Here is a 72089-nt window from a genome sequence, read left to right on the forward strand (position 1 = left end):
GGTAAGTAGGCTCTAAGGCTGTTAAGAAATAGAAACAATATATTCTTGTTTGTTTTCCATCCTGAAGTTTTTATTGGAAGACAGCAAGTGGTGAGATTTTAATATTGCCTCCTCTTGTGTAACAGTGAGAATAACTTACACTGCATATCCTTTTTGCATATATTGTTTCATTTGAAACTTACAAAAACCTAACCAGATAAGGAGAGTGGGTATATTTTCTCCCATTTAGACAAGAAAAATACTTGAGGGTCAGAGAGGTTATGTAACTTACACACGCAAGTCTGTATAACAGAAAGAAGACTTCTGACTCCTAAATCCAGCTCCCTTCCCTTTCCACCCTGCTGGCTCTCTAATAACAATAATTGTAGGACAGTCATCACTCAGTTTTATGGGAGGAGGCAAAGATTTTGTAGTCCTTTTCTCTCTCATGCTTTCCTCTTGTCTCTACCTGCCTGCCTTCTGCTATTCTGAAGCCTGTTGTTTTCTCTGTATACCAAAGGGGCGAAGAGCAATGTTCCAATGAAACCTTTGTTATTTTTTTTTAGCTGATTTTGGAGCATGCGGCTTAATAGTCTGAGAGGCTCTTGGCTTATTTCACCATTTTGCCATTATAGTGAGTGTTTTTTGGGGGAAAAAAAATAGCTCTTGGTGATAAAGATAGAAATCACTCACCAGTATTTGTGAGATCAAAATGACCCTCATTAAGACTATTGAAAATGAAGTGTAAATGGCATTCTATCATGCTGCTTGGCATGGCAAGGAGGAATTTTAGAGAAATTCCTAAAAGCAACAGGGAAACTGCAGTGAATAACACAGTCTTGAGCAGCAGGGCAACAGAAATGGTGAAGGAGGAGTCGTGCAGATGAAGCACGGGAGGTTGGCTCTGCCAGTAGTTCCTTGAGTCTTGCACTGTCCATACAGTAGCTGGTAACTATGTGGACTATTTAAATTTAAAATAAAATCATATTAAAAACTCTTTAATTATACTAGGCACATTTCAAATGCCCCATGTGGCTAGTGACTACCGTGTTAGATAGTGCAAATACAGAACATTTCTCTTGCAGAAATTTAATTGTATCATGCTGCTCTAGGCAGGAGAGCAAAGGCCCTCATTCCATATCAGAGTCATTTAAATGAGGAAAGAACAATGAACTATCCCTAAGGATTCCTTCCTCTTTTCCTCCTTTCTCTCTTCTCTTCCTTCTTCTTTTTCCCTCCTTCTCCCCCTCCCTCCCTCCTTCTCTCCTTCCCTCCTTTCCTTTCATCTTCTCTTAATTGCTTTGTCCCTTCTTTTTGTTTTTTCTTCCAGTAAATATTTAGTAAGCAAATACAATGAGCCTAGCCCTGTTTAAGCATTTGAGCTACCATGGTAAACAAGAATTAATGTGACTCCCGCCCTCAGACGAGTCACAATGGATTCAGACAAGTGAAAACTGGTGTTGGGGAGAAAAAAAACTTTCCTCTACTTTGTAGGTTCTTTGGCTGGTCTAGTAATTAAATTGACACAAGTCCGATTGACAGGAGAAAAGCAAATTTAATCACATATGTACGGGATCCTCATAAGAATGTGAGACCCAAAGGAATTCAGGCAGTTGAGGCTTATATGCCATCGTGAGCTAAGGAATCCTCAAAGTGGAGGAAGACAATTTACACGAAGATAGGAAGAGCAACTGTTTGGTAAATGTCTACCAGGCTCTGCAGAGACAACAGGACACAGAGAGGAATCTGCTCTGCAGGCCCAGCTGAGCTCTTCCCAGCTCTCCACGCCTAGCCCGTGTTCTTTGTAGTTATCTCTGGTGATAGTTCTCTTCTTGGACCAGACTATCTAAATTCTTTCAGGCAATTAAGGGAGAGGTAAATGTTTTTCTTAAATCTTCTGGGTTTTGATTGCTTTCAGGTCAAAGTAGTCCAGATTCCAAAGTGACCCATTTTGGGGAAGCTCATTCTGAACCCTTTAACTGGCAATTATGATCCAGTGTGATAGGTTCTATGACTCCTAACCTAGTTTTTGGGCCTCAGGTTTACACAGAGAAAGAGATGTCAGAACATCAAGAGCTAGAAGATGAGTATAAGATGTCTAGGTATAAAAGGTGCAAGGAGAAGGAAGGAAGAAGAGTGTTCCCGATAGATGAATAGGAATGAAAAAAGAAAGAACAGGACGTATTCCAGGAGAGAGAAATTGAGGATGAACAGAGGATACAGCACAAGCAGAAAGAGAAGAGGCTACAGAAATGAGCAAAAAGCAGATCCTAAAGGGTCTTATAAGCCATGTTAAGATGTTTGTATTTCATCCTAATGGCAATGGGGAGTTCCCAGGAGATTTAACATAAGAGGGTGACTCAATTATATTTGTGTTTCTGATACATCACTTTTTCTGCATTGTAGAAAATAAACTGTGATTGGCAGAGCCAAGAGGAGGATGAGAACTGAGGCAGAAAAACTAATTAGGAGTCTGTTAAGTTGGTCCAGATAAAGATGTTGGTTCCTGGCATGGACAAGGGTTGTGCAGGTGGCAAAGAGAAAATTTATTTTGAATAAAGAGATGTTACCCCCAAAACTGGGTTTACCTTTTCATGGGTATCGAGCCAAAAGACAAAATGAAGTCAAAGATCAGAAGAAAGAATTATTACTTGCAGCATGTAAGGAGAACACTGAGAATCCTTCCCAAAATAGTGTCTCTCTGAAGAGCAAAATCGGGGAATTTTTAAGCTAAGGGAACATGCCTATTAATGGAGGGACTTGAGCAGAGAAGAATTCAGCATAGAATTGGGGCAAAGGTTGAGAGGGTCCAAGTTTTAGTTGATTAAAATCACAAGAGTCAATGTCATTATTCCATCCTCCACCAGGGTAGGGGCCTTTGAGTTCCTGCAGAACTCAAAGACATGTATCAGATAGTTATGTATATCCCTTGAGGAGGAGCTAGGACTGTTTTATCACTAAACTATTGTTTCTTGATTGCTTTTCCATCGTTCCTGCATTTCCTTACTTCCCTTAAGATCATTAATTACTGATACCTGTTCAAGGGCAAGCATTATGACCAGGCTTAGATTGCAGAATGGCTTAGGCCAAAAATGGCTTCTTTTATGTCAAGAAAGCCATGCCTGGTTCTCTTTCTCTAGGGACCCCCTACCCTATTTGCTTACAGAGAGACAGAATCTCATGATTGAGTGAGAGATGAGGAAGAAAGAGAAATCAAAGATGAGTTCTGTATTTCTTTTTTTAGCAAACAGATAGATAGTGGAGCCATTCATAGAGATGGAGAATGCATACAAAGAAGCTAGATTGAGGAGAAGGTGATAGAGGTAGATCTCAGCTCAGATCCTACTTTAGAGGGCAATCTTCCTTAATTCTCCCAGACCATGACAGGCCCAGGAAGTGTTATTCCTTCTCACAGCACAATGAGCTTTCTTCCACAGTCATTACAACAGTTGAAATTTTATATTAATTTGTGGGATCACCTTATTATTTGATTGTCAGGCTCTATCCCTGGATTGCCAGATCCATGATGGTAGAGGCTTTTGATTTCGCTCACCGTGGAGTCCCCATACCTAGCACATTGTCTAATTTTGCCTGACATGGTGAGTTCGAGAGCAGTGTGATAGCAGTGCCTTCCTTCCTTTCTCTGAGCACCATTTCAGGACATGCAGATACAAAATGATTTTCAGCCTTTCATTCTAAGTTCCCAATCTAACCTTTTAAAGGGAAGGAAAAATAATTTTCTCCCTATCTTTCTAGGTTCTTGGCTGAGACACCCCCTGTAATAGAGGACAGATTAACAGGAGAAAAACTCCTGTATACATGGGTGATATCCAAGAGAACTAAGTAACTCTCTGAAATGGCCCAAGTCACCACGTTAAATACCATCTCCAGTTAAAGACAAAAGAAAACATTGGGTGGGAGGGGAGTCAATTATGGGAGGTGACCAAGAAATCACAGTAAACACGGGTAAGGTTGTTATGCAGATTTAGGTCATTTTCTTCTCCACTGATCTAGAGTCATCCCTATCCTCCTGGTACAGAGAGGGAAACACCCTTACAGATGGAGATTTCCCTTAGAAATGTGAATGTCTCTCACTAAAGGGTAAATTCTACTCAGTTTTCAAAGCTTCTCCTTTGGCTGTTTCTTAAAATTAATCAGTCTAAAATAATCCTTATGCCAAAGAGCCATATTTGGGGGTGGCAAACCCTGTTCCCCCTCACTTTAGTCCCAGTGCCCTCACTGCCCTATGAGCATAAATCTCAAGAAAGGAAAGAATCTTTATGAGTCATTTATACATGTGAAATTAACTCCTTGGGTTGCATTTTTGTTTGCAGTTTAACACTTTATTCTCATTACATTTATGAAGACTTTACCCCTCTTGAAAGGTAAGGAGAGAATTAGTCTTTTGGAAAAGAGACTTTCCCATATTAGACCTTATATTCTGCTTCCTTGTAGTGTAAGTTCTACACCGCTTTTTTGACTGTGAATGTAGAGAGATCTGTCCCCAAACCATTTCTCTCTCTCTCACTCATACACACACACACACACACACACACACACACACACACACACACACACACACACACACACACACACACACACACACACTCACTCTCATATAACTTACCCTGCTATTGTCAACCAAGACCTGAGTGGGGACAACACATTGCAACTCAATGTTGCCTGGAGAAAAAAATCATATAATATAAAAGTGTGGGTTCTAAAGTCAGTTGAACTTTGTTTTAAATGTCAGCTTCACTAATTCTATTTGTAAGGTTTGGTCCATATCGCTGAAGGAACAGTTGATAACTATTTATTAGATGAATGATGGAATGAACTCATTTTTCTGAGCCTTGGGTTTCTTATTTGTCAAAAGGAAAAACAATAGTACTTACCCCATAGAACTGTTGGGAAGATTAAATTAGGTCATTGAGAGAAAGCACCTACCACATAGTAGGCACTTGATAAATGACTTTATTTTTCTGCCCTCCAATTGTGCTCTCCCCTAGGAAAGTGTTACCAACCTAATCTCGGGTCTGCTTGCCCACCGTGCAGCAAAGCCAGTTTACTGACACTGGGTTGTGGTGAAGGAAAGTACAGTGTTTATTGCAGGTCATCAAGTAAGGAGAATGGAAAGCTCACGCTCAAAAGACTGGAACTCCCTGACAGCTTTCAGGGAAGGGTTTTTAAAGGCAGTTTGTGGTCTTTCTTCTAATTGGTTGGTGGTGAGGTGATGGAGGGATGTTTCAGGAATCTTAATATTCAACCTTCTGGTTCTAACCAGTCTCGAGTCTATGTGGTTGTGGTCGGCATATAGTCACCATCCTCCACCTGGGTTGAGCATCTTTAATGTCTGCAGAACAACTCAAAGATATGTATCAGATTGTTAGGTATATCTGTTGAGGAGGAACTAGGATTCTGTTTTATCCTGAACTATTTGCTTTTCCTTCGTTTCTTCATTCCCTCACTTCCCTAATTAGTTAGTTCTTCAGTTAGCTCTTTGGAACTCAGCAGAGGGCCTAGGAGACTAGATCCTTTTTCTACAAACAAGAAAGTGGTGACACAGAGGGGCTTTTGTACCCTGGAGGGCCCCACAGGGTCCTGCTTTGTTTCAATCCCCCCTTTTCTTTCATACTCCTCAATCCTGAGGGGGGCAGGGTGTGGGACAAGAAAGAGAATGAAGATTTAGATAGAGAGGTTAATCTTAACTGGGCAGGGGAACTCAATTTTAGGGGAACTCATTTTCAGTGTTCTTCCAACATCAATATAAAGTCTCCAAGTACAAAACTTCTGATGATGTTTAGTTCCTGTGGATGCTGTAAACATTCTCTGCTAAGTTCAGCACAGAAACTGTGGCCAGAATCTCTTGTTCAGTGAAGTGATTAATATAGCCGTCCCTTCAAATGTTGCCATAGTAGTTAACGTGATGATGAAACAAAAATGCAATGTGAGTAATTCATAATACATAACGCTTCCCAGAAAAACAAAAGGAGTACTTTTAGGATAACTGAATCATTTTGGTGATGTCTCAGTGCAACCTGTTACTCACTTGAATGATTCAGACAAAAGACTGTAATGAATAGAAGATTAGACTGTTTGCATTTGCAACCAAATGTACCAAATACATGCCTAATGTGTTAATTAACATATTCTCCAAATGCAAAAGAAAAACATTCCATTTGAGAAGATAGGTAAGAATCTGAATGTAATGCAGACTCATCCTGGCATTCAAAACAAAAAAAAACCTTTGGAAAGATGAGTTAAGTAACCACAACATTCAAAAAAGAAAATTCTTAATTGCTAAATCATAAACAAGATCATTTCTGGTTAATAATGAAATGGATAAAGAAACAACGGTCATTTTATAGGTATTCTGGTATATTATATGCTTATCTTCAAGATTTGAAGAGCTAAGTAGAAAACATCCCTTGGAAATTCTTTTTTAAAAAACTGGAAGACAGTTTAAAATGTTAATACCAGAACATTTGTATAACAATATACAAAATATTATCTAGATAAATATAAAAATATAACCCTAAAGTCTCACATCGCTCCTTCAGCCCCTATGTCTCCCAAGGTACGAAAACTGGTCCATCTATGCCTCCCTGCTCCCCAAGGTCTTTCCTCAATATCATCTTTACTTTCAAAGATCTCCGGGTCTATGAACTGACTCAAGTCAGAGAAATGAAAAAGGGACTTGTGACTCTCATGGAGCCTCCAGTCAGATCTCTGTGCACTAGCTTTGAAGTTTGTTGCATTTCTGCTCTTGTCAATACAAACCAAGTAACACCTTAGTGGACTCCACATCTATTTTAGACCTAGCTAGTCACTGACCAACTGAATATTATTTAAGAGCCCTGTATGTCAGACCATCCTGATATATGCCATGTGGCATGTCCATGGCCACGCCCCTTGCTATTTCCTGATATTACTTGGTTTCTTCGCCACCTCAGAATTCTCCCATCCACGTTGAAATCAAAGGCTCATCTCATCTCTAGTGCCTCTGACCAAACATTCCTTTCATCTTCAAACACACTGACAGTCCCTTTGCCATTTCATTGGCGAAATGACTAGTTTCTGGGCCTATTGGTAACTTAATTGGGGAATGTATATGCTTGGTCAGATTACACAAGACAAGGCTATTCCAGACCATCTATTTCAATCATTGGATTCCTTTCTCTACTTCAGTCCATTTCACATTAATATTATGTGAACACCATATTTAGTTCAGGATTTCATTAACTGAGTAAATAATTAGGACTATTCTCAACTGCTTGACTAATATACTTAATGCAGAAACTCTGGAACTCATCAATAAATTCACATTGATCCATCCTTGGCCAATCCCTCTTCGAATCCATTTCCACAGGTATTCTCAAGGTTCTAACAGCTATAAATTAATGGAGTACGAGGATGTTTGTAATGCTTCTCTTCTTTTTCTTCCCTGATTTGTCCTTGGAGACAAAGAGGGGGAAAGAGTGAAATATGAGAAGAGTTGGCTCCCTTGGGAAGGTAATTCCCTTAGGTGAAGGAAGACAGTGTCTTCAAGCCAGGGAGGATGGCCTCATTGACAGGGAAGAGGCTGGCAGAGGATGTACGTGAGGATTCGGGGTACTTCAAGTTTTTACAAACCTCCTGTATATTCTCAGGAGTACCACCAGCCCCAGAACAATGGGAGTGAATTCAACAGACGTAATTTTCTGAGCCACTTTGCATCAATAGATACAACATTCTTTTAGCTTGGTCATAAACCGTCTCTGTTTCATTTAGTGTCTTTATATGGGAATTTTGGAGACTGTTACTCTCTTTCAGTGAACTTTCCAGGAAAGTGACAGACCAACATCTCACTCTGTAGTCCTTGACTTCTATCTACGTTCCTTTCAGTTTTCTGTGGACCTGGCAACTTGACCCCAGAAAGACTTATCTTCATTGGGCATTTCATTCCTGGTAAACAGCAATGAGAATTTAACTGGCTGATGGCATTACATTCTGGGGTCTTTCAGATTCCCATGCTCATGGGATTCTCCCTGACATCAGGACCACATAGTCCATACATCCAATTTCAGGATTTTCCTCCGTCATTTCTCTGAGGATGTGTTTTCTGTTACCTACTGGCTGGTACTAGTTTTGGTATCAATCAGCGTTCTGGATTATAAGCAGCAGAAACTGACCTGACCAACTAAAGCAGAAAATACATTTATCAGAAAGAATCTATCAGGAGGTTGGAGAACCACTCTTGGAGAGTGGGCTGGAGCTGAAGGAGGTTACCTTACACCCAGAAACAGTCTGGTTATGATGTTGCCACGGGCACTGTCAATACTGTTCATTCGCTGCTGCTGTGCCTTAATCGTCAACACTGACACTAGAAATTCTCCATAGTCTCTGTAACAAATGTTATCATGACAGGCCCTCTAGTTTTGCACCGCTTCTTCAGTTTCAAAGTGCTAGATGTGACAATCCAAATGGTTAAGGCTTCCATTAAGACTTTCGTATTGAGGGACACTGCCAAAGAGAGAATGTTCTCTGCTGTTGTATATACATCCCTTACCAACCTCCTATTTCTCACCAAATAAAAACAGCTTTCATCATAAGGTATCTGCAGACTTTGTGGTTCCTCCACTGTCATCTAGACAATATTTATGCTCAAAACATGAAAATGTTTTTTAAATTAATTTTTAGTGGTGTATAGTTGATTTACAACGTTGCGTTACTTTCTGCCGTACAGCAGAGTGAATCAGTTACATACATATATCCACTCTTTTTTAGATTCTATTCCCATATAGGTCATTACAGAGTATTGAGTTCCCTGTGCTCTGCAGTAGGTTCTTATTAGTTATCTATTTCATCTATTGTAGAGGGTATATGTCAATCCCAATCTCCCAATTTATCCTTACCCCCCCCTTTTCCCCTTCGAAAACATGAAAATGTTTGAAGGACCTTTTGCTTTACGCTCCCAGATGATACTGAAAGTAATGGACATAACAAAATACCAATTGGGCACGTAGTGCATGGGGAGAGAGCAGCAAAAACTTGGCTCAGCTCCTAAAAGTTATTTCATAAACTCCTTGAGGATAAAAGATGCTTTGTGTCAATATCCTTATTACCTTGTGCTTAAAACATATGGGCACTCAATGTACATTTGTTGAATGAGTGAGTGTTAGATATATCTAAGGCTGTTACCTTTTGAAAATAAGGATTGGGATTTGTATCCTATTCTGGATTTCCTAAGCCACTGCTGTGGAACCTAAATCTTTAGATTACCTGCATTAGAATCATGTGGCGTACAAGTTAAAATGCAGATTCCTGGGGTGCACCCCAGACCTAAACTAAATCAGAATAATTATGAATGAGTCTCAAGAATCTACATTTTAAGCAAGCACTTGAAATTATTCCCATGCACACTAAATTTGAAAGCTAATGCTCTTTGTGGGTTATTTCTAGGGGCTGGAGTTGAAGGATTCTAGTTAGCGAATATTAGAGTATTGGGAATAAAACTCTATAAAGCCTCATTTATAAAGCCTTAATATTTATTTTAATGACTGATATGTGACTCTTAGAAGATAGTTTTTCCCATCGTGGAATTAGTGTTACATGGGGAGAAAGCTTATAAGTGAGAAAGTAAAAGCCCGGTTTTATCTTTTAAATTAGGATGTTATTCTCATTTCTCTTGTTTCTCTTGGCTGCAAGCTGAAGTGAAAAACAGAGAAAGCAAATCAGAGGATAAATAAAGCTACTCTGGCCACCTCTCAGATAACCATGCTAATAACCTCTCCCCAGTTCAGAGTAGGGAGGGAGAGGATGGGCGGCCTACAGTGAAAACATTCCAGAAGTATTCTTTGACGGGTCCAAATCTACATGGACAGTCATCGTTATAGGATTTTCAGAAACCTGGATTGATGAGACTTGTGCAAAAACAAAGCTTTTCTCTACCTTCTGGAATGGCAGTGCTTCTACATGGGTATTTTACGTATATTCTTGGTTTCTCACCAGAAATTTTAAAAAAGACTAATCCCATGCTTATATTGTTTCTCCAGCTACAGAACATTCTTGGAAGCATCAGCTCATTTGAGCTTCACATCTCTGGTCAGAAGGGCATGCCCATTTAACAGAGTTGGAAAATAAAGATAAATGTGAAGAAATTTTTTTCTTCCAATTCCCACAACTAAATGGGGCTGCAAAACACAGAATTTTATTTTATAAGTATATATGTATTTTAAGAAATATGGACAGACACTAAAAGAAAGTGAAATCTGCTACTACTGCCATCAACTTTTTTTAACATCTTTATTGGACTATAATTGCTTTACATTGTTGTGTTAGCTGCTGCTGTATAACAAAGTGAATCAGCTATACGTATACATATATCCCCATATCCCCTCTCTCTTGCATCTCCCGACCCATCCCAACCTTCTATGTGGTCACAAAGCACTGAGGTGGTCTCCCTGTTCTATGCATCTGCTTCCCACTAGCTATCTATTTTACATTTGGTAGTGTATATATGTCCATGCCACTCTCTCACTTTGTCCCAGCTTACCCTTCCTCTTCCCTGTGTCCTCAAATCCATTCTATATGTCTGCGTCTTTACTCCTGTCCTGCCCCTAGGTTCATCAGATCCATTTTTGTTTAAGATTCCATATATGTGTGTTAGCATACGGTATTCGTTTTTCTCTTTCTGACTTACTTCACTCTGTATGACAGACTCTAGGTCCATCCACCTCACTACAAATAACTCAATTTCATTTATTTTTATAGCTGAGTAATATTCTATTGTATGTATGTGCCACATCTTCTTTATCCGTTCATCTGTCAATGGACACTTAGGTTGCTTCCATGTCCTGACTATTGTAAATAGTGCTGCAATGAACACTGTGGTCCATGTCTTTTTTTGAATTATGGTTTCTCAGGATATATGCCCAGTAGTGGGATTGCTGGGTCATATGGTAGTTGTATTTTTAATTTTTTAAGGAACATCCATACTGTTCTCCATAGTGGCTGTATCAATTTACACTCCCACCAACAGTGCAAGAGGGTTCCCTTTTCTCCACACTCTCTCTCTCTCTCCAGCATTTATTGTTTGTAGATTTTTTGATTATGGCCTTCTGACTGGTGTGAGGTGATACCTCATTGCAGTTTTGGTTTGCATTTCTCTAGTGATTAATGATGTTGAACATCCTGTCATGTGTTTGTTGGCCATCTGTATGTCTTCTTTGGAGAAATGTCTGTTTAGGTTTTCTGCCCATTTTTGGATTGGGTTGTTTGCTTTTTTGGATATTGAACTGCTTCATGAGCTGCTTGTATATTTTGGAGATTAATCCTTTGTCAGTTGCTTCCCTGGCAAATATTTTCTCCCATTCTGAGGGTTGTCTTTTTGTCTTGTTTATAGTTTCCTTTATGCAAAAGCTTTTCAGTTTCATTAGGTCCCATTTGTTTATTTTTGTTTTTATTTCCATTTCTCTAGGAGGTGGGTCAAAAAGGATGTTGCTGTGATTTAAGTCAGTGTTCTGCTTATGTTTTCCTCTAAGAGTTTTATAGTGTCTGGCCTTATATTTAGGTTTTTAATCCATTTTGAGTTTATTTTTGTGTATGGTGTTAGGAAGTGTTCTTTATTTATTTTATTTTTGGCTGCATTGGGTCTTTGTTGCTGCATGCAGACTTTTCTCTAGCTGCAGCAAGCAAGGGCTGTAGGTGCTTGGGCCTCAGTACTTGTGGCAAGTGGGCTCAGTAGTTGTGGCTCATGGGCTCCAGAGCACAGGCTCAGTAGTGGTGGCACACGGGCTCAGTTTCTCCATGGCATGTGGGATCTTCCCAGACCAGGGCTCGAAGCTGTGTCCCCCCCATTGGCAGGCAGATTCTTAACCACTGTGCCACCAGGGAAGCCCTAGGGAGTGTTCTACTTTCATTATTTTACATGTAGTTGTCGAGTTTTCCCAGCACAACTTATTGAAGAGGCTGTCTTTTCTCCACTGTATATTCTTGCCTCCTTTATCAAAGATAAGGTGACCATATGTGTGTGGGTTTATCTCTGGGCTTTCTATCCTGTTCCATTGATCTATATTTCTGTTTTTATGCCAGTACCATACTATCTCGATTACTTAAGTCCATCTTGTTGATTACTGTATCTGGAGGGAGCCTGATTCCTCCAGCTGCATTTTTCTTTCTCAAGATTGCTTTGGCTATTTGGTGTCATTTGTGTTTCCATAGAAATTGTGAAATGTTTTGTTCCAGTTCAGTGAAAAATGCCATTGGTAGCTTGATAGGGATTGCATTGAATCTGTAGATGGCTTTGGGTAGTATAGTCATTTTCACAATGTTGATTCTTCCAATTCAAGAACATGGTATATCTCTCCATCTGTTTGTATCATCTTTAATTTCTGCGTACAGGCCTTTTGTCTCCCTGGGTAGGTTTATTCCTAGGTATTTTATTCTTTTTGTGGCAGTGGTAAATGGGAGTGTTTCCTTAATTTCTATTTCAGAGTTTTCATCATTAGTGTATAGGAATGCAAGAGATTTCTGTGCATTAATTTTGTATCCTGCTACTTTACCAAATTCTTTGATTAGCTCTAGTAGTTTTCTGGTGGCATCTTTAGGATTCTCTATATATAGGATCATGTCATCTGCATCTGCAAACAGTGACAGCTTTATTTCTTCTTTACTGATCTGGATTCCTTTTATTTCTTTTTCTTCTCTGATTGCTGTGGCTAAAACTTCCAAAACTGTGTTGAATAATAGTGGTGAGAGTGGGCAACGTTGTCTTTTTCCTGATCTTAGAGGAAATGGTTTCAGTTTTTCACCATTGTGAGAAGGATGTTGGCTGTGGGTTTGTCATATATGGCCTTTATTATGTTGAGGTAAGTTCCCTCTATGCCTACTTTCTGGAGGGATTTTATCATAAATGGGTGTTGAATTTTGTCGAAAGCTTTTTCAGCATCTATTGAGATTATCATGGGGTTTTATCCTTCAATTTGTTAATATAGAATATCACATTGATTGATTTGTGTATGTTGAAGAATCCTTGCATTCCTGCGATAAATCCCACTTGATCATGGTGTATAATCCTTTTAATGTGCTGTTTGATTCTGTTTGCTAGTATTTTGTTGAGGATTTTTGCATGTATGTTCATCAGTGTTATTGGCCTGTAGTTTTCTTTCTTTGTGACATCCTTGTACTGTTTTGTTATCAGGGTGATGGTGGCCTCGTAGAATGATTTTGGGAGTGTTCCTCCCTGTGCTATATTTTGGAAGAGTTTGAGAAGGATAGGTGTTGGCTCTTCTCTAAATGTTTGATAGAATTTGCCTGTGAAGCCTTCTGGTCCTGGGCTTCTGATTGTTGGAATATTTTTAATCATAGTTTCAATTTCAGTGTTTGTGATTGGTCTGTTTATATTTTCTATTTCATCCTGGTTCAGTCCCGGAAGGTTGTGCTTTTCTAAGAGTTTGTCCATTTCTTCCAGGTTTTCATTTTTTTTGGCATATAGTTGCTTGTAATCTCTCATCATCCTTTGTATTTCTGCAGTGTCAGTTGTTACTCCTCATTTTTCATTTCTAATTCTGTTGATTTAAGTCTTCTCCCTTTCTTTCTTGATGAGTCTGACTAATGGTTTATCAATTTTGTTTATCTTCTCAAAGAACCAGCTTTTAGTTTTATTAACCTTTGCTATCATTTCCTTCATTTCTTTTTCATTTATTTCTGACCTGATAGTTATGATTTCTTTCCTTCTGCTATCTTTGGGGAATTTTTATTCTTTTTTCTCTAATTGCTTTAGGTTTAAGGTTAGGTTGTTTATTTGAGATTTTTCTTTTTTCTTGAGGTAGGATTGTATTGCTGTAAACTTCCCTCTTAGAACTGCTTTTGCTGCATCCCATATGTTTTGGGCTGTCGTGTTTTCATTGTCATTTGTTGCTAGGTTTTTTTTTATTTCCTCTTTGATTTCTTCAGTGATCTCTTGGTGATTTAGGAGTGTATTGTTTAGCCTCCATATGTTTTTATTTTTTAGAGTCTTTTTTCCTGTAGTTGATATCTGGTCTCAGCATTGTGCTTGGAGAAGATACTTGATATGATTTCAATTTTCTTAAATTTACCAAAGCTTGATTTGTGACCCAAGGTATGATCTGTCCTGGAGAATGTTCCATGAACACTTGAGAAGAAACTATATTCTGTTGTTTTTGTGTAGAATGTCCTATAGATATCAATTAAGTCCATCTTGTTTAATGTATCATTTAAAGGCTTGTGTTTCCTTATTTATTTTCAATTTGGTTGATATGTCCACTGGTGAAAGTGGGATGTTCAAGTCCCCTACTATGATTGTGTTACCAGTGATTTCCCCTTTTATGGCTGTTAGCATTTGCCTTATGTATTGAGGTGCTCCTATGTTGGGTGCATAAATATTTACAGCTGTTATAACTTCTTTTTGGTTTGATCCCTTGATCATCATGCAGTGTCCTCCTTTGTCTCTTGTAATAGTCTTTATTTTAAAGTCTATTTTGTCTGATATGAGAATTGCTACTCCAGCTTTCTTTTGATTTCCATTTGCATGCAATATCTTTTTCCATCCCTTCACTTTCAGACTGTATGTGTCCCTAGGTCTGAAGTGGGTCTCCTGTAGCCAGCATATATACGGGTCTTGTTTTCATATCCATTCAGCCAGTCTATGTCTTTTGGTGGGAGCATTTAATCCATTTATATTTAAGGTAATTATCGATATGTATGTTCCTATTCCCATTTTCTTAATTGTTTTGGGTTTGTTGTTGTAGATGTTCTCTTACTCTTGTGTTCCTGCCTAGAGAAGTTCCTTTATCATTTATTGTATAGCTGGTTTGGTGGTGCTGAATTCTCTTATCTTTTGGTTGTTTGTAAAGGTTTTAATTTCTCCATCAAATCTGAATGAAATCCTTGCTGGACACAGTAATCTTGGTTGTAGGTTTTTCCCTTTCATCACTTTAAATATGTCCTGCCACTCCCTTGTGGCTTGCAGAGTTTCTGCTGAAAGATCAGCTGTTAACCTTATGGGGATTCCCTTGTATGATATTTGTTGCTTTTCCCTTGCTGCTTTTAATATTTTTTCTTTATATTTAATTTTTGATAGTTTGATTAATATGTGTTTTGACATGTTTCTCCTTGGATTTATTCTTTTTGGGACTCTCTGTGCTTCCTGGACTTCACTATTTCCTTTCCCATATTAAGGAAGTTTTCAACTATAATCTCTTCATATATTTTCTCAGTCCCTTTCTTTTTCTCTTCTTCTTCTGGGACCCCTATAATTTGAATGTTATTGCATTTAATGTTGTCCCAGAGGTCTCTGAGACTGTCCTCAATTCTGTTCATTCTTTTTTTCTTTATTCTGCTCTTGGTAGTTATTTCCACTATTTTATCTTCCAGGTCACTTATCCATTCTTCTGCCTCAGTTATTTTGCTATTGATTACTTCTAGAGAATTTTTAATTTCATTTATTGTGTTGTTCATCATTGTTTGTTTGCTTTTAGTTCTTCTAGGTCCTTGTTAAAAGTTTTTTGTGTTTTCTCCATTCTATTTCCAAGATGTTGGATCATCTTGACTGTCATTACTCTGAATTCTTTTGCAGGTAGACTGCCTATTTCCTCTTCATTTGTTTGGTCTCGTGGGTGTTCACCATGCTCCTTCATCTGCTGCGTATTTCTCTGTCTTCTCATTTTGCTTAACTTACTGTGTTTGGGGTCTCCTTTTCGCAGGCTGCAGGTTCATAGTTCCCGTTGTCTTTGGTGTCTGCCTCCAGTGGGAAAGGTTGGTTCAGTGGGTGTGTAGGCTTCCTGGTGGAGGGGACTGGTGCCTGTGTTCTGGTGGGTGGGGCTGGATCTTTTCTTTCTGGTGGGGGGACCACATCTGGTGGTGTGTTTTAGGGTGTCTAAACTTACTATGATTTTAGGCAGCCTCTCTGTTAATAGGTAGGGTTGTGTTCCTGTCTTGCTAGTTGTTTGGCATAAGGTGTCCAACACTGTAGCTTACTGGTCATTGAGTGGAGCTGGTTCATAGTGTTGAGACGGAGGTCTCTGGGAGAGCTCTCACTGATTGATATTATGTGGGGCCAGGAGGTCTCTGGTGGTCTAATGTCCTGAACTTGGCTCTCCCACCTCAGAGGCTCAGGCCTGACACCTGGCCAGAGCACGAAGACCCTGTCAGCCACACGGCCAGGTACTTGGGGAGTTTCTTGTCTTTTGGGAAGTCTGAGGTCTTCTGCCACTGTTCAGTAGGTGTTCTGTAGCAGTTGTTCCACATTTGGATGCATTTTTGATGTATTTGTATGGAGGAAGGTGATTTCCACGTCTTTCTCCTCCACCATCTTGAAGGTCCTCCCAGGGCAACTTGTTTCAGGGGGCAACACAGTATGTAAAGCCAGATTATATAGGTGTTCAAGCCCCAATTTGTAATTGGGTTATGTTCCTCATACTCAGTTAAGTGTCACATACCCTCTCTGCAGCTGAAGTGTTCTGAAAAATATTCAGAGAGAAGGGGCTGAGGATCTGCCATCAATTTTAAACCTTAGTACGTGTAATTAAGAAGAGAGAGTGTTTTCCTCCATCTATCTTATTTGACAACTAGAGATAAGTATAGTAAACAATTTGGCCAATTTGGTATGCTTTCAGACATTTCTCCAGACTCATACAGACATATCTATATGGGTATGTTCACACATTCACTCTCTCATACATATACATGCAAAACACAAACACATACTTATATTTTTTAAGAATGCAGATGGGATTATGCTTTGTTTTTCTCTAACTTTTGTTTTTCCCCCAGTATGTTTTCACTGCGCTCTGAAACTTCTAGGAAAGAGCAAGATCGGTTGCTTAGCTTTGCTCTTTTAATTTTTCTGCCACATAGTGGCTTTGGGATCCCTTTCCATCTCAGATCACCTTTTTGCACCATGAGGTTGCTGCAGATGACATGCTTGGTATGAATAGTGCTGCCACTGTGTTATCAGCAGCTTCTGAACAACATTGCTTGGCTCCCTGGCCCTTTGGCTCCTCTGCCATAGTCTAGTTGGTCCTCCCCTCTGTCCGTCATGTCCAACGACACAGCACTCTCTCCATGACGCTGTGTCTTCCCCAGCTAACCATGGCAACTGCTGCTCTGCTGTCCCTTAGTTTTCAGAATGCCTGCCTGTTATGGACACCTGTCTTCAGAAGGGGCATGGAAGCCTACTTGTCAACCTGGCTGGCCAAGCCACCATCAGTGAGTGACCTGGCTGTTCTCCTCTCCAGCCCATAGCCTATGCTTTGCTCTATTTCTTCTTAGGCTTAATCATGAGCTCCTGTTGTAGAATATTGAGAGCTGTTCTGTAACTTCATCATCCAGTATTTTAAAAAGCTCAGGATTCTAGCCAGCCAGCCAAAGACCAAATACCTTTGGCTACAGTTAAATATCCAGATAGAACATTGGCTAAAAAGGCACTGCAGCACTGAGGATTTGGTTCCTGGTGTGGTTGGTGTGGTGAAGTGAGGGGTGTTCATGTTTATGGAGCAGGACCACACTTATTTGCATTTAGAGGTAGAATGAATATGGCTGATAAATTTCTAGAAAAATAAAGACCTTAAAAATCATCTCAAGGTGCCCCTGAGAGGGAGCTGTGAAAGAGGAAATGTTCTCCCACCCTGGGGAGTCCCCTCACCAGTGGGGAGGTCAGACAGGATGGAGGGGGAGCCTCAGAACCACAGAGGATAGCACAGCAACCGGTTTTCAGATGTTTTGTGTTTGTATTGAACTATTCTATTATGCAGCAGACAGAAATGAGGTATTTAGAAACGTAGGGAACACATATGAAGGTGATATACCTTTGTACCATGTGATTCCACACAGCTGAAGTTTGAATGCCTTTTGAAACTAAGAAAAAATAACGTACTATTTGTTTACGCTTTCATAAAAGCATTTTTATGGCATATTCTAAAAGAGATTTGTAGTCACCAGAGATTAAAATTTCTAAAACTGTAAGAGTATTTGGGTTTACCTCTCAGTTCTGCCATATTGGATTAGGATTGGTCAGTTTCTGTCTCTGAACTTCAGTTTCATTATCCAAAAATTAAGCAGTTTAGAGTTTCCCCGAAAAACTATCAAATTCTAGCCCTTTCAGCTTCTAATACATATGGTGTTTCTATTTTTATCTAGAGATTTTTCAAACTCTCACTTACGTGTGGTTGGGGCTGTAGAATCACAAGACTTCGACTTAGAGGTTGACATGTGCTCTTTGTGAGCCCCCGTGAACACAGTTGCAACCTACACTGGGATTGGCTACAGAAGTCATCTTCAAAGGATAACGACCACATATGGTCCAAATTACCCCTGAGGATACCTTAGGAAGTGGTTACATCAGAGCCTGACATACGGTCTCTCAGTAAGGCCAACACGGCCCATTTTCCCTGCAGCAATGGAACAGATTGAGTCCCAGATGAAATGGTTGACTTTTGTTTAAAGCCAATGTTTTATGGAAAATACATATTCTTAAATATGAGAATCACACTCAGAGGAGCTAGTTGGTCATGAATAAAATGTACTTGATAATGAAAGCTCCAAGGAAACAGTCTCACACACAGTCTGGAGTTTGCTATCATTGAGTGCAGTGGCAGGCTCACGATCCTGAAATAATTAAATGACTCTTTCCCTCATTTAGTTATTTTTGGCCAGGTGCATGCAGTTTAATTTATCTAAGAAACACGTGTTTGTGACTGCACTATACTGCTAATATTGGCTTAGTTCAGACCTCATCATCACTTGACTAAATCTTGCAAAAACTGCCTAACCTCTACTCTTGATCTTTCCCTTCTCTCTCCTCTAACTACTGACTTTCCTATAAGTGATTTTCCTAAAATGGAAATCTATTCTGCATGAAATCCCTGCAGTGGCTCTTATGTCTGTTGTACCTTTTTCTAAAGTGTAATCTGTGGAATAGTCATTAATATACTTCATAACAGATGAAGGATTTCATAGGTTATTTTTTAAGATAAAGTTACAAAAGGGTGGGTAGTCTATCTCTTCATAGAAAATTCAAAACTCATACTACTACATTAAAGGCTGTCAAAAGTCCAGTGTTTCCCATTTATTTCATCGTATTTTTTTTCAATTTACCTAATAACATTCATTGAACAGAAAAGTAAGACATGTTGGAAGTTCTTACAGATAAAATTTAAGTTCCTGAGCATGGTATTACAAGGTACTGCATGAGCTGGCCCTAGCTTCCTTTCAGTACTGCCCTTAGACTTGGGCAAATTTCAGCCCTGATCTAGGCTTGGGCTTCATGAAGCCTACTATGTTTGGAGCAACTTCCTTGAAATTTTCTCAGTCTCCTTCCTGGAAATCCTGGGACCAGCTGGGTGGAAATATCACCTGCATGAGGCACTTTGAGGTCAGGCTGGGACCCATGGGGACCCTTGACTTCATTTATACCCTTCAAGGTACCCTACAACCTGTGAAGTTGACCAGACACTTACATGAAACTCAGAGACCCAGGCTATGGGGTTTTCCTGGGGCCTGTGGCTGGCCCTTGTTACAGGATCTCTCTTGCTGAGTAGCACAGTACTCCTTTGGAATGATTACATGAAGATGGACCACCAGAAGGATGCTGACATGTTGGTTTTGGGTGACTGCCCTCATAAGAAGCACAGGATGAGTTCAGAGCTGTGGGCTATTGACAATTCCAGTGCTGGCCTTTGGGCTTGTGCTACATTTGTGGTTCTCACCCATTTGTGTTCTGACTGTGCCATCTCTAGCCTACAGCACCACAGGGTGGCAGGAGTGGTGCCAGGTGTCACTTACTCTGTGTAAGCCAGCTAGTGCTGGCTTGCCACCCCCTTCATCGGCTCCATGCCAAATGTTCTCTTCAGTTCTCTGTAGGTGGATGCTTGTATAGCATCTGAGGGCTTTTATGATGGCAGCACCAACAGCCCTTTCTGACTGATGGCCCCTCTTATCCACACCCACGTGGTGACATGTTCTCCTCAATCTGTCATGCGCTGGATGAGGGACAGGCATTACTTATATGAATGAGAATACTGTTCTTACCCTGTATGGCCCCTAACCTATATTTCCTGTTTGTGGTAGTGTGTGGGGACAGATTCACATAAGAAAATCACATTCTAGGAATGCTGTGATTGTGGCCCAAAGAGTTCAAGAGAAGATACAGAAAGAGATATGTTGTTCTACCATAACATTCTAAATAATAAATCTGTTATGGCCATTAAATTATCCTTCACATTTTCCTGCATAAGGGTTGCATTTATGATTATCATCAAGGAAACATAATAACAACTTTTAAGAGAATCACTGGAAGCCAGTAGTATCCACAGGTGGCATGAGGGATGGTACAGAATCATGAATAATGATATAACCAGCATTAAACAGGTGGTATTAGGGAACTTCAGAGTCAAGAAAGGCTATGGCGTTTCCATACAAGCAGGTTCTGAGGAGCTGTGGCATTATAGAGTTATAATACTGTCACTGTATTTTTCTTATGGTGGGAGATAAGAAATTCGGCAGGAATGGTGCGTTTGACAACACAGCACTTGAAGAGATCATTACTTGATGTGATCAGGAAGAGCCTACCTACTACAAAAAAATCTTCACATGCACTGAGACACAATAAGAAAACATGTATAAACCTCCTTTCTACCCATTAGTCTGAATCTTCACCAGTAAATCACTATACTTCACGTGGGTCCACAAATTTTGTAATATGACTTTCCTCAAATTACTTATATAAACAAGGATGCTGCAAAATATATTTGCCTGAGGTCCCACGTACTCTCAGGATGATCTTGCTTACCTTGCTATACTCATCTCCTGCCATTCCCATGTGTACTCTTTGATTTCCAGCAACACCAAACTGTTGATTCCATGATTTTGCCCATAGTATTCTCATCCTTTAAGACTCATCTCAGGCATCGTCTGGTCTATGAAGACAGCATGATCTTCCCACCCAGGCCATATTGGGGCACCTCCTCTGTACTCCCAGAATGCTTGGTCCACCTTTACTTGAGCATCTACTGCCCTGTGTAACAATGGCTGTTTATGTCTGCCTTTCCTGAGAGATTAACACTAAGGCAGCAACTCTGTCTCCTTTATCCACTTATTCCTAATACATCATTTATCCATTTATGCCTAATACATTATTATGGCCGTCTAATTTAGAGAAACTAAAATGACTATAACAGATAATCCCATAAAATCTTTATTGCTGTAAGAGCCTCTGAACTCAACAGAGAAAGCCAATTGTGTGATGCTGACAGTTACAAATTCCCTTGTCCTACCCTCACATCTATGATACAAGCACGCTTATGTTCTCTGGGGACTTTGTATATGTTAACTTACATAAGCTGAAACTACCTTCGCCTTCCTGCACAATTCTAGTTTAGAGTTGGCCAAAGAGACATTTGTGTAATATCTGGATGGGAGAAGTAAAGCAGCAGCTATTACTCTCTGAAGGTCATCCTGGTTAGGTGGAGTGAGAGACACATGCAGAGGTATTGGCAGATTCAAGCTTGTCCTCACTCAACATGCAGTGAGAGACATAGGCAAGATACTGACGGACTCCAGCTTGTACTTGCTCTTCCTTGATTTGATTCCTGCTCTCCTTCCTCACTGGCAACCCGGTGATCAACTGTGAGCCCAGGCTCATCATCAGAGGCAGAGGCGTCAATGCTCGGGAGATCCCTCTACCAGTGCCTGGCAGCTAGACATGCCTGGCTTTACAGATTTCCCTGCTGGCTCTAGCTTGACCACCTCTACCAGTGCTTCAGCAGGGCTGGCTGGTGACTTGCCTCTGGTCCTCCAGCTCCGTTTCTGGGACTTTAAGTCCCCAGCTCCTCCCATAGCCATGTAAATGATAATTCCTATAATCAGTCTTTTATTCCATAACTTGTAGGGTTGACTTCTCTGATTGAAACCAACAGATTCAGTCTCCTTTCTTCCTTCTACTCCTTTAAAAAATTAGTTTGCTATCCTTTAGGGTTCAATCGACATGTGAGACTGAAAAATTAAAGGTGAAGAAAGGGCAAGAGGAGGGCTGAGATCAGGAAAGGAAAGAGTAAAGAAAAAATACTGAAAATGAAATAGGGGGATTTCCCTGGTGGTCCAGTGGTTAAGACTTTGCCTTACAGTGCAGGGGGTGCGGGTTCAATCCCTGGTTGGGGAGCTAAGATCCCACATGCCTTGTGGCCAAAAAAAAAAAAGAAAGAAAATCCAAACACATAAGACAGAAGCAATATTGTAACAAATTCAATAAAGCCTTTAAAAATAGTCCACATCAAAAAAAAAAATCTTAAAAAAAAAAGAAAATGAAATAGGAAAGAGAACAGCAAGGCAAGTTTGGGTAAAGGAGGAAGACAGTTTACAAAGAGTCCTATATGGTTCCATTCCACTAGGAATTTATAACCTGTTTAGGAAAGAAAAGATAATCATACTTAAAAGTCTGTCATTGAATTTTAAAAGTTCTTTATCACATGTACTTAATACACAGTAATTCCGTCTAATCAAGTGGGTACACACACATACGTGCATGCGTGCAAAGTAATCTTACCTCTAAGAAAGACTGGGAGACAAAAGTTGAATTTTCCTTTCTCCTCATAAATGTTGGCAGAATCTTAATCTCAGGGTAACCATTTGATGAGGTATTAACTACCTTTTTATTTCCTACCTGATAGAAAGTGTATAATACCTATCAATATTTTCTATGAATGACATAGCCTGAATGTTTGTGTCCCCTCAAAATTCATATGCTAACATCCTAATCCCCAATGTGATGCTATTAGGAGGCGGGCCTTTGGGAAGTGCTTAGGCCCTGAGAGCAGAGCCCTCATGAATGGGGTTAGTGCCCTTAGAAAAGAGACCCCATAGAGCTCTCTAGTGCCCTTCCAACATGTGAGGACTCAGGGAGAAGGCGGCTGTCTATAGGAAGGGGTTTTCATAAGACACTGACTCTGTCGACATCTTGATCTTGGACTTCCCAGCCTCCAGAACTGTGAGAAATTGTACTGTTTGTAAGCCACCCAGTCTCTGGTATTCTATTATAGAAGCCCGAACTAAGAAAATGAATAAAGAATAATAGATTTTAGACTCTGTGGGTGCCAAGTGCTGACCAGAGTTGCATTCAAGGCATAAATCAGAACAAGTAATTTTAAATGTCTTCACTCTGATTTTCAAAGAACATGAATGGATCCAATTCATAACGTGAGGAAACATTATCAAATCCCTCTTTATCTTTATTCTAACTTGATACCTATGGATTCTCATTTGTCCATAAATGAGACAGTAATTATCCAGTTTATCTTTGCCCATGTTTTTCTCTCCCCAACTTCCACAAACATTTTCCCATTCTGTGTTTTAATAACTGCTGGGCCTTCATAATTTCCGCTGCCTTTGGAGGGCTGGGATTTATCTTTGGAAAATGCCAAGAGGACACAGTCACTCTATCTTCCCTGATCGTCTGCCACCCCTCCTGGGAGTAAGCATACGGAAACCCATGAGAAGCATTGCTCTGACGTTCCATTAGGTCCCATCCTGCAATCTTTGTATTTAAGGATTGGAGAGTTTCCTGCAGGTAAAATGACAGTTGAAGGTTTCAGTTTTCTCCTCTCAAAAGTCTGTGACCCTGGAAAGGTGAGGAATATGATGTTTCCTAATTTCTCTGTCTCTTGTGAACAGAAGGCGGCTAGTTGTTCATTGCTGTTCTAACTGAAGGCAGAGCTCTCTGAAACTGTTAAAACTGTAGACAGCGTGACCATGGTTAGAGTGTTCCACTGTGCTATGGAAGAGGAAATACGAGGGAATGATTATAGCAACACGACCTCATTGGAATCAAGTTTCAGAATTCAGCTTCCAACCTTCCAGGGGTCTGTCCCCAAATTGGGATGAAGGAGCTTCTTACTGCATTTACCAAGACCTGGCTTGAGTAGGGAAGATCTGACTTCAGGAGACCTGATTTCCTTCAGCATCCAGGCTGCCTGAGTCCACTTGGTCCTCACTGAGCAAAGCTCAAATATTCTGCCTCATTGTGAAAGTACCGACGTGAAATCCTTCTTCCATCCCTGGGCTTTGATTAGCTTCACTTACAGAGAGAATTCCAGGAACCCCTTTGGGTTACCATGAATTACAAAATTGCTTAGTGAATCTGGACGCCAATTGGTTCCACCATTTGCTCCAACATATTTTTCTGTTGTTTTGGTTTGGTTTTAATACTCCGAGCATCATTTTACAGCCCTGGTGGGAAATTCACTGTTGGAGCTCTGCTCTGAACCCTTAGCCTGTAGCAATTCTGCCCTGTCCACTGATACCTGGTCATAAGTTTGTAAGTCCCAGCTGCTCTCTACCTAGCCCACACTTGTCTTACAAAGTACCACAGTTCTCCCTGGGGACAACTGTCTCTGTAGCTGCACAACTGGGAGCAGCCCTGAGGGTGTGTGGGCTCTCACTCGGCAAGAGCATTTATCAGCCCCTAAGGATTTAAATCCCAGCACCACATTAATGACATTTAAACCATGACTCAAAGGTCTTTTCTCTGTCCTCTGGCTTGGTTCTTCATGAGAATTTATTGTTTCTGGAGGAAGACCATTTATACCCATGGATTAAAACCCTGTTTCACTAAAGTTCCACAGGAACAGCCCAGTCCTTGGGGAATCCCTCCCCACTGGGGCAGCAATAATGTACTGCCGTTCCAAGTGGGTCTGACATTGACCTCCTCTTTTTTTATTGAAATATAATTGATTTATTGAATACAATATTATGTTAGTTTCAGGTGTACAGCATAGTGATTCAGTATTTTTTCAGATTATACTCCATTAAAAGTTATTACAAAGTAATGCCTATAATTCTCTGTGCCGGACAAGATATCTTTGTTGCTTAGCTATTTTATGCATAGTAGTTTGTACCTCTTAATCCCTTCTACCTATCTTGCTCCTCCCCTCTCTCCTCTCCAAAATGATAACCACTACTTTGTTCCCTATATCTGTGAGTCTGCTTCTGTTTTGCTATATACATTCATTTATTTTATTTTTTAGATTCCATATGTAAGTGGTATCATATAGTGTTTATATTTGTCAGACTTATTTCAATAAGCATGATATTCTGTAGGTCCATCCATGTTGCTGCAAATGGCAGAATTTCATTCTTTTATAGCTGAGTAATATTCCATTTTGTATAATATATATAAAGTAATATATATTTTTATTTTATTATAAACATATTTAACTGTGTATATATATATATACATATATATATTTATATATATGCAGTCAAGAAGGGTGATATCTCCAGCTTTGTTCTTTTTTCTCAAGATTGCTCTGGCTATTTGGGGTCTTTTGTGGTTCCATATACATTTTAGGATGACTTTTTCTAGTTCTATGAAAAATGTCATGGGTATTTTGATAAGGATTGCATGAAATCTGTAGATTGCTTTGGGTAATATAAACATTTTAACAATATTAAGTCTTCCAATCCATGAACACCGGCTACCTTTCCATTTCTTTGAATCATCTTCAATTTCCTTCATCGGTGTTTAATAGTTTTCAGAATATATGTCTTTCCCCTTCTTGGTTAAGTTTATTCCTAAGTATTTTATTCTTTTTGATGTGACTTTTAAATGGGATTTTTTAACTTTCTCTTTCTGATCATTCATTATTAGTGTATAGCAACAGATTTATGTATATTAATCTTGTATTCTGCAACTTCCCTGAATTCACTTATTAGTTCTAATAGTTTTTTGGTGGAGACTTTAGGGTTTTCTATATAAAGTATCACGTCATCTGCAAATAGTGACAGTTTTATTTCTTCCCTTCCAATTCGGATGCCTTTTATTTCTTTTCCTTACTGATTCTTGTGGCTAGGACTTCTAATACTATGTTGAATAGAAGGAATGAGAGTGGGCATCCTTGTCTTCTTCTTGAATTTAGAGGAAAAGCTTTCAGCTTTTCACCGTTGGGTATGATGTTAGCTGTGGGTTTGTCATAACTGGCCTTTATTATGTTGAGAGATGTTTTCTCTGTACCCACTTTGATGAGAATTTTTATGAATGGATGTTGAATTTTGCAGATGCTTTTTCTGCGTCTATTGAGATTATCAGGTGATTTTTTTATCCCTTTGTTAATGTAGTGTATCACATTGATTGATTTCAAAATTTGAACCATCCTTGTAACCCTGGAATAATCTTATTTGATCATGGTATATGATCCTTTTTATATGTTGGATTTAGTTTGCTAATATTTTCTGAGGAGTTTTGCATTTATATTCATCAAAGATATTGGCCTATAATTTTTTTCTTTTTTTTCTTTTAGTAGTGTCTTTTTCTTTTTTTTCTTTTAGTAGTGTCTTTTTCTGGTTTTGGTATTGCGGTAATGGTGGTCTCATAGAATGAATTTGGGGGGTGCTCCATCCTTTTCAAGTTTTTGCATAATTTGAGAAGGATAGATATTAGCTCTTCTATGCATGTTTGTTAGAATTCCCCAGTAAAGCCATCTGATCCTAGACTTTTGTTTACTGGGAGGTTTTTTATTAGAAATTCAATTTCACTACTAGCGATCAGTCTGTTCAAATTGTCTGTTTCTTCTTGATTCAGTCTTGGCATGCCGTAAGTTTCTAGAAATTTGTTCATTTCTTCCATGTTGTCCACTTTTCGGCATATAACTGTTGTGGAGTCACAGGGCAGGCAAGGCCCACGTGGACCCTCAGTGTATATCTGGGTGTGAGCAGAACACTGTCAGAGTTCTGGGCTGCTTCTGATGCACTGCTTGAGTACATGTAATAATGGCTGCTGCCCCTCCCCAAGCCAGGCTCCGTCCTGGGACTAGGTTGCCACTGCATCCCATGGCCAAGTTTTCTCTTTGGTTGTGACAGCCCTAGACCCTGTGCCATGGTGTGATGTGGAGAAAGTGGGGCTGGAATGTTGGCTTGTGGCTCGGGCAGGGGCTCACATAGAGGCAGTTGCAGGAAAACTGGCAGCACTAGAGCATTCTTCTAACTGCCCTCTCCACTCTGCTTTTGGGGGCAAGCCAGTGGGTACAAACTCCTCATGAGCAAAGTCTATGCTTCCCACAGCCCTCCTGTTAGTCCCAGAGGTCCTCCAACCAGCCAAGGGAGCTCATCTCCTCTGTGTGGGACCCCAGGCCTGGGGTGCCCAATCTGTGGTTTTCACCACCCACTCCCCAGGGGTAGGTCTCCACCTGTGTATTCTCCCTTCTCCTCTGAGTCCCCTCCAGGGGCACAAGTCCCAACCTGTTCACTTTTCTTCCCTTCCTACCTGATTATATGTAGATCTTTCTAACAGCCTTGGCTGTACAGGAGTCTTTCTGCCAGTTTCCAGTGAAAATTGTTCTACATGTAGATGTATTTTTGATGTGTTCATGGAGGGAGGTGAGTTTCATGACCTCCTACTCTGCCATCTTGACTGATTTCCCCTGACTCCTCTTGCTGTCCTAAAAGGACTCTGATAGCTTATGATATTGAGGATCCATGGAGTTCAGATTAAAAACAACACTCCTTTCAAGTTTACAGTTTCATGTAACGCTGTGTGAGTCTGTCTGCCTGCAGCATCCTGTCCTCAATTGTACATTCTCCCCACTGACTTTGTACTTATATTCCAAGAACCATAATGACTCACATCTAATTTAGCCCTACTCCCTACACCCTGTATCCAGTGGTCAGGCAGTCATGGCGAAAATATACCCTTGGCATAAGATCTGTGTTGATTTTGTTCATCAGAAGCATAGCTGAGAATTGTAACTAAGTACAAAACCACAGGCAAGAAATGAAATCCAAAAAGAACAACATTAAGGAAAAACACCCACAAAAACCAATAAACAAAAGCTAAACCAAAAAAAACACAACCCTGTGGCCCAGTCTCTGCACAGCACTGCAGTCCAAAAAAAAAAAACACAGTCTAAAAGCCAAAAGTAATTAAAGAAGGAATTCAGTATTGGTTAAAATTACAATTTACAATCCACAGCAATACTTCCCTTTTTCCCTTTCCCTACCTTCCCAGTCATTGGCCCTGCACAGCTGCTCTCTTATTTTTGCAAGACATCTTTATTTATTGTCACCTTAGTCCACATTCTTCAACTTCTCTTCCTCTGCCTGTAACTCTGCACCAGCAGTTGAATGGAGTGACTGGCCCCCAGGCCTTCTGGTTCCCACTGAAGGTCCCACTAGGCCAGGCTGAGATGACTGGAGGACTCTGGTTCTGGGCCCCAAGTCTTCCCTCTCCATGGACATAAATACTGAGAGTCCCCTGGGAAATCTGACCTTTATCACTCCAACTAGCTTTCTTACAGGCAGTTCACACGAAGCATTTTTGGAGAATCAAATTCTCCACCAAAATATATACTTGCTTCACGTATTAGGAGAAGAAATTTTCAACTTTAAGTGGAGATTCTCTACAGATTCTCTGTCCCTAAATCCACAGTTTTCCCAAAATCTTATCTGGTGCTTGCTGACTTTTGGGGTTATCACGAGGGTCCCAGTATTTCCTCCATAGTGAGGTTTAAAAAGAAGAGTGAAAAACTATGACTGGAGAAAGTGCTGACAAGCAAGAAACCTCCCCAGGTTGCGGAGCAGGCAGGCAGAAAGGGAGTGGAAGGATGCCGGGCTTTAATCCCAAAATACCTGCTAGAAAGAGACAAGACAAAGGCCGCAGAAACAGATTTGAAAGAGACCTGTATATCGCTCTCTGATCTTCAGCAAGAACCACAAAGACAAGGAGTATAAGAAAGAAAAGGAAAAAACGTGTGGACCACAGTGAGGGGAAGAGGCTATTTAGCGAATGTTGTCAAGAGGAGTTGACCTTGATCTGCTTCACAGACCTTGATCTGCTTCACAGCTCTTTAGCCATAGAGTACAGGGGAGACTCTTATGGACAGAAACCATACGACTCTGCTGAGCAAACTAAGGCTGAAATAATCAACAGCTACATATTGGGAATTGATTAAAGAGATATTTTGAGTCTCCGAGAGTCCAGCAAATATGCTTATTTGAATTTGGACTGAAAAGTATAAATATAAAATTCTGGAATGGAGGGAAGAATGAACCTTCTGTCTGGCATGTTGTATTATAGTAGAGGATGATTAGCTTTGGTAGAGGAACTAGTCAAAGAAGAAGTTATATTTACCATGAGAAGTAATGGGATAGGGATGTACAAATCACATGTTCATTCATTCGTTCATCCATTCAAGTATTACTGAGAATTTACTATCTGCCAGGCATGGTGGTAAGTGCTGGAGTTGTATCCTTGAACAAAACAGCAACTTATGGGCTGGTGCAGGAGGCAACCAGTTGACAAATAAATATAGAAGTAATTTAATTTTAATAAATGTGTCTTACAGAAGCACAATATACACTGAATACATAAAACGAGAAACCTGAGAGATCGCACTAGGTTTCCTGACATCTAAGTTGACATATAAAAGGTAAAAAAAAAATTGATCAAGTAAACAGGAAAGAGAAGAAAATTCCAATCAAAGGGACAAGCAGGCAGGAAGACCCAGAGCCCAGAAACAGATTGGTGTGTAAGTCAAAGTGAAAGCTTATCACTCAAATTAGAGTCAGAGAATGAGAAAGCAGGAGAGTGATGTCAAATAAAGCTGAAAGAAGGAGGCAAAAAAGAGTGCGGAAGTGTGAAGGGGTAAGAACCTAGCAGTAGCCTCTGTAAATTCAGTAGATGTGAGTTTTGTTTGTAATTTAATGGACCAAAGGGGCAAAGTTATGAAACTTCTCCAAGACCTTTATTTTAAAGTAAAGGGGACACAGTTGTCCCAGCTGCCTGGCCAAGGAAGACAGGGAGAGAGAACAATTGGTGCTAAGGACACCTGCCCAGATGAACACAGAGATGCTGCTCAGATGGCAGCAAAACAAAAGTCTAGGACCAGATGGCTTTACTGGGGAATTCTAACAAACATGCATAGAAGAGCTAATATCTACCCCTCTCAAATTATGCAAAAAATTGAAAAGGATGGAGCACTCCCAAATTCATTCTATGAGACCACCATTACCCCAATACCAAAACCAGAAAACGACAGTACAGAAAAAAAAAATCCCACATGCTGCGGAGCAGCTGGGCCCATGAGCCATGACCACTGAGCCTGTGCGTCCGGAGCCTGTGCTCCGCAACGGGAGAGGCCACAACAGTGAGAGCCCTGCGTAAAGCAAAAAACAAACATCTAGGGGTAAGAATTGGTACTTTTTTATGTACTTAGAATTTCTTGTGTGCAATAAACTTTTTTTTTCTGTTTTATGTGCTGACATCTATTTGAGGGTATTGCTAAATCTCAGGTACCTAAGTCTACAGTGGCATTAAAATGTGATTGCTTTTCAACTGACAAAGGATTAATCTCCAAAATATACAAGCAGCTTATGCAGCTTAATATCCAAAAAACAAACAACCCAATCCAAAAATGGGCAGAAGACCTAAGTTGACATTTCTCCAAAGAAAATATAAAGATTGCCAACAAACCCATTAAAAGATGCTCAATATCACTAATCATTAGAGAAATGCAAATCAAAAGTACAATGAGGTATCACCTCACACCAGTCAGAATGGCCATCATCAAAAAATCTACAAACAATAAATGCTGGAGAGGATATGGAGAAAAGGGAACCCTCTTGCACTGTTGGTGGGAATGTAAATTGATACAGCCACTATGGAGAACAGTATGGAGGTTCCTTAAGAAACTAAAAATAGAATTACCATACGACCCAGCAATCCCACTACTGGGCATATACCCTGAGAAAACCATAATTCAAAAAGAGTCATGTACCACAATGTTCATTGCAGCTCTATTTACAATAGCCAGGACATGGAAGCAACCTAAGTGTCCATCGACAGATGAATGGATAAAGAAGCTGTGGCACATATATACAATGGAATATTACTCAGCCATAAAAAGAAATGAAATTGAGTTATTTGTAGTGAGGTGGATGGACCTAGAGACTGTCATACAGAGGGAAGTAGGTCAGAAAGAGGAAAACAAATACCGTATGCTAACACATATATGTGGAATCTAAAAAAGAAAAAAAAACGGTTCTGAAGAACCTAGGGGCAGGACAGGAATAAAGATGCAGACATAGAGAATGGACTTGAGGACACGGGGAGGGGGAAGGGTAAGCTGGGATGAAGTGAGAGAGTGGCATGGACATATATATACACTACCAAATGTAAAATAGATGGCTAGTGGGAAGCAGCTACGTAGCACAGGGATTTCAGCTCGGTGCTTTGTGTCCACCTAGAGGGGTGGGATGTGCAAGAGGAAGGAGATATGGGGATGTATGTATATGTATAGCTGATTCACTTTGTTATAAAGCAGAAACTAACCCACCATTGTAAAGCAATTATACTCCAATAAAGATGTTAAAAAAAAAACGTGATTGCTTTTATTGATCTCGAGACAGAATCGTGATACTGAGTGAGCTAGTATCAAGCCAGTAATTTTAAATTAGAAAAATAAAAAGCACAAATGAATTTTCTACTGCTTGGTATCCTGACATATAATGAGCACAGAGGTGGGTGCCAAAGACAGCAAGGCTTTCATTTCACATGGGTGCTGCAAGGCAACATATTGTTCAGTATTTTCCTTCTTTCCCAGAGTTTCACCAGAGAAAAGATTCTTTGCATGCATTTTTCCATTCACCCCATGTGCTGGTGGTGGACCAGTAGGCCCAGTCCATACCAGTGAGACATTGGCAGTCTAAGAGAAGATCTTAAAGTCTCACATATATTTGACTGTCGTATAAATTTTCAGAATTTACCTCCCAAACAAGAATGAGATATGAATCCATTTTTCCTTCAGGAATAAATATCATTTCTAGAAAGGTGGGCAGGTTGGTGACTTAATCTGCTCAGGTTGCCATAACCAAATTCCACAGGTTGAGTGGCTTAAACAAGTGAAACTTATTTTCTCACAGTTCTGGGGACAGCAAATCCAAGATTAGGATACCAGCAGAGTCAGTGTCTGTAAGGGCTGTCTTTCTGGCTTGCTACTGGTTGCCCTCTCACTGTGTCCTCACATGGCAGAGAGAGAGAAAGAGAAAGCTCTCTCTCTTTCTTATAAGGCCACAGACCTATGAAGTTTTGGCCCCACACTTATAACCTCACTTAACCTTAATTACCTCCTAAAGACCTTCTCTACAGATACAGTCACCTCGGGGGTTTGAGTGTCAGTATATGAATTTGGGGGATACAATTCAGTCCATAGCAGTTGGGAACAGTGTAAAGGCATTTGGCTAAATTTCTACCTCAATCAAGACAGTATTTGAATTTTTCCAATTTAGTGGATTAATATTATACAAACTTTGTGTTAAAAAGGATTTAAGATAACCTAGTCTCATCTCCCTCTTAAAAATAGAAACTCCTTTTCCAACCAGGATGTTTCTAAAGGAAATACTTCAGGATTCTGTGATCTGTATATTCCTGTATTTTATTCTACATGAGTAAAAGTAATAAATTCTTTAATGTCTTTAAAAAGTCCTTGACTCTCTGAAAAAGACCAAAATCACTTTGCAAAGACTACCTGTTAAAAATAGCAAGTTTTATGGTGATTTTCTGAGACATTAAATCATTGTTCTTTGGCTTCGCTTTCCCTTTCACTCCCAGGGACAAGAAACAGTACTGGCTTACCACCCTATTCACGGTGCACTATCCAGGAACTGTGGTCCCCACTGTGCTGCCATTACAAGGGGTCAGGAAAGGTCATTGTGACTTAAGGCGAGCACTGGAGGTGAAATGAGCTGGGTCCATGAGTCAGTGATGATTCATGCTCATATCCTGCCATGCAGAGCTGAACGGCATCTGGCATCACAGGGTAGGATTCAGACACTGTAAAACTCCACAGACATTCCAAGTTATGCAGAATTTCTTCATCTACCTTATCTCCACTGTTCAAATCTAACTAATTGATGCTTTATCTCAGTCAACAAACTTTTACCGAACGCCATCTTTTGCATTAGTTACAAAGCATGGGTTACAGTAGTTACCCTTCTGAACTAATTTCTTCCTTTTATCCTCTTTTGATTGACTCAGGTCCAGCCACACTGGCTGCTCATTTTTTCTTAGACCTGCTGAATACTCTCTGTTTCCTCTGCTTGGAACACTCTTACCCAGATCTACATGGTTTGCTTCCTCAATGCATTCTGGCCTTTGTTCAAGGGTCATCTTCTCAAATCCTTCCATGACCATTCTATTAAATTACAATTCGCCCTACCAATCTCTTCCCCTGAGATTTCTTACTCCCTTTTTTTTTTCTGTAGAATTTATGACGATCTGACTTTCCATATATTTTATTTTCTTATATATGCAGTCAGAGAAATCATTGTTTATTACACTAGAAAAGAGGTTCATGTGAAGAGGAAATGTTTATTCCTTTTAAAATTTATACCTCTTGTACCTTAAATCATTTCTGGCATATAATTGGCTCACAGTAAATACTTGTTGAATGACTAAGAAGGAAGTTGGCAGTCTAATTGGGGGAAAAGCTGAACCGAAATAAGCTGTGCATTCCAACCTGCACAGGTCCACCTTCTTGACACTCTACTTTATAAATCAAGTCTTTCACTCATTCCTATGAGTGTATTTGTGAAAGAATCAGAACCTTTAACCATGATGAACCTCATGTCCATCTTCTCAATGTCCTACTGGTAAGAATTGTTAATCTTTAGCTTTTATTCAAAGACTGCTCTTGAAGTGTAGCAGTGTCTATTATCTTGTAGAGAAACTCTCCTGTTACGGCATTTCTTTTAGACTGTGTTGGTGTATTTCTGGTGTTTTTCCTAGTTTCCTGGGCTCAGTCCTACATGGTTATGACTTGTGTAGAGACATCTAAGATATCTGGCAATCAAAAGTCTCAATAATTATCCACTAGAATTCTCACACAAAGAAGAGGAAACCACATGGATAACACTCATTCATCCTGTTTTTCTTTCTTTCGTTCACTCATACAGTAGATTAGTTTTCAGTGTTGACTATGTCCATTCACCACTGGAATATGCTAGGTCTAATAATACTGCACTTAAGGATCAGAAAAATCTCAGTTTTAATTTCACCTCTAATACTTTCTCTCTGTCCATGTTGTTGTCCTGTTTTCCCCTCTGTTCCCTATAAAAGGATTATAGTCCCTCTACTTCTAAAAATAGACTTGAACACGTGACTTGCTTTAGACAAAGAAATGTGAGTAGAGTGTTGTATGCTAAGTCTCAACCAAAGCTCTAAGAACTATGTGTGGTTCCACCATTTCCCTTTAACCTCTGCCATGCAAATGAGAGAGCTGCTACTTCAGCCTCGGTCCTAGAATAAAGGAGATATGAAACACAGCCAAGGTAATTCACAACTACCCTGTACATGAGTGAGAAGTAGACACTTGTCTTTGTAACCCACTGAAATTTGGGGGTTATTATGCAGCATGACATAGTGGATAAGTGTCACAGTTTTCTCATTTATACAATGGGGACAACAACGATATCTTCCTTGTCTATCTCAGAGAGTTGTTGAGAAGATCCAATGAGAAATAGAGGTGTGAAAAGTTTCATAAAATTCTGCTATACTTTTTGAATAATTGTTGGCACTCTTAGTATATGATATTCCAAGATCTAGAGGTACCTGTGTTTCTTCATCCCTGTACACCACTCTTTCAATGGAAATAGAGCACTTGGGGGCACTTTGCATGGACAAATTATGCTTTCCTCATTCTTATTTATTTAAAAAAATAAGGCTGATGTCTGAACAATCAATGAAGGATATTAGTGAGATATAAAAACCATATCCTTAAGACTTTATTCCTTTAAGATGATGCCTGCCTCACCTCTCTGCCCTCACACATTTATTACATAAATCTCACATTGCTTTTCTCTTTCCTCTCACCATTGCATGATATCGCTTGTACAGGATTTCTAGTTTGTGTCTGAAGTCTTAGAACTCTGAGTTAACTTGATGGGAATCCTGAGGAGCATGTGTCAGTCAGCATGAGTGGCAGAGACTGCCCAGTGTTGACTTAGCGTAGGCACAAGGTTAAGTGCAGCTTCAGACTTTGTCCCCACTTCCCTGCAGAGGCAAAGCTCATCAGTGCGCTGGAAGGAAACGCACACCGAGACCAGCGTGCTAGTCCCTGTTGGGTGGGGTGGGAGGCAGTGAGGCATATATTATCTCATTAGTCTTCACCACAACCTTATCACATACATATTATTATTTACATTTTGCAAATGAGAAAACTGAGGCTCAGAATGGTGACTTTTTTGAACAAATTGGTGAAAGCCAGGAACAGTTCCACAACCCAAGGTGTTCCACTCCAAATTCCCAAGTCTTTTCCATCATGTGCTTTATCTGGACATTTTAGCTTGTATGTGGCATCCTGTCAAGTACAGAACTGTTAACTTTGACACAGCATTTATACACCTTATTTCTTAGCATGTAAGTGAATCCAGCTTCAGTGAGAACCCCTGGATTTTGTTTTGTGGCAGGGGTTTAGAGGAGTAGGCAGAGAAGGTTGGATGGTGACTATGATTCCAGTCCTAATGATTTTAAAAAGTAAAATGAAAGTCTCATCAGATATCAGGGAGAGCCTAAATTTGTTTACACAGCACAGCTGAAATGGGACTGATAAGAAAATCGGAAAGATCATAAAATACTGAACTTTCTGTGAGATTAACTTTGATAAGTATTGGAAAAAAAGCAATTGTTAAGAATAGAGTCAGTGGCTAGGCTTCTATAATGGAAGGTAATTTTATTATATTCTCTGAGTTACTTATTTATCAATATTTTTTTGTCTCGCAGAGGGACTACTCCCATATTCTCTACATCTGACCTGTGTAGACTAGTAATCCAGGTTATTGGCCTCTATCATTTTGGTAAATAGAGAAGTCTGAGACAGCTATGGTTTCTGCTTGTAAAATAGCCTTGAAGATACCTTAGAGATTGACTGAGGAAACTTTGGGCAGACTAGCCTCCCCTGAATAGAAATCTCAGAAAACAAAAACCATAGAGAGAATGGGAGAAGTGTGATTAGGGTGCTTTTAAGTAATGTGAGAATGTTGCATTTTGCTGTAAGTTAGCAAATAAATTTTTTGCTGGAAGACGTCATGATGCAGTGAAAAAAGTTTTGCTGTTGAAAACATGAGTTCAAATCCAGCCTCTTCCATGTGCTAGCTTCCAAATCTCAGGAAGTCACTTAACTCCTTTTGTCTTCTTATCAGTTAATGAGTGAAAGACACTTAAACTTTGGTATAGAATAAGCACATAGCAAATGTTAGCAGTTATCATTACTGATGACAAATTGAAATTAGAATGGAGTAATCACTGTTGAGGCACACACAAATGGACTCTGGTGGCCCTTGAGGACCTGGCTTCAGACACATCCTTGCGCCACTGAGAAAGTTCAAGTTAATCTTAATCTATACCTAACCCAAGGACACAAGCTGTTTTCAGAACAATATCTGCTAGCTGTAACCCTGTATCTTAAGGTTTTTCCCCCTTGTAACTATGCAGTCATTTCAGACCCCAGCCACTTCTTGGTTAACAAGCACCCTTACTTTTTGCCAGCTCCAGTGATAATTCTTGATACACAACTCATGTAACTGACCGTGGCCTTGCAATTTTGGCCTTTATAATCCTCCCCCGTTTTGTAGTCCAGCGGAACACAATTCAAGCGCTTCTTGAATCTGTATCTTCCAGGCTGCAGTCCTAACAAACCCCAAAGAAGCACCTCTTTATTTCAATCAGATCTCTGTTTCTGAAATTTTGGTTAACATTACTGTTTATTATTATTACTATTATTATTATTAGTGTAACATAGCCGTTAACATCAACTTTATAGGATTTTTGAGAGTAATTTAAATTGATTGTTGAGAGTATTTTAAATAAAATAACTAATAGAGTACTGAGCAGTGCTCAGTGCAGTAGATAGATTATGTCAGTATCTAACAATTCCTTAGCACTATTACTCACAGATTCAGGAAACCTGAGTAGGACCTGGATTTTGTTTTACATTACCCAAGTGGTTCTAATATATATAGGTTTGGGAAGAACTCACCTAATCACTAAAAATTGTGTTAGGAAGATGAGCTATTATATTTATTCAGCACCTACCATGTTCCAGGTGTAGTGCTGAGTCCTAAAAAAAATTTACAAAGAGAAATCGTGTTTATCCTTAAGAGGTTATCATCTAGACAAAAATGAAACGCACATATTAAAACAAAATAAAACAGTAAAATGATTTGTGGGTTGTATAAATCAGACATTGAAAAGTTTTATAGAGGGTGAGAAAAGTTAGAGGGCTTATTCTACTAACGTAAATGCAAACTAAAAAGGTAAATTGGAGTGGCCACTTGAGCCTGCCCTGAAATTATACATTGCTTTTTCTATCCTGAAATTTGTCATCCAAACGTTTTATGATTTTAGACAAAGAAATAGCTTAAACATTTTGAAGAAGATGCTCCCATTTCCCATGAATTGTGATGACTTCCTATAGAAAATGCACTCTATATATTTATTTTCATCTTACATATTAGTAGAAGAGAAACACACATCCAAGGAACCTCGATCACTTCTCGAATAGGACGGCAATTGACATTTATAATGAAGAACATTTTTAACATTTCATATTCCTTACAAGTTCTTATCAACAGATATTATTGATTTATAGTATTAGTCTAAAAGGAAATTTAGATTTGACTCATGGTCTGTCTTGACATGCATGTAACAAAGTATGTCTTTTAAATATGTTTACTTGATAGAGAAACATTTTAAGAACAGAAAATATAGAATTTTAAACTTAGATGGGAAGACTTAAGTCATTTACCCATACTCTGAGTGATCAAAATTCAATTCATGCAACTTCAGGAAAAAAAAAATAAGGGACTTTTGATCTACTTCTCACTGACAGAGATGCAGCCACATCTCTGAGGAACTAATTATAAAAGCTGATGACAAGAGAGCTTATTGTGGTCTTGAAGCCCTTTTCTTTGAATTTATACTCCAAGATGAAAAGAATTCGTTACAAACACCAAGGAAAAGTTGAGTCATGGAAAGTGAGAGTCAAAAGTCTGCATTCTCTTATTATGAGCTCATTTAAGAAGAAACAAAACAGAACAAAACAAAGTAGTACTGAGAGGGATTGAGTTCTTGATCTGACATACTTTTTCCTAAGTGGCAGCATGCTGATCCATGATTCTTATGGGAGAATAGTCTTCCTTCACCAAGGAGAGTTAGCCACTGTACCTTCAGAAAGGGCACACATGGAGTGGGGAAGGATGGAAGGACTCCCACTTGTCCAGCCAGAGAAATGGAATCAATCCTGCTGAACAGTGAGGTGACAGATGACACTTATACAGTGATATTACTTTTTGTAACGACAAAATCTAGAATATGACCAAGTGAGCAGGTAGTAGAGAGGGGGTGGAAGAAGGAATAGTTAGAAATGAGCAAACTACAAACTTAAAAACCAGGGTATTTAATGTAATGCTAAATTCACCAAAATGAGAGGATGTATAGTTGGTTGGAATGAAAGCCCTGGTCCTTATTTCTGTTTGGAAACCAACATCATTATATCCACTTAACTGTGTTTTCCTTTGTTTCACTTTTGCCCCAGTATTTTCCCCACCCATTTTTTTCCTGCTGCTAAATTCATGTTACTGGGAAACATATTTTGACATTTCTATTCCTTTTCTCAAAATCTTCTGTGGCCCCTTACTGTTGGTAGAACTAGGGGAAAAACGTTTCTTATTCTGCATTTCTAGGTCTTCTGAAACACCCATCCTTTCCAGCATATCTAAATCATCTTTCCCCTTTACTCTCTACTCTCTGTTCTCTTATCCAGCTACTGTCTCTTTAAAAGTGTGCAAGGCCTTCAAAATCATTGGCTGTACGAGTGAGTGGTCAAGAAAGGTATTAATAAAAACCTTAATTAAGATAATTCATGAGACATTTTTTGAAGGAATGTCCTACGGAGATTAATATGTTACTAACTGAATGTTAGGGTAAACTGTGGTAGCACCGAATCTGTTATCTAGTAATTATTTGAATGTTTCTTCCTTTCCAGGTTTTAGCCCTGGACAAAATGCCAACAGATGCTTCTCTGCTTCCAAGCAACTTTCTTTTCCTTTCTTGCTGTTTATCTTGTGAGGGTTCACAGGTAGGCTTTCCATAAGAGGACAAAAGACCGGTTTACTTCAAAGCATCTTATCTCTTCATCCTCATCCCTACATTATTGATCTTCTCAATCTCAGCTCATATATTCCGTAGTTCTACATATTCTTTCTCTCTGCCCACATACAATGTCTGGGATTCTACATTCACTGATCCATTTAGTCTTGTCACATTGGTTGTTCATCAATAATTCTTGAATAATACAAACATTTAGCATATTCTTATACCAATATACCTGTTGATTCTTCTCAGTGAGAGCAACTATCAGTCTATTTTAGGATAGGGTTTCTTTCCATTTTAATATGAAATGTTTATTTTTCTAATTATAATTTTTATCTAGTTCTATGGGCTCATTATAGAAAAATAGGAAAATAGCTAGAAGTAAAAACCAAACCAAACTAAACAAACAAAAACTCCACTCACTATCCTTGTACCCAGTGATGAACACTGTTCTGTTATATATCATCTCAGTCTTACATTTTTTTCTGCTTTGTTTATGTAATAGGATGAGTAATTAAGAAATAAGTATGTACTAACATCTCTTTCCCCACTTCCACCAATAGGAAAGAAAATTGGATTCCCTATTACTTCCTCCCAACCATTGTGAAAATCAAGAGTTTTGGGGCTTAATTCCCTTTATGAGGATTCAATGTGTCTCTGAAGGGAAGAAGTTTGAGAGACAGAGTCAGAAGCAAAGAGCCAGGGAGAATTTAGTGCTTTGCCCTGGACTAGGGAACAATGAAAAATGAGATCTCCAGATTGGGAAATAGTTATAGGGTTCCAAATATGTGCCAGTGTGCAGGACCGCTGTGAGAAACATCCCTGCAGCTTCCAGAAGCATTAGTGTCTAAGAGACAAATTGTAGGGACCATACTTGATAGGAATATCCTGTAGCTTAGGAGCATTGAAAAAATGATAAATATCATGGATTAATAACTTGGTACCTACATCTATTTTCTGTAACTACTTAAATCCAATATATATTTTTTTTAAGTTTCTTTGAGGTAGAAGGAGGCCCTAAGAATGACAGTGAGTGAGTAGGGGATTGAAGAACATTAAATTAAAATTAGAGAAATAGGGCTTCCCTGGTGGTGCAGTGGTTGAGAGTCCGCCTGCTGATGCAGGGGACATGGGTTCGTGCCCCGGTCCGGGAAGATCCCACATGCCGCGGGGTGGCTGGGCCCGTGAGCCATGGCCACTGAGCCCGTGCATCTGGAGCCTGTGCTCTGCAACGGGAGAGGCTACAACAGTGAGAGGTCCGCGTACCGCAAAATAAATAAATAAAATTAGAGAAATATAAGAATGCATAATTTCTTATAGCCTGATGTTGGTGTCTAAAATTCTTCCTCTGTGTCTCTCTTTGTCTTTCTCTCTCTGTCTCTGTTCTCTCTCTCTGCACACATAGACACTTGCAGTGTCCATGTGCATAACACAAATTTAAATTCATAATTTATATACCAATTTCAACTTGCTTTTTAAAAAATTAAATGTACTGATCATTTCCTAGTTCTGAGTATTCCCAAACATGATATTTTATTGGCTGTATTGTTTTCCACCATCTGTGTGGCTGTTGCATACCTCATTATCCATTCTCCTAATGGTGGTGGAACATGGTTGTTTCTAGGATCCCCCTATTCTAAAAGTGCTTCAGTGAACATATTTTTCACAGAAACTTTTGTGTACAGCTCTGATTGTTTCCTTAGAATATATATATTCCTGGAAGTGGGATTACTAAATTAAAGAGAATATTCTTTTGTAGACTTCTTGGTATCTAATTCCAAATTACCCTTCAGAATACTTGTAATAGATTACAACACACCAACAATGTGTGAGGGTGCCGTGCTTCCCCTCATTTGAGAATGAACTGAAGATTTGAACCATGTTACTTCTGAAGGAATTGCTTCTGGTATACTCTGACAAAATCTAACTAGCCAGAATTGTGAAAAAGGAATGGATAGGATAATGGTGCTGATGTTTTCTGAGTTTTCAAGAAAGTAGAATGTAATGGATTCTGAATACTGCCTAACAAAATTGATGTTGATTTCTGGGAAAAAATTCTAGAATAGATGCATTATTAGAAAGCTTATGACTGCTTCAACTTTCATTTGGCTTCACAGGTTTACTTGAATAACTAATCACAGCAGCACACAGCCAATTTAATGACATTTTCAGCCCCTGATAGAAATCTGTTTAATTAGGTGCTGTAGTACTGATTATGTCTATTTAAAGAATGTCCTTTAATCTTCTTCCTGGATTTGGAAATCCTGATAACTGTTGTTTTAAGATATTCTTGAATCATGCAGGGTGTTAGGCAGTGACTCATTAATAAGACTGTCTATATCTTAGACAAGTCAGTCATTGGGACTGATTGGCCCCCAAAAATAACATCATGAGTAAATACTGTGAGGGTAATATAAAAGTGAATAATTGGCTGAATATGATGATTCATTGATTATCTTTAAAAAGCTATATTAATAATATCAAAATCTCACTTCTCATGTGATTTTAGGGAACTTGAAAATGAAACCCTGGCATATGGCCCATTAGAAGATGTGGAAATATGTCAACTCCCAAAATATTTTTAGCTTATTCAGGTCCAGATGAGATCGGTGACAACTACTGAAAGGAAAATCATTCTAACACTAATGATCATGTTTTTCTATTGAAAGGCAGAAGTTTTGAGAAATGATGATTCTGGGTGTATAATGGAAAAGTTGCTGCTCCCGGCCCCAGAGGAATACTTGGCATTGATCTCTCAGGTTCCAAACAGCTTTCAAAGGGTCTGAGTCATAGCAAGAACTCAGCTAAGAAAAATTACTGAAAGTGATCCTCTAAACAGGGCAGCTCATCATCTTAGAGATTGTTCTTGGATAATTGTCATGAGAATGCTTATGGCAATTTATGGACTCCAGGAGTCCATGGGAAAAATGAGATAATGTTTTGAGATAATGTTTTCAAGTCTTCCATGAGATGAAAATTTAAACAGATGTATTTTAATCATAAAAGGCAAGATGAGGGAGATTCTAGGAAGGCAGTAGAGGAAGTATGGTTTAGGTAACTTCCCAATCCCCTTAGATAGAGCAACTAGATAATAAAACTAAAAACCTATGATTAACAAAAATAGTGCTCCCTCTAACCCCAAAGTACAAGTTTGTGACCAAAAAAATTCACCAATTTCTAGAACTTCCTAGTGTCATAATTTCTGAAGGAAGAAGCACAAATGGAGTGACTGAAAAATGGAGTGACCTAAAGAATATAGAATCCCAAATAACCCAGGTACTCACTGAAAAGCAGGGGGTGCCAACTTGAGAACAACATCTAAAGCTAACAAGGGTTTTGACCACTCTAAGAGTAGAGAGACACGAGGGACCCATGGAAAAGTCTAAAGAAATTGAGCAGTAGCTCCTGTGAACTCTTCACACTGAGCAGGACTCTCTTCCAAGAGAGGGCTCAACATTGAAGAGAAATTGGTGGGAGTGGAATCAAAACTGAAAAGGGTATGGACAATGGAGACAAAGGACAGAGAAGGTCAAAATAAAAATTGAGAGGGAGACAGAGCTAGAAAACTTCAGAAAGCAAATCACCATATTCTCGCACACTATGTGAATACAATAGAAAAGGGGGTGGGGGGGCCTGTTAAACTAGAAAAGATATCCTGAATTCTGCCTTCTAAAAGTCCAATAAAACTAGTTGCAAATAAAATTGACCAGTATATACTGCATTGGGAACAAATCCCACACAAAATTACTATAAAACAAAAGAGAGAATATAGAACAAACTAGTATTCCCATAGACAACTAAAGCATACCAGATAGGCATCCCATAAAACAGATTTAAACTGTAACTTACTATTTCAAAACAAACAAAAATATGTTAATAAAATGATGTGATATAAAGAGCCGCATAAATCGAATTAGAAAAACTCAGAAAGGAGAAGACAGAACTCAAGAATTAGAAATAAGGGGGGAAATAATTTTAGAAATTAACACTGGACTAAAGACTACAGTGGACAAAAATGAATAAACAGTAAATAATGTCTTAATATAAATAAAAAATAAAAAGGAGTAACACATAAGAAAATGAGATGAAAATAATTTGAGGAAAAAACCAATACTGAAGATAGACAAAGAAAATCCAACACACAAATAATATGCATTTCTGAAGAAAATGCCAAAGCAAGGGGAAAAAAACATGATAAACTATAATTCAAGAAAACTTTTCTGAATTAAAAATAAGATATCTGTAACTACAGTTTGAAAAAGTATACTGTGTACCTACAAATATCAACCTAGAACCATCAACAGAAAGATACTTCTTTAGTATGGCCCCTAAAAATAAAGTATTTGGGTGCCTAGACAAAAAATAGTAAATGAGAACTAATATTAGATTATCTTCAAACTATTTGACACTAGTACTTTATACCACAACAAATTGGATTAATATATTTTAAATATTTTAGCAAAGGACTTTATATCCAGCAAAACTGACTTTCAAGCATAGATAGCATGTATGTTATCAGCATACAAGAACTCAGGAAATGCTCTTGCCCTGTCCCCTTTCTGAGGAATTAAATAACAAACTTCGGAAAATCAATATGTATAGAGATACATCAATATAAGACTGGTGGTGAGCATCAAATATACACTTACTTATAGAATTAATACTGAATGTAAACAGAAGGGAGAGAATATACTATGTAATGGCTATATGCTCTTATATGCAACATACAATGCTGAAAGCCACAAGAAGATAGAGGAAATGGGAACAACCAAAAAAATGTCTTAACTATTTTCAGTAATCATAATTGGTGGTAATAGTATTGGTATTACATATGGAATAAGAGGTAAAGCAAATGGGTAATTATGAGACTATTCTTATTCGATCATCTCCACTGTATTTGAGAACCAGAATTCTTGGTGAGGAAGTATGATGTTTTAGATGTAATAAAGAAGAGGTTAAGTGAAAAATATGATATACCAGCTAAGTAACACTTGTCTTTTAATTTCAGGACATGCACACTCTCTTATATATAGAATATGGCTTTTCTCTCTGGAAAGCTCTTCCTCCAGCTTGGTCACCTCCCACACTTATTTCACATCTTGATATAAATATTACCTTCTCAATGAAGCTAATCCTAACTCTGCAATATGCCCCACAACCCAGTCCCTCTTATCTCTTTTACTTCTTCCATTCTCTGTAGCATATATCCATTTCTAACATACTATGCAATTCATATATTTATTATGTTTATTACATATTGCTTGTCTCCACGGCCAGAATGTGAGCTTCAGGAGCACAGAAATCTTCCTCTATAATTCAGTGATGTAGCTCAAAAATCTGGAACACTTAGAAGATACTCAAAATATGCATTGGATGACTTGTTGAATTTCATTAGACTACTAAGAACTAAAAGTTTGTTTCGTTTGGGTTACCTTAACTGATATAGATACCATGTAGCTCATACTGTAAAGAAAAGCATTTTCAAACTCAGTTGAAAGCTGTTAGAGATACTTTCACTAGATTTCAGTTTATGTACTTCCATCTAAATCAAGAGAGAACTAGGCTGTGTAGATGCTCCTTTAGTGCCATAAGGGTATAATTAAAAGTGCAGTCAAGTGAGTAAAATGAACTCTCACATTTTAGATTATTACTTGCAGAGGCCAAAAGCAAACAATGTAAAATGAAAATAAATTACAGTCATACTTCATTTTAGTGCACTTCACAGATACTGCATTTTTTACAAAGTGAAGGTTTGTAGCAACCCTACACAGAGCAAGTCTATCAGCGCCATTTTTCTAACAGCATTATTTTTTAATTAAGGTATGTACATCTTTTTAGACATAATGCTATTACACACTTAACAGATTACAGTATAGTATAAACATAACTTTTATAGGCACTGGGCAACCAAAAAAATTCATGACTTGCTTTATTGCAATACTCACTTTATTGCAGTGGTTTGGAATGAACCTGCAATATCTCCAAGGTATGCCTCAAAGAACATAAAAAATCTTGTAGAACAGTAAGAATAAATATACTTCTCTATACTGTTTCTAGGAAATTATTTTTTAAAATTGATCCCTCGAGGACTCTTTTTGTAAAGCATCAAAAAATAGTACTATTTGGGGGCTGCCCTGGTGGCGCAGTGGTTGAGAGTCCGCCTGCCGATGCAGGGGACATGGGTTCGTGCCTCGGTCCGGGAAGATCCCACATGCCACGGAGCGGCTGGGCCCGTGAGCCATGGCCGCTGAGCCTGCACGTCCAGAGCCTGTGCTCCACAATGGGAGAGGCCACAACAGTGAGAGGCCCACTTACTGGAAAAAAAAAGTACTATTTGAAATTGGTATTATAGACTAAAATGCTCTATTTTTGTAATCTAATTTTGAGAATAGGTTGTTTTATAAAGTATGTTCCCAGTAGAAAGATAATTTATGCATTTGAATCAAAAGAGGAATTTTAATATAGTGTTTAAAACTAGACTTTTAAAAATAATAATGTAAAAGTTTTCCATTTCCTAGTTAAAAATTGTTTTGTCATGTATGTGCATTATACATTTTTTAACATTTAATAACTGTAGACATTTGTCATTTGGGCAGGGCACCAAGCATCAGAGCCTCTGTGTCAAATATCTTTGATCCATCCTTCCAGATACACTCTCTACCTTGCCTCATCAGATGTGTGCTGGCAGTCTGGCCATATGGACTATATCCACATGTCCATATCTCTCTAGTTTCTGGTTCATTTAAGCCAATAGGGAGCTTTGGCAGGAGATCAGAATGAGGTAGGGGAGTGAAGTGAGTGCATTTATTTCCCTTGGCTCTCTCTCTGAAATGTTGTCTTGATCTGGCTGCCTTCAAAGTCACTGTTTCTGGGTCAATGCTTCTCTCAAGGGTGATGACTCTACCAAAGTAACCTACGTGAAATTGCATTTTATTGGTTAAATCTGCATTTCCTCCTGTTATTTAATTTGCATTTCTAGCAAAGTTGACCATAGTTTCATATTCCTGTTCCTTTGTTCATTTTTCTGTTGGGTTATTCAGTTGTAAACTTTCCCTAAAAATTCAGAATAACAATTCTTTTTGGTTGTATGCATTGCAAATAACTTCTTTCAGTCTTTGACTCACCTTTTGAATTTATCTGTGGGTTCTTTGTAATAAATAAAATTTTAATTTTAATGCAATAAAGTTAAAATCTTTTACTTGTGGTTTGTTCTTTTTTTAAAATTAATTAATTTATTTTTGGCTGTGTTGGGTCTTCGTTTCTGTGCGAGGGCTTTCTCTAGTTGCAGCGAGCGGGGACCACTCTTCATCACGGTGCATGGGCCTCTCACTGTTGCCGCCTCTCTTGCTGCGGAGCACAGGTTCCAGATGCGCAGGCTCAGTAGCTGTGGCTCACGGGCTCAGTTGCTCAGCGGCATGTGGGATCTTCCCAGACCAGGGCTCAAACCCGTGTCCTCTGCATTGGCAGGCAGATTCTCAACCACTGCGCCACCAGGGAAGCCCTGTGGTTTGTTCTTTTTTGTGTTTTTTTTATGAAAAGGCTTCTTTTCTATCCGTGGGTAAAAGGCAGTTTCCTGTATTTTCTTCTTAAATCATTACAATTTTGTTTTTGACATTTGGGACCTTAAATATTATTCAAACTCTTCCAAATTCTGCAGAAACAGCAATAAAATAAATAAATAAAACTTCACCTCATAGTTTACCTTAGCATTATTTTGAACTCATCTACTATATTGAGCACCATATTGAATTATAAAAGATGTGAGAGTTACCACTAGAAAACCTTATACTGAATTCTATTCTGCCACTTACTTGCTATGTGTCTTTGAGTTGCATAACCTCATATATATTCATCTATAAAACTGGAGTAATCATAAACTTTCTAACTAGACTAAAAATTAAAGTCTTGTGGGCTTCCCTGGTGGCGCAGTGGTTGAGAGTCCGCCTGCCGATGCAGGGGACATGGGTTCGTGCCCTGGTCCGGGAGGATCCCACATGCCGTGGAGCGGCTGGGCCCGTGAGACATGGCTGCTGAGCCTGCGCGTCCGGAGCCTGTGCTCCGCAACGGGAGAGGCCACGGCCGGTGAGAGGCCTGCATACCGCAAAAAAAAAAAAAAATTAAAGTCTTGTGATTATACTTTACAAATTATAAATATTCTTTTTTGAATTTCTATTGGGACTCTGTTAAAAATACTAACTGGCATTAGTTTTATATTCATTCATTAAACTAATATGTACTGATCAGCTAACATTAGCCAGTTTCCCTCACAAAAATCTTTACTCTCTTCTTGAGAGTGAATTTTAGAGCCAGCTTAGGTGAAAAGGAGAAAAGCAATAGTTATCATTCTACTTCAAAATTGCTATGAATGAAAAATTTACTTTGTGTCTATATAAGATTCAACACCTGGATAAAAATATTAATTTATTACCCACATTTCAAATGTTTTTGGTTTCTACCTAGATGCCTGTTTAATCATCTACATGATTTTATCCAATTATCTATCTTGCAACCAATCACCATGTAAGACCCGTGGGCGTAGCCAGTGCCCTGCCACTTTGAAAAACATACGGTAAAATTGGTCTACTCTGGTGTGTAAGATGCCAGAAGTATCAGGATTTTCAGCAACACCAGCCAGCCATTTTGGCTACCATATCAACTGACTCAGATGGACTGAGGAGCAATTTTATGAACTCTGTGGGGAGTATGTGTTGTTATATCTGGAAATCTCAGGTGCCAAGTGGCCTACTCTGGTCATTCAGCCTTAGAAGAGAAAGTGCAGACAAATCAGTGTGTTCACATTGTTACCATGGTGACCACTGGGCTAAATGGAAGTCCTGAAAAATGCCCATCATAAGGTTGTATGTTGTTTTAAAAGCATGAGTAGAAAAAACATATATTTATATCACAGATTTGGTCTCACTGGGGGTTGAGGTATGTTCCTAATGTGCGGCCAGATGTTTTATATCACTCTTTTCATAAAGTAGAAAGTCTACTACACAGGCATTCTTGTTTATGAATATTAGCATACATGTTTCCACAGAGTATTTTTTTTGGGGGGGGAAGGAGGTGGTTTTCCCATGTGGCCCGAAAAACCTGCTAGACAAATTCTAAAAGAGCTGTAACACTTCCACAGAGTATTTTAAATTGGTTTCATGTAGTTTGTATTGAGGGAAAAAAATCTCTGAAACATACCAGTGGAATCTCTGAAAAACTGTTACATATACAAAATTTATCATCTTTTTAAAATTTTTATTTTATTATTTATTTTTATTGAGATATAATTGATATATAAGATTGTGTGTGGTTAAAGTGTACAGTGTGTTGATTTGATACATTTATATATTGCAATATGAATACCACCATAGCATCAGCTAATACCTCTCTCATGTTGCATAATTATCATTTCTTTTTTTTACGGGGAGACCATTTAAGATCTACTCTCTTCGCAACTTTGAGGTGTATAATACAGTATTGTTAACTATAAGCACTAGATTATAGTGATCTCCAGAACTCACTCATCTTGTAACTGCAAGTTTGTAGTTTGTACCCTTTAATGAAGATCTCCCCAGTTTGCCCAGCCCTCAACCCCTGATAACCACTATTCTGCTCTCAGTTTCTATGAGTTTGGCTTTTTTAGACTCCACATATATCGATACATGCTATCATAGAGTATTTATCATTCTCTCTGACTTATCTCACTTAGCATAATGCTCTCAAGGTCTGTGTTGTCACAGATAAGATTTCTTTCTTTCTCATGCTGAATAATATTTCATTTTATATAGGTAGATAGGTATAGATAAAGAAAATATAGAGATAGAGATAGAGAAGATATATGTATCTTCTTTATTCATCCATTTATGGAGACCTAGGTTGTTTCCATATCTGAGTTGTTATGAGCAACACTGCAATGGGAGTTCAGGTGTCTTCAATATCCTGATTTCATTTCCTTTGGATATATACTCAGAAGTGGGATTGCTGAGTCAAATGGTAGTTCCATTTTTAATTTTTTTAGGAACGTTCATTCTTTTCTCCATAGTGGCTGAACCAATTTATACTTACATACTGAGTAATGCACAATTTTCCACATCCTCACCATCACTTGTTAAATCTTGTCTTCTTGATGATAGCCAGTCTAATGGGTGTGAGGTGATGTCTTATTGTGGTTTGGGTTTGCATTTCCCTGATGATTAGTGATGTTGAGAATCTTTTCCATGTACCCGTTGGCCATTTGTATGTCTTCTTCAGAAAAAATGTCTATTCGTTCCTCTGCCCATTATTTATTGTTTTGTTATTGAGTTGTATGAGTTCTTTATAGATTTTGGATATTAACCCTCTATCCAATGTATGGTTTGCAGATATTTTCATCCACCCAAAGGCTACCTTTTCATGTTGTTGATTGTTTCTTTTGCTGTGCAGAAGATTTATAGTTTGATGTAGTCCCATTTGTTTATTTTTTATTTTATTGCTTGTGCTTTTGATGTCATATCCAAAAAAATCAGTGCCAAGATCAACATGAAGGTTTTTCCCTATCTCTTTTTCTAGGAGTTTTACAGTTTCAGGTCTTCTATTGAGGTCTTTAATCAATTTTGAATTAATTTTTGTGAATAATATAATATAGGAGTCCAGTTTCATTTTCTGCATGTGATTATCCAGCTTTCTTAATACCATTTATTGAAGATACCATTCTCTCCCCATTGAGTATTCTTGGCTCCCTTGTTAAATATTCGTTGATCATATATATAGGCTTATTTCTGGGCTCTCTATTTTGTTCCACTGGTGTATGGGTCTATTTTTATGCCAGTACAGTATACTGTTTTAATTGCTATACTTTTTAGTATAATTTGAAATCAGAAAGTATGATGCTTCCAGCTTTGTTTTTCTTCCTCAAGGTTGCTTTGGCTATTTGGGGTCTTTTGTGATTCTATACAAATTTTAGGATTGTTTTTTCTATTTCTGTAAAAACGCCACTGGAATTCTGATAGGGATTGCATTGAAACTATAGATGGTTTGGGATAATATGGACACATTAATAACATTCTTACCATCCATAAACAAGAGAGATCTTTCCAATTGTTTGTATCTTCTTTAATTTCTTTCATCAAAGTCTTATATTTTTCATTGTACAGATCTTTTACTTCTTTGGTTAAATTTATTTATGAGTATTTTATGGGTTTTGATGCTACTATGAATGGCATTGTTTTCTTTATTTCTTTTCTAGATATTTCATTGTTAGTGTATAGAAATGCAACTGATTTCTCTATGTTGATTTTATATTCTGCAACTTTACTAAATTTGTTGATTAGCTAACAGTTTTTTGGTTGAGTCCTTAGTATTTTCTATATATATATATGATCATGTCATCTGCAAATAATGACAATTTTACTTTTTCCTTGCCAATTTGGATTCCTTTTATTTATTGGGACTTACTGAACTATGTTGAATAAGAGTGGTGAGAGTGGGCATCCTTGTCTTGTTCCTGATCTTAGAGGATAATCTCTTAACTTTTCACAGTTCATTATGAAGTTAGCCGTGGCCTTTGTTGTATATGGCCTTTTTCAGGTAGATTGCCTATCTCCACTTCACTTAGTTGTTCTTCTGGGACATATTCCTCTGCCATCTCATTTTGTCTAACTTTCTGTGATTGTGATTTCCATTTCTCAGGATGCAGGGTTGTAGTTCTTCTTGCTTCTACTGTCTGCCTCCTGGTGGATGAGGCTGTCTAAGAGGTTTGTGCAGACTTCTTGGTGGGAGGGACTGGTTCCTGCCCACTGGTGTGTGGAGTTCGGTCTTGTCCCTCTGAGGGGGCAGGGCCATGCCAAGGGCTGTGTCCAGAGGGCTGTGGACTCAGGAAGACATGAGGCAGCCTGTCTGCTGATGGATGGGGCTGTGTTCCTTTCCTATTGGTTGTTTGGCCTGAGGCATCCCAGCACTGGAGCCTACAGGCTGGGGGGTGGGGCTAAGTCTTGGTAAGAAAATGGTGGCCTCCAGGAGGACTCACGGCAATGAGTACTCCCCAGAACTGCCACTGCCAGTGTCTTTGTCCCTGCAGTGAGCCACAGCTACCCCGTGACTCCACAGGAGACCCTCCAATACTATCAGGTAAGTCTGGCTCAGTCTCTTATGAGGTCACTGCTTTTATTCTCTGGGTGGGGTCCTGGTGCGTGTGAGACCTTATGTGTACCTTTCAAGAGTGGAGTTTCTGTTTCCTCCAGTCCTGTGGAATTCCTGTGATGAAACCCTGCTGGCTTTCAAAGCCAGGTTCACTGGGGGCTCCTCCACCCGTTGCCAGACCCCCAGGCTAGGGAGCCTGACGTGGGGCTCAGAACTTTCACTCCTGTGGGAGAACTTCTGTGGTATAATTATTTTCTAGTTTGTGGGTCACCCACCTAGTGTGTATGGGATTTGATTTTATTGCAGTTGTGCCCCTCATACTGTCTTGTTGTGGCTTCTTCTTTGTCTTTGGATGTAGGTCTTTTTTGGATGTATCTTTTTTGGTAGGTTCCAGTATTTTCTTGTTGTTGTTGATGGTTGTTCAGCAGTTAGTTGTGATTTTGTTTTTTTCATAAGAAGAGGTGAGCTCACGTTTTTCTACTCCACCACCTTGTCCCATAGATGGCCTTTATTATACTGAGGTATGTTCCTTCTGTAGCAAATGTGTTCCTTCTATGAGCTAATGAAAAGATGTATTTTGTCAAATGCTTTTTCTGCAAGTATTGAGATGATCATATCTTTTTAATGAGTTGTTGAATTCAGTTTGCTAATATTTTATTGAGAACTTTTGCATCTGTATTCATGAGGAATATAGGTTTATAGTTTTCTTTCATTGTCCTTATCTGGCACTGGTTTTAGCATCTCAATAAATAGCTGTTCAATTAATTAAAGAGGTAAAAAGTACTGACAGTATAAGAGGAAATAGTCTACATGTCTGATCATCAGTAGAAACAGTAATAAACAGAAGTTGAGACATTTTTGATATTCCTATTTTATTCTTAATGCTTCTCTGAATTTTATAGCATTTTATATATTTTATTTGATTCTTATAAAATTTGATGATACATTTAAGGTAAGTTATTGTTATCTCTATTTTGTGCATGATAGAAAAGTCGCTATCTAGCATTCAGAATAGAGCAAGTTATGCTGTAGTAACAAACAATCCTAAAATTGTAGTGGTTTAATAAAAAACATTTTATTTCTCATTCATGCTACATGTCTACCTTGAATTGTTAGTGTCGCTGCTCCATGTTGTCTTCAGAATAGGAATCAGGTTGATGGACGCTTCACTCTGGGTTATGGCAGGGGTCAGGGGAGGACAACTCATATAATTCAAAGTGAAAGGCCCACATTTTATCAGCCAAAGGAAATCACAGATCATATGTAATTTCAAGTAAGCTGGGAAGTGCAGTCTTACTCTATGATCAGAAAGAGGATAATCAGAAATACTAAATGGACAGCACTAGGCTGTTAGAGAGGTATTAGGATTCAAGCCAGGATTCCTCCTACTATATCCTTACCATTCTGCCTAATTGTTTTAAGTCAAAATGCCTAAACTGTTAGGGAGATAAGGTAAATAAACTTCATATGAATATTCAATTTAATGAAACAGGAGGGGAATTGGTTTCATAATTCAAATATGACAAGAACTTACGTTTGTTGCAAATTTTAGTTTGGGGGGTGGTTGAATTTGAAATTGATCTTAAAATACTAGTAGAATTTGGAGAGAGAGAGCTGGGGAAGGGCTCATGATAAAAGCATAGTAAGTGATCTGATAATGAGAAAGGAGAAGAAAAGTGTTATGCAAAGAAGTCATTATAGACTTGCATTTAGTTCATTTGAACTCAGTTACAAGTCTGATGGTGTGAGAAAGAAACAAGAGATAGAGGTAGAGACAGGGGAGGAGAGAGACAGACAGAGGCAGACAGACAGACAGAATTTAAACTGTGTGGGTGCTTCCATCCCCCATAGCACTGAATGATCCATATGTCCTGGTGAGAATGTGAAATAAGGGATTTGAATCTGCTTTTCCACCCCTTGTTCCTCAGTCCCCTCCTATCTCTGAAAGTACATAGTATGAATATCACAGAAAATTTGGCGTGATCTAATGTTTAGCACATATTTTTCATGCAATCTGATCCCTAAGCCAACTACTTCACAACTTGTTCAACTGAAGCAACAACTACTTTTTCAACGTTAAAAAATAAACAAGCTATGTCGAACTTGTGTGTTTATTTATAAACCTGAGAAATTATTTATCAGTCTCCAAAACAGTGTCTTCTAAGTGATTTCTAAGGGTAACGTGGCTGTCTGTGAAGTTAACCTTATGTTTTGACTTTAGAACCTAGCTTCCATAGACTGTGAATTCATAACTCCACTGTATAAGACACTAGTGTCCAAAAGTTAAGGGGGTATTAGAATTTCTATTTCTATTTATTATTATCCTCATTTTTAAAAAGTGTGTGTTTGTATATTTATATATATTTATATATACCATATTAACACAATAGTGCATATATGATATTCATAGGTAAATACTGGGTTGGCCAAAAATTTCATTTGGGTTTTCCCATAACATCTTATGGAACAACCCCAACGAACTTCTTAGCCAACTCAATAAATACTAATATATTGGGGGTACTTACCCAAAAACTATGGGCATATAATCAAAAACGTTTAGAAACTGACAGAATCAATTTATCAGAAGTGTAAATAAGCACAGGTGTCAATACAACCAATATGATTTATCTGAATGGCAAGAAGGACCCACATCAGAAAATTCTGGGGAGTTGGAAGATACATTTGTATAAGTAGGTTGGGAGTAGAGATGGGCAATGTTGAAAACTAATCTGGTCTTCGTATTACCTTTAAACTAAGCAAAGCAGCATATATCAAAGCATTATTCAGATATCCAATACCAAGTTATTAATCTGAGAAGAATTCTAGGTTACATCTCAGCTCAGCAACAGCAGCAACAACAACAAAAATGCTGTAAACAATTAGTGATGTCTAGAACTGGAAAGGGGAATGGAAGCAGGGTTGTAATATTTTTAAATCTTCTTGATATCTCAAATCCTTTAGCTAAATAAATACTTGTAGTTGTTGCTTGCAGAAATGAGCAACAGGTCTACCTGAATGATTTTTAAAACCATATACCTTATTCTGTTTGTAGAGACTCACCTACTACCTTATATTTTACAAGTGAAAGAAGCTAATAAAATTCTAATCTGATGCTGAATTTCTGTTACACAGACTGAAAATATTTGATATTCACATCACTAATTTGATCTCTATAGGAAAAAAGGTATGTAATTTAAAGCAATGCAGTATTTTTTAAAAATATGAATTATCCAAGTTGACCATGAAGACAGTCTAAATGAATCATATAGTGCCCCAGGGCTGCCTCTATACTTCCACCAGGCAGGCACTAAGGTCAACTCCACCTGTGACAGACATAGTATGGAGAGAATTCAGGTAGTTTAGAGAGAAAGTTGGGATAGAACATGTCCATGGGTGCTGCTCCTTTGTGCTGCAGTGTTCTGTGAGGCAGTAACACTTGGTCCAGGACTTGTGGTCCCTACTTGTGGGTTCTACTTAAATTGTGGAAATTTCAGACATCCCTACTTTACATGCCCAGCAGTGTTTCCAGCGTACGTGAGACAGAAAGAAGTTGCAGCATTACTTAAAAATGAAAAGTAACATCTATGCCTTCCAGAGACATTTCTAACCACACTCTCTTAAGAGCTGTTCAGTGGAGAGGCAATCTGAAAGAAGAAAGAGATGACACAGACCTACTACTTAGTCTCAGTTCTTTCACGTTCCAGGTTATAATCTTAGGCAATAAAATAATCTCCTTGACTCAGTCTTATCAATGACAAACATAGGGATTCCTATGTGTCAGGATTGAAATAATGTAAATACCAAACTTGTGCCTAGCCCATAGTAGATACAAATAGAAAGGATCTATGATATTATTATATTGTAACTGAGTCTAGTGTCTTCTCTGCGTAGCTACCCTTAACTGCCACTTCCAAGATAAGAACCAGTAGTTTCTAGTGGTGTAATACATAGAAACAAGGAAGTTAGTGTCAGTTACACATATTTATAAGTGGAGCTCCCTGTTACTGGTTCTCATTCTGACTCTGAAAATAACTGGCTCATCTTTAAGGATGAGTTGGGTCACAGGAGGAAGAAGTTTCCCACAATGAGGGGCTAGGGCAAGTATATAATTTATCACCGCAACAGGCTCAATTTTGACAGTGAAATAAGGTAAAAAAAAATAAATTTTGTGATTTTTGAGATATTTACTGACCAACCAATTGATCTTATTTTATTGAGAAACTTAGAAAATAGTTCTATCCAAATGCTATTTTCAAAAATAAAAATTTTAAGTAAATGGATGGAAGAAAATATACCATGTTAGAATTAGTCTTTAAAAAGCAGGATTAGCTATGTTAATTTCAGAAAGAGCAGACTTCAGAGCAATAAAGGCTATAGGGGATAACGAAAGGCATTACATAGTGATAAAGGGGTCAATTCTCCAATAAGACACAATAATCCTTAACATGTATGTGACTAACAAAACAGCAGCAATTTATATGAAGCAAAAACTAATATAATTGCAAAAAGAAATAGATAAATCTACTATTATAGTTGGAGAGTTCAGCACCCACCCCCCATTAGAAATAGACAGATCTAATATGCAGAACATCAGTAAGTTGAATAAGTAAAATAGAAGACAGTAAAATCAGTAAGTTAGACATAGTTGATGTCTAACTAACATCAATCAACTGGATATTATTGACATGTAAAGACCACTACTTCCAACAATAGCAGCTCACATGGAATATTCACCAAGATAGACCAAATTCTGTGCCATAAAACACACCTTAGCAAATGTAAAAGAGTAGAAATCATACAATGTCTGCTCTCATACTGCAGTGGAATTAAACTAGAAGCCAATTACAGAAAATAATTGGAAAATACCCAACTACATGGAAATTAAACAACACATGTCAAATAACACATGGGTTAAAGAAGAAATCTCAAGATAAATTAAGATATAGTTTGTACTAAATGAAAGCAAAAACACAACTTATCAAAATGTGTGGTATGCAGCAAAAGCAGTGCTTAGATGGAAATTTATAGCATATAATGTGTGTATTAGAAAGAAAGAGCTAAAATCAATATTCTAAGCTTCCTCTTTAGGAAACACACTAATGTATGTATTAGAAAAAAAGAGCTATTCTAAGCTTCCTCCTTAGGAAACTAAAAAAAAAAAAAAAAAGAGCAAATTAAATCCAAAGCAGAAAGAAAGAAAGAAAAATTAGAGCAGAAATCAATTAAATTGAAAAGAAGAAATCAATAGAAAAAATCAACCAAACCAAAAACTGCTTCTTTGAAAAGATCAATCAAATTGATATGCCTAGCCAAGCTAACTAAGAAAAAAAGAGAGCAAACACAAAGTACTATTACCAGAAATGAAAGTGAGAACTTCACTACAGATCCCATGGACATTAAAAAGACCAATTTAGATGCTGAAAAATGTAGGTCTTCTTAATTACATCCCATTCCAGTTCATAATAAAAGTTTATCTACAAATTTATCTATTTTTATAGAAACTTCATTAAAAGCATCTTCTTACAAGGTGAGATATCAAAAGTAAAATGGCTGGAAATTAAAACTAAATCTTGCATATCATTTTAGTTCTCATTAAAAATATGTTTGTTCCCCCTCTCATTAAAAATATGTTTAGTTCCCCCTCAAAAAAGTTCCCCTTTTTTGAGATAAATTTCTAAATCTTTATACACTTTATTTTCAGTAATTATAGTTTGCTTAAAGCTTCAAAGGCTGAAATTTTGTGGCAGTACATTTGTTGAATAGTTGACTACAGATTTCCAAATAATTTTGGAGAAGGAGCACCAAAATTTACCAAACTTACAGTATTACAAAATTTGTCAAAAATTTTAAAAGAATTTAATACAATTATAGGATATTTAAATTGACTTTAAAAACAAGTCTTCAAGAGTGCAAACATTTTGAAAATCCTCTTGAGAATTGTAAGTGGAATGTGAAATTGTGTACTGTCATGTGGAAGTTTATCTCATATTAAAAAAACTTCAGTATTAAAAATAATACATCTGGAGTAGGTGAAATAAAAACATGTTGAATCAATAAAAACTACAAATATTTTGTTGCCAGCTGAAGTACTATAAAATCATTAAAGGAATTTCTTGAGACTGAGGGAAATGATAACAGAGGGAAATTCAGATCTTCAGGAAGAGATAAAGAATATCAGAAATGGTATATATCTGTGATATAAAATATATTTTCCTTTTAATTAAAAATAAGACTGTAAAAAATTATTTTGTTGGATTTTATAATGCATTCAGGTGTAATACAAAGGAAAATTAAAGCATAAAAATGACAGGTAAATTGACTTATGTGGTTCTATTTTATGTCAAGTTGTATATTAACTAAAGATTGTGAAGAATTAAAAATGAATATTGTAATCATTAAGCAACAACTAAAAATGCAAAGGTCTATTACTAACAAGTCAACAGATAAACAGATGCTTTAAAATGTGAAAAACCTAATAGAGTCAAGAAAAAAGAAAAAAAATCTGTTGGTCTAAAGAGATAGCAAATAGTAAAATTATAGACCTACTCATTTCCAATTCAAACATGTCTATAATTACATTTAGTAGGCAAAACACTTTAACAGTCAGAGACTGTCAAATCTGATTTTAAAAACAAGGTTAAACTATAGGCTTTCCATAAGAGATGTATTTTAAATAAAAGACACAGATAAGTTGACAATAAAAAGATGAAAAAAGATATGCCATGAAAATAATAAGCATAGAAGGTTAGGGATATTAAAAGAAGGGATATCAAAAATAATGTAGGCTTTGCAAAGAGTTTTACCAGAGACAGAAATTATTACCAGAGACAAAGAAGGATATTTGGATATTTAATAAGGAAAATTGGTGAATTCATAAGGCAGATATAGCAATCATAAATATTCATGCATCTAACAACAGAGCTTCAAAATATAGGAAGAAAAATTTGAAAGAATTCAAAAGAGAAATAGATAAATCCATTATCATAGTTGGAGAATTTAACAGTCCTCTCTCAGAAATTGATAGAATAACTAGGCAAAAAGAGAGTAAAAACATAGATCTGTATTTACAACCTAAGTGTCCATCGACAGATGAATGGATAAAGAAGATGTGGCACATATATACAATGGAATATTACTCAGCCATAAAAAGAAATGAAATTGAGTTATTTGTAGTGAGGTGGATGGACCTAGAATCTGTCATACAGAGTGAAGTAAGTCAGAAAGAGTAAAACAAATACCGTATGTTAACACATATATATGTTATCTAAAAAAAAAGTTCTGAAGAACCTAGGGGCAGGACAGGAATAAAGACCCAGATGTAGAGAATGGACTTGAGGACCCGGGGAGGGGGAAGAGTAAGTTGGTACGAAGTGAGAGAGTGGCATGGACATATATACACCACCAAGTGTAAAATAGATAGCTAGTGGGAAGCAGCCACATAGCACAGGGAGATCAGCTCGGTGCTTTGTGACCACATAGAAGGGTGGGATAGGGAGGGTGGGAGTGAGACGCAAGAGGGAGGAGATATGGGGATATATGTATATGTGTAGTTGATTCACTTTGTTATACAGCAGAAACTAACACACCATTGTAAAGCAATCATACTCCAATAAAGATGTTAAAAATAAATAAATAAAAATAAAATATTTAAAGTATACAACAAAAAACATAGATCTGGAAAATACTAACAACTAGCATGATCTAACTGACATTTATAATACAACACACACAACAAATGCAAGATAGACATGTTCTTTTAAAGTGCACATAATAATTTCAACAAGCCGTGGGCCATAAAAGAACTCAATAAAATTTTTAATGAAATTTTACATAGTATATTCTCTTATCATAATAGAGTTATGAAAATAGCTTATCATAATAATAAGCTATCCAGAAACTTTAATCTTTTTCATGGCTCAGTCTTTTCTGCTAATTAAATCATGTGGGAAGTATATTAGTTATCTGTTACTGTATGACAAATTACTCTAAAACTTAGCACCTTAAAAGAATAAGCATTTGCTTTCTTACAATTTCTGAGCGGCTGGGAGTTGTTTAACTGGGTGATTCTGGCTCAGGGTGTCTCATGAGGTTTCAGTCAAGATGTGGACAAAGGATGCAGTCATTGAAAGGCTTGATAGGGCTGGAGAATCGACTTGCTAACTCACTGACGTGGCTGTTGACAAGAGGCCTCAGTTCCTTGCCACATAGGCCTCTCCATAGGGCTGCTTATGACATGGTGGTTGGCTTCCCCAGAGCAAAAATCTGAGAGAGAGATAGAACAATTAAGATGGAAACTGCAGTGTCTTTTATAACCTAATTATATCATCACTTCTGCACTGTTTTATTGGTCATGTAGAACAGCCCTTGGCACAGTGTGGGAGTGCCTTACCAGGATGCGAGTACCAGTAGGTGGAATTCATTGGAGACCATCTTGAAGGCTGGCTACTAAGGGGAGCATTGAAAAAGTACTTAAGCCCTGGTTCAACCTCAGATCTATTAACTCAGACTCTTTTGGGGATTGGGCATCTGTTGTTGTTTTTTTTTCCTCTTAAGCTCCCCAAATGATTCTCAATGTACAGGGTTGAGGAATATTATAGTAGAGGAAATCCACTGTAAATCATCAAGTAATATGTGTGCATTAAGATCTGGGTAAACTTAATGAAACTCCAAGCCTAAAAGAAAGAAAAGGAGTCATAAAAGGGACATAGACTTATAAATCAATTAATCAAACAGAAATTCAATCAGTAGGTCAGGATTTTCCAAACATATTAATGGAAATTTCCATAACACCACTGAATATTTGCAACCTTTGTGAGCAGCTAGTACTTTTAAAGTTCCCCAGATTACTCCAGTGAACAACCGTTTGGGAACCAAATCTTTACATGATACACGCCACTGGAGCTCACTTTCTTTCTACCTAATTTGTTGCTGGGGAGGCTCTCAGACTCACTCAGGCTTTCTGCAAGGATGGTTTCATCTAACTGGCCATCTTGAGAGATAGTAAAGCTGCAGTTGGAAGAAGCCACCTTCGGCACTGGGGAGAAAAGGCTGTATTCCATGTTCCAGGGCAGCTTTTCAAAGCTGCACACAAGGTTTTCATGACCTTAAAACTCCAGGTAGATAAGAGGAGGCCTGTACTGTCTTTCAGTTTCATGCTCATCTTTGAAAATATTCCCCTTAGATCCAGACCTCAGACGCACCAGGCTGATGGAAGTAATTTGGTTAGAGAGTATTCTCAATTGCAAGAACTTTTGTTATATTTGAAAGTTCCCCATCTTAGGCATCTCTGTATTTGGAAAGTACATAGAATGTGAACATCATTTTCAAGAATGAATTCACAATTTTATGAGCAGGAAGAAGTTTTTAAAAATACCCTTTTGTTTTAGTTCAGATGAACCTACAAAACACAGTCAAAGGAAAAAATATGAGTTAGTATTTGACTCTCTAATCTTTTTCTAATCATACTTGTTACTTACAGATAGGCTTAGAAATGGATATCAATTACAGGGATTTAAGTACTGCAGAGGAGGCAGCATTTTGTATTAGGAAGAGCATACTTTTTAGTATGAGAAGACCTAGGTTTGATCATGGCTCTTTTGATAACTCCCTGTATAAAAATGAACAGTCTATCTTAATCTCTCTGGACCTCAGTTTCTAATTTCAAACAACCAGAAGTTGAACTTCCTCATTTTAAAAGTTATCTTTCATCTCTAATATTTATAGGTTGTGATTTAAATGTGCGGCTCCTTAAAGGGCTGTGGGTAACTTTACAGTGTGAGGTTCAGCTTAAGGAGAGAAACCTTCACAAATGAAAATGAAAAAAAAACTTGGAGCAGTAGGAAGCTCTTTTCTGGATATAGCTTGTGATCCTCACGTTCCTACAACTAAGCTTCCTGGGGTGCATATGATGAAGGGGGCTGTCTGCATTTCGAAAAGCAAAGTGTTTTTAGTAAGATTTACTGGGGCACAACTGCCACCTAGGAGCTGGCTAAAATATGACGATAAGAAAGTCAAGTGTCCTCTAAACAAATCCAGCATATAAACATTTGAATTTATTTTTAAAAGAACAGAAGTGATTGTTCGCATTATAAAAGCATTTGTTGTTGTGAAACAATTCTTTTTAGGAGGGCTAATAACACTGATAAGTGATTTACCTTTTACAAATCTCATATGTGAGATTTTGTATAGTTCCCAAATTATGACTAAATTTTAAGAGCATATCTCTTATGGGACACGAGGTGGGTCTATATCTCTCTAAGGCATTTATGAGCCCATCTGTGGATCTGTAGCTTTCCTTTAGGGAATGGGAGTTTCAGGAAAGCTAAACATAAGGGTCTTCCAGGTTGTAAGACTTGATTTGTCCTGGTGGATTTGCTGACTATCCAAAGAACATTTCAGTTCCAGTGTGCTGCAGTGCAGACACATCAATAACTTTCTGTGCTGGTATTTACAAAGATTAATAGCTGGATTCTCCAAACTGAGATGTTAAAGATCAGCTATTGAAATGAAGAAATTGGGGTTCCAGGCTATTGGATGTAAATTTCTACTACTTTATGGCAGAGTTATAATGGTAGGTTTTATTTTTCCTGGCCCATGAATTAGAAAGAGGTGGTTTAGCTGAACGCCTGAATCAATCCGAAGTATCCAGAGACTGGTTGCAGCATTCATCCCCACCCTCACTTCTTCCTTCAGCAATGGAAGTTGCTGTTCTCCTGAGTTGCTATTTTGTAATTCACTCCCTAAGCCCTGATTTAATGTGGGCTATAGATGAGTGATGTGGGATTTAAGGTGACAAGAGATAATAGACCCTTTCTCCAAAATAAAGACCCTGTACAAGGCTGGGAGGACCAAGAGAAAAAATGTTTCAGATTTCCTGATGCTGACACCTCAAAGTGATGATGTTTCCCCAAAAGTTTAGCTCTTCTTTGATGTTTTTAAAAAATTATACATTTTTCTATCTTTTTAAAAAGAAGACAATTTAGTCTTTTCTTGATATGTCCAAGACATCAATACATATGACGGTGACTTTTCTGTGCAGTGATCAGCTTGTTTCTCCCTCTTTCCCTTTCTTTTTATCCTTCTTTAATTTCGTGCTGACATTTATTCTTCTATCAATTTGCCAATCTTTAATTGTTTTCTCCATTATATTTTTTTCAGCTTGCTCTTTCTAGTACGATAGTGAAGAAAAAAGCAACTCAGGAAGCAGAATTTGTAGGAGAAAAAATTATGGGCTGCACTTAAAAAAAAAAAAAGCCTACATATTTATATTTGGAAGGAAATATATCTTAATGTAGTGGCAGTTTTCTCTGGACTGCTAGAGTAATATGAATTTAATTTCTTCTTTTTAGTATTTTTCCCAAATTTCTGCAATTACCATGTACTTACTTAATAATTTAACAAATTTTTGATGTAATATTTCAATGTACTTTACTGGTTTTGAATCTAAGCTCTGCCAGTACAAGGTAGAAGTCATCTTGGTTAAATTACCACTAAGTGACCTTTTAAAATTAGAACACCTCTCTGAGCATCAATTTCTTCATTTGTAGAATACCTCCCTCATAGAACAGGGAGAATTAAATGAAATAAACTAAGATGAGTGCCTGGAACACAGAATGATTAAAAAACATAAGTCTCATTTTTAAGAATTTTGTGGTAATTGAGGAAAAAAGACTTAAGAGGCCAAATTACCTATATTGAAACTAGAGACTTGGTGAAAATGAGAGTTATTTTGGTACTTGGAGTTGATTTCTCCTAAAGTTTGCATTTCATGCTGTGTTCCAGAAAGCTTGACTTATGAACAAGTGGGTGTACTGTACCCCACTGAGTTGTACTATTTTAGAGTTAGGGGACTTCAGAAACCACTGAGCCTAAAACTTGCATTTTATAATTGAAAATATTGGGAGGAAGTTTTATCTAAGTCTTATAGTAGCTTCATCTGCAGAACATTCTCCAAGAGTGGATCCTCACTTAGTTTTTTGGCAGTGTACTTGGGATTATTTGCTATCATCTTAACAGTATTTTTCTGAGCCCCCGGGCCTCAGGCTAGTGGCTGGAATGGAGAAGAGACAGGGAGAGAAAAACCAGAAGAGAGGGAAAAATTGCTCAAGAAAGGATATGTTAAGGCATCAACCCAGCAGCAAGTCCAGAGTGATAACAGTTATCTTCAACTCTAGCTAAAATTATATTTGCAGAGGGCGAAGCCCTTCTGTGCAATTTTATAAACTGTGGAACTAAGCAAATCAGGTATTTCCTCACTGACATGCTGGGAGTTCCATATTTCAGAAGAATTTGCATGCCTTGTATGGTGTCAGTGATGAACGAACTCAGCAGAACTCCCTGTGCTGCATTTGGAAAAGAGGCAGAGCTGTAAGAAGAGTCACTGTTTAACAGGAACCTTTTTTGAGTCCCTAAGGTTGCTGATGCTAAAGGCAAAGAGAAGTGTGGTATTTAGAAGAATTTCTATGTGATCTTCTGTTCTTCAACACAAAATCCCTCATGTTCTTAATTTGAGTAATAAAGCTCATAGAAATATTTGTATTTCCTAGGCTAATATCAGACTTTCCCCCCTTGGCTAACCAGTCTCACAGAGAGGCTAATTTGGGGGAGAAGCAATGAGAGAGTTCCTTCTCAGCTTGTGAAAAAAGTGTTAATTATTCCTTTGACAAGGCTTCTAACTCTTGGGAAACAGCTCTCCCTTTGGTGGAACTGTTTCTGTCTGTGGCTGCTATCTGAAAGCAGCCACCTGGTTTCAGGTCAGACAAGGGGAAAGAGTTTAATTAACTTTCCCTAATACTGATGTGATTTCAAAAGACTTAAGAAGTACAAACACCGTAGTTGTGCCTATGATCTACCTGTCTCAGTCTCTCACATCTTAGACCACCCTCCCTTCCAGATGATTTTGCTAACTTTCCACATTCTGGGTTTCTGCTGGACATTTTTCTCCACCTAAAATTGTCTTATAACAGGTGTATAAAAATTGTGAAAGAAGATACAGTTCCACATGCCTTGACGCAAGACACTGTGTACAGATAAACCAGTGTGGAGAAATAGTAACATTAGTCAGTTAATTTAAAGTGAAACAGTTAAGAGAGATAGTGGTTTGTACATTTACTTGGAAATATACTTATGCATTCATTCAATATTTGAGAATGTACTACAGTCAAGCATCATACTAACAAGGATTGATAGAATGACAAAACACATTTGGTCCTTGCCTTCCAGAGGTTATTATCAAACACAAAGAATATTAGAGAGTATTCTTATTTTAGCCTGGAGTCCTGAGCGTTAGTATTGGCTGTTCCCTTCCATAGTTGTATGTCTCAGATTGGTCATTCTCTCTCTCCATGCCACAGTTTCCACATCTGTAAACCAGGGGACCTGGTTGTGTCCTATAATAGTCTTACATGGTTCAGTGCCCATGTGCAGATGGTTCAATTCTGGTTCTGACAAGTTTAGTGCAGAAATTAAGAATGGGCATTTTAAAATGTTCAATACAATTTGACATACTTCACTCTGAATAACAGTCTGTAGGTCCATCCACATCTCTACAAATGACCCAATTTCATTCTTTTTTATGGCTGAGTAATACTCCGTTGCATATATGTACCACATCTTCTTTATCCATTCTTCTGTTGATGGGCATTTAGGTTGCTTCCATGTCCTGGCTATTGTATGTAGTGCTGCAATGAACATTGGGGTGCATGTGTCTTTTTGAATTATGGTTTTCTCTGGGTCTATGCCCAGTAGTGGGATTGCTGGGTCATATGGTAATTCTATTTTTAGTTTTTTTAAGGAACCTCCATACTATTCTCCATATATGTGGAATCTAGAAAAATGGCACAGATGAACTAGTTGCAAGGCAGAAATAGAGACACAGATGTAGAGAACAAATGTATGGACACCAAGGGGAGGAATGTGGGTGGTGGGATGAATTGGGAGATTGGGATTGACATATATACACTAATATGTATGATATAGATAACTAATGAGAACCTGCTGTATAGCACAGGGAACTCCACTTTGCTGTACAGTAGAAAGGAATGCAACATTGTAAAACAACTATACCCCAATTAAATAAATAAATAAAAGTAAATAAATACAATTTGACAGAGTAATTCTACGTATCTAAACTCTCTTAAATATTGGAGGTTTGAATTGAAGTCTTCGACTATTTCAGTTTTTTACTAATTCATTTTTGCAAAAGTATCAGTTCATGGTGGATTTGAAAATATAAACTGGTCTATCAGCACAGATAAGTGGTCATAAGAGAATTTTTATAAAGAAAGAGTTCCATGGCCAAGACTATTGGAGAGTTGAAATGTAAATTAGTGTATTAAAGACCCTGAACATACCTACAGAAAACAAACCTGTAGACCTTAGCATTTCCAAGACATACTGCCATGGGACTTTTTCTTTTCCCCCCAATTTTGTCAACACTGATCCCCTTTGCATGCCCTCCTCACTCTTCTTGGTTTCTGACATTGCTGCCAGGCTGGTGCCCGGCACGAATGCCCTCCTCATCCTTCTCAGGCTCTGATTCTGTTTCCCGCAGTCACCCTCTTCATCCCCTCACTCTCACACTGGCATTCCGCTGTGGGTCATTGAGCCCCCGCAGTAGCCCAGAACAGATCTCACTAATGGTTTCAGGAAGGGATGGGAGGTAAAGAAAGAGTCAGAGGAAAATGTATTTTTTGTTAGAGATTTCCTATTATAGTAACTTCCTTTTTTTTTTTTTTTTTTCTTTCTCTTGTGTTACGCGGGCCTCTCACTGTTGTGGCCTCTCCCGTTGCGGAGCACAGGCTCCGGACGCGCAGGCTCAGCGGCCATGGCTCACGGGCCCAGCCGCTCCGCGGCATGTGGGATCTTCCCGGACCGGGGCACGAACCCGTGTCCCCTGCATTGGCAGGTGGACTCTCAACCACTGCGCCGCCAGGGAAGCCCGTAACTTCCTTTTATCCACAGAAAATGGTCAGTTTTTGCTCTGATTATAAATGTCTATATAAAGGATGCTAATATATTTTGTACTTGTTGAATATCTACTTCAGTTAGTCATTGTGTATTATTTCTAATTCTCACCACACTCTGTGAAATTAGTATTATTTTTCCTGTTATACATGTGAGGAAAAACACTCAGAGAGCTTCAATAATTTTCTAAAAGCTAGCAAATAAAAGTATAAAATTTGAATCCAAGTCTGCTAGGCTCTTTTCACCATGCTGTACCATCTCTATACCTCAAATCATCAAAACGCCTAAGTCAGTGTGGTTTCCTGATCGAGAACCTCTTTAAGAATCAATGGAACTCTTAAGACACATACCATAACACTCCTACTTCAGAAAGAAGGGCCCAGAATTTGGGGTTTAACTTTAGAAATTTGGCAAACTGTAACCTAAGAGACTAGCTCTAAGCACACCTTAAAAAAATACAGGCAAAGTACTAAGTCCGTGCAACTATGTACAAATATAGCCTATTCCTAAGATAAGGGAAAGAACATTTTCCTTGATGTTTCCTTGCAGCCCTTTCTCACAATTGTTTCTCAAAGATAATGAAAAATCCTTTCACATCTTGTCCTGCATTTTTTTTTTAAAGGGAGACTGAGCTGATTTCTTTATTTCAGTGTGTGTAGCTCCTACAATGACTAGATACTAAAAGATGGCCTATTTAAAAAAAGAGCCCCATTCTGACATAGGAGAGAAAGAAATGTCTGCAGATCGGGTACTTGTCACCTAGTGTGCCTGCCCAGTTAATTCAAACAATCAGCCAGAAAGCATTCGGGCTTTACTAGTGGAGGAAAAACAGAAGGAAAAAATAAATAGGATTTTTTCATGGGTTTATTGAAATTTTATATTTTTTAACTTTTCCTTCCCTTCTTCTCCTAAATGTTATGGACTTTGGGGAGTTCTTATTTGATTTTTATTCCAGTGGAAGTGAAGCAGAAAATCAAACCATACTATAATTTCTTTAAATAAAGTGGCTTTTTGAAATCATTTTTCAAAATTTCTAAGGCTGCAGCTCTTAAGTACGATTCTCTCTGAAGTAGAATTGTGGAGGATTTGGGTTTTCTTCTTTATACTTTTTCCGTATTTTTCAAATTTTGTACGATGAACATTTACTATTTTATTCAGAAAAATAATTGCATGAATGTCGTAAAATAGATGTAAAAAGAATCTGATTCTATAGATGTTTAAAGGTGCAGGAAATCCTTAAATATGCAGGTTATGCATATCGAAACTATTTATGAAATTGGACCTGACGTTCGGATTCCTTTTGGAAATTTCTCTTTTTAAAACGTGAGTGGTGGTAGCCTTTGTAGTAATGTGACCCTGCTGACCTACTATTTTTGCTTAGTCTCCAATTAGGACATTTTATTTAAGGTTAAAGAGGGGACATTTCCCCCTCTGAGGACGGTGCCCGTCCTTCTGGCCTCTGATCCTCTACTGCCGGAAGTTCCTTTTCCTTGGTTGGAGCTTTGTCTCAGACAGGGATTTAGCACAAAAGGAAGTGGTGAGGGGCCAATATTTAGTGATTTTGATCCATGTAGATAGAAAGCCAGAGCAGATGACTCAGTGCAAACAGTCCCCACTCTAGGGCCAGGATTGGTCAATTCATCAGGCCTCTCCAACAGAAACTGGATCAGGGCTGCCCTAAGCGATTAAGTGATCCATCATCTATATGAAAGGACCAAGTTTGGAGGGCTAGCCACATGCTCTTCAGGTTGAGGTAGATGGCTACTCATCTCAAAGGCAGTATTTACCACTTGACTGTGACCATGAACAAGCAGCATCTGCTCTTCTATGAAAGTAGGGCTCTTGCCTGTAGGGAGTCCTTTCCCATCATTCCCCTTGCCTCTGTGTGATACTGAATTGAGAAATAAACCCAGACTCTGCTTTTGCCTCTAGACTCCCAAGAACTGTAGCTGGGAAATACAGGAGTTGCAACTAATCATATCCTGACATTTTGCTCTCTACAAATAAGTAGCCAAAGAAATAGCGAAAATGTGTTTCAGTGCTCCCTGATAATAGGAAAAGGACTCTGAGGGATTTTAATAGAAGCAGTGACTTCATCCATATGTGAACCATTCCAAGAAAATATATTCGAAGCAGGCAACAGCACATATGCCCTAAAAGGGCTGCTTTAGTTAGATACCACATGTCCTTTTCAAGATGGAAAGGCACTCATCTCTGGAAAGCCTTCTTGGGTAAATACAAAAAACTATGTTTTGTCTCTGTCTCTCATATGTATATACATTTATTTATTATATCCCTTTTAATAAGTTTTATATTTTTTTTTACATTTCTTCTCCATTAGATTATCAGCTACTTAAGGGCTTGAGGTTTTAATTATCCTTGTTTGATTAAGAACATTGTCCAGAAGGCAGTAGGTGTTCAAATATGTGTGTTCAGTAGTAAAGTAATATTAGCTAACTTTTATTGAGCTCTTATGGTGCCAGTTACTATGTCACACGGGGAATTTCTTCTAGTCTCTGTGAGATGAGTGTTATTATACAGATTGTACTGGTGGAGGAAGACACTGGGGTTTGAAATGGTTACTGTGCCAGGTCACATGTTGCCATAAAGCAGGACAGGTAGCCCCTACACAGCGGGGCTGACAGGGGAGCCTGCTCTTATCACTCTGTGATCGCTTCTGCTCTCATGAAAGACAAAGAATATGCCTTGTCCACAAACTACACTTATTTTTAGGATCACTTATTGCAAGATTTCAGCCCTCTGAACTCCTTAGGAATATTCTAGTTGAGAGGCCACATGATCAGGGAGTCAAACAGTCCTGAGGTTGAATTCTAGCTTGGTCATTCACAAGCTATAAGATATAGCTTCTCTGAATCTCGGTTTATCTTTAAAGAGGATAATAATAAACACTTTGCAAAATTATTGAGGATTAGCATTAAGGTATGATTTGGCACAAAATAGGTGTTCAATAAATGTAGCTATCTTTTTTTTTTTCTTGTTTAGAATGAGTGGGTCTATAAGGCTAGGGCTTCCATATTTGAATTAATCTGGAAGTAGAAACATTTCTAAAATGAATTCCATGTGCTTTTGTTTTCTAAAGTAGGTTATGGTATATAGAATTTAGTTTTTTTCCTTGATGGACTCAGAATCAACATTTCTGGCATCTTCAAAACAGTGATGCTTGAGCCCTAATTATTAAGTGTTTGAGTCTTTTGTCTCCCTACTAAATAATCTGAAATTGCTAGATATTGAAGGTTCATGTGTTTGCTTTTCCCCCTCATTTTATTTCAGTCAGCCTCATCTTTTTGTAGGATATCTGCTAAAGGAAGTCCCATGTACCTGTTCACATTTGTTACATGCTTTAACACAAGGTAACAATGACTTTTAGAATTGTATACAAAATCTGAGGTTATAGACCTGAAGCTCTCCTAAAAACAAAACAAATGTTTTAATATGTGACAATTTGAAATATCCCTTTGAACCTCTGTGAGGCCCCCCCGCACACCCCTCTTTCCTGAGGTTTTGCTGCATTCTCAGTACTTGCTTTTGTCAGATATGTGACGGTCTGTCCCCTTCTTCTCTAAGTCGATACATTGTCCGCCAGTCATTTTGATGCCCTGTGCCTTCCTTCCCCCTTCCACATTCCACATTTCCAGACTGTTACCTCCCCTATTTCTACATTTCAACATCTAAATCTGGCAACGCTAGATATCGTTCAACCAACCATTTTTTATTTTTTATAAGCTGTCAAAACAGCTGAATGCTCAACAATTGGTCAGTTGCCAAAACCAGCATTAGGAATGGGGATAGAAGAAGCGATTAAACCAGCGCTGTGAATTATTCACTCTGAGGCAACATCTTGGAACCAGAAAACGATTACGTTCACAATGGTGCTTATAAAAACAATTCGTTGATCTTAATTTCTATTTTTCTCCCATCTGAATCACAGGGGAGTTAACACACCGTTGCATTGATCAGCGGTGTAGGAAACCAGATTCATCATATGATGCCACAGGGTAAGCTTCAGCAGTTTCTTAAGCTGCTGATTAAGGAACAGGAGAGAATTTAACATCAACCAAAGTGCAGATGGGCCCCTTTAAAGGCTTTGCCACAATATGGCAGGCACGAAGCAGTAGGTCACAGAGACAACATTTGGTACAGCCGTGTCTCAGGTCTCTAGTGTGGCCTTGAGGTTGGTGGATAACTTACCTTCCCTCGGCCTTTCCCAGTTTCAGGATGGCAGCTGAGGCTACCAACCAATTCACTATATCCACCCTCTTTCCAGTGTCCAGGAGCCCCCAGCAGAGTCCATAGTCATAAGTCAGTCTCTCAATATTTCACATACATCAAGTTAGGTAAAAAGGCCAAAGGAGCCCTTTTTAATTCGTTTTTGTTTTAACTGACTTGACTTTTTAGATAAGTTTTAGGTTCATAGCAAACTGAAGGGAAGGTACAGAGATTTTCCATATACTCCCTGCCCACCCACCCCACAGGCATAGCATCCTCCATTATCAACATCCACATCAGAGTGCTACATTTGTTACAACTGCTAAACCTACATTGACACATCAGTATCACCCAAAGTCCGTAGTTTACTGTTGCAAATAGGCCTTAGTAACTTAGTGGTGAGGTGAGGGGTGAGGGGAAACATTCTGTAGTCCCATGATGAGGGTCAGTCTTTAAGTGAACCTATGTTTCCAGACTTGTGAAATTCATGCACGCCTTCCAGTCCCTCCACCCGCATAGGTGGGACAGGATGGTTCATGTGGGCTGGAGTTGGGTATTTTCTTTCCCTCAGGTTAGTTAGGCTCTAATAAAGTCTCAGCAGATTAGGATCTGGTTGAATAGTTTCTCCCAAGGTTAAACTTTGTAAAGAAGGACCGAATGCTGTGGTTTATTTCAAAACGGTTCCTTTTCCTCTCCTCCTGCAGGAAGCACAAAGGAATTTTTTTTTCCCTGATGTTCACCAGGAGAACCTGGTAGTGATGCGAGAAGTAACACTCACAAAAGTGCGGACCCAGGGGCTTCCCTGGTGGCGCAGTGGTTGAGAGTCCACCTGCCGATGCAGGGGACACGGGTTCGTGCCCCGGTCCGGGAAGATCCCACATGCCACAGAGCGGCTGGGCCTGTGAGCCATGGCCGCTGAGCCTGTGCGTCCGGAGCCTATGCTCCACAACGGGAGATGCCACAACAGTGAGAGACCCGCGTGCTGCAAAAAAAAAAAAAAGAAGAAAAAAAAAAGAAAGTGGGGACTCCCCCGTCACCCTGTGATTGCCCCGACCTGGGTTTTTTAACTCTGAGTTGTTCTCTCTGAGCTTCCAGAAATTAATTATAGTGCAGGTTTACCTACCCCAGTCCTGACTCCTGTGGAGGTTTCTGATCCAGTAAAGTGTGATTCTCTGAATTTGCCTGCCAGTCTCCAGTTTTAGAGGCAGCAATTTTGTCTATGACCTCTCTTCTCTTACAGATCTGAGAGAGTTGTTGACTTTTCAGCTTTTTTTTTTTTTTGAAGATGTTGGAGGTAGGAGTTTATTAATTAATTTATTTATTTTTGCTGTGTTGCATCTTTTGTTTCTGTGCGCGGGCTTTCTCTAGTTGTGGCAAGCGGGGACCACTCTTCATCGCTGTGCACGGGCCTCTCACTATCGCAGCCTCTCTTTTTGTGGAGCACAGGCTCCAGACGCGCAGGCTCAGTAGTTGTGGCTCACGGACCTAGTTGCTCCGCGGCATGTGGGATCCTCCCAGACCAGGGCTCGAACCCGTGTCCCCTGCATTGGCAGGCGGATTCTCAACCACTGCGCCACCAGGGAAGCCCAACTTTTCAGCTTTTTATTTGTTGTTAGGATGGAGTAGTGACTTCCAAGCTTCTTATGTGCCGGACTGGAAACTGGCAGTCCCCTTTTTCCAC

This window comes from Leucopleurus acutus, assembly GCF_964270905.1.
Source record: "Leucopleurus acutus genome assembly, chromosome: 14".
NCBI lineage: Eukaryota > Metazoa > Chordata > Mammalia > Artiodactyla > Delphinidae > Leucopleurus > Leucopleurus acutus.